The 72,089-nt window shown below is 40.0% G+C and overlaps 2 long non-coding RNA genes across 2 annotated transcripts; both read right to left on the minus strand.

Moving 5' to 3' along the window:
- Nucleotides 1–14,984: 14,984 nt before the first annotated feature.
- Nucleotides 14,985–24,593, minus strand: LOC104226605 (uncharacterized). The gene is made up of 2 exons (XR_011406935.1): nucleotides 24,015–24,593; nucleotides 14,985–15,749 (listed from the first exon to the last, which is right to left on the minus strand). It is a non-coding gene; the product is annotated as an uncharacterized lncRNA (long non-coding RNA).
- Nucleotides 24,594–59,014: 34,421 nt separating this feature from the next.
- LOC138889061 (uncharacterized) lies at nucleotides 59,015–69,401 on the minus strand. The gene is made up of 3 exons (XR_011406626.1): nucleotides 69,020–69,401; nucleotides 59,662–59,723; nucleotides 59,015–59,089 (listed from the first exon to the last, which is right to left on the minus strand). It is a non-coding gene; the product is annotated as an uncharacterized lncRNA (long non-coding RNA).
- Nucleotides 69,402–72,089: the final 2,688 nt, after the last annotated feature.

The following is a 72,089-nucleotide window of genomic DNA, read 5'->3' on the forward strand; positions in this document are numbered from 1 at the left end:
AGAGATAGTAATACCCAACTTGAGCCTATATTGCTTGCAAAATTTTGACACCCAATTGGTCTTGAGAAAGTCAATTAGGGCAAAGTCACTCAAGCTACCAAGAGGTATAGAGTAAGTAATTCCGTGCATTGGCTATATTGCAATCCCCAGCATAACATCTTTGCCTTAGGCTTGAGATCCCATCAAGTATTTACCTAGGAGAAAGTCACTTCCCTAGTGCCTTTTTAACTATTTAGAAAATCTTACAAGCATTCACTCTTAGTTTAATTTAGCATACTATTAGTTTAAAAATTAGAAGTAACAAACAACCATAGATGATTGGAAGTGTAATTAAGAGCACTACGCACTACTAGTTTAGATAGGAATCCAATTCCCAATTCTAGCTCCCTGTGGATTCGATCCCGACCATCTCGGGTAAAAGATGCTTCGACCGCTCTCGCCACTTTGTAGTGGTGTAGGGTTGGCACCGAACACTTTTTGGCACCGTTGCCGGGGAGCTAATGGCTTTGGCTATCTATCTAAATAGTTTTGTGTATTGTTCTTCTTTCCTTCTTTGTTACTAACTTTTGAGTGTCGCAAATTCATGTACAAAATGGCAGCAAACAACGCACCTTTTGGAGATCTTCCGCTGGGGGAGGAGGTAGATGACAATATTGATGATGAGGTTCCTATAGTACCTCAACGACAAAGGAGAGGCCGTCGGGCCAATGATAATGTTCCAGACCCTCCCCCGCCACCTCCAAGAGTGGCTCCTCGAGTGCTTCCCAACCAAGGATATGCTAGTGCGATTGTCCCACCCTAGATCTGGGCGGGCAATTTTCAAATTACAAATGTGATACTGAAATTGTTGGTGTAGCGAGGGTATTTCACGGGTGCTCCCCATCAGAATGCTTACAAACATCTCAAGGGTTTCATGGATACCTGTTGGGGGAGCAAGCAAACTAATGTGTTAGAGGATGTACTACGGTTGAGATTATTTCCTTTCTAACTTAGAGGGAAGGCATTGGATTGGCTTGAACGGCTTCCCAACCATTCCATCACTACCTGGGATGAGTTGGAGGATAAATTCATTCCTAAGTTTTTCTCGCCGAGACATATGGCAGTATTGAGGGATGAGATCTTAGCTTTCAAGCAGGAGCCCAACGAACCATTGCATGAGATATGGGAGAGATACCGAACCATGGTAAAGGAATGTCCCAACAATGATATGACTGAGGCAATGATATAACAGGCATTCTACCGGGGCATTAACACAACAAATCAGTACATAGTGAACCAACTCGTCGGGGGTAATTTCATGAAGCTGTCTTATGATGAGGCTTGTGACATTCTTGATAAGATGGGTGACACGTCCTCCGCTTGGCAAAGTAGAGCCAATGTGCCACAGGGTGACCCCATGACCATCCACTTGCACAAAGAGCTCCATGATCATGGGCAGGCAATAGCAGAGCTGACAACAACAATGAACCAGCTAGCAAAGGTACAGTTACAGCAGGTTCAAAATCCAAGACAGGTAATGCTATGGAGGGTGTAAACATGCTAGTGAACAAAAGAAGACAAAGAGGTCAACAGAACCAAGGGAGTTCGGATCAATATGACAATGATAGTGGTGGATTCCAAGATGATGGTTATGATGGGCAGAATGAAGAAGTGCAATATGTGAACAATTATCAGGGTAAAAGGGGAAATTCTTCCAACCAACAACAATGGAAACCCCAAGGAAATTGGGGCAATCAACGACAACAAGGGAATAGTAATTGGGGAAACAACAACCAAAATTCCAACTGGCGCAATTAGAACAATAATCAGAACAATCAGATTAATTGAAATGGCAACAACAACAACTGGGGTGGAAACAACAATCAGGGTGGTTGGAATAATGGCAACCAAGGAAATCGGGGGCAAGGCTTTCAAAGGCCCCCAATGTATCAACAACCGAATAATCCACCCCTATTTCCATCCCAAGGTCCTAGTTCTTCCAACAATGAAATGGGAAGAATTGAAATGATGTTTGAACAGATGATGAAAAAGAATGCTGACTCTAATGCTCTGTTGGCTTTCCACAATAATTCAATCAGACACTTGGAGGTTCAGTTAGGCCAAATCTCACAATCCTTGAATACTCGCCCTAAGAGGGCTCTACCAAGTGATACGGTAGTAAACCCGAAGGCTAGGAACAATTCTGGGCATGTAATGGCGATAACTATAAGAAGTGGACGAAGCGATGATGTGAATGCCTCCAAGCAAAAGGAAATTTTGAGTGATGAAGTTGAGTTGCAAGAGGACGAGATCCCTTTGATGGTTGAAAATGTGATTGATGAGAACGTGAAAGAGGAAGAGAGGATTGATATCCAAGATGCCGAGGTGGAAACTCAAAATGATGTGAACCCATCTAGGGAACACATAATAGACATGCCGGAAATGGTTGTGCCTAAAGCCAAGGCTCCTTTGCCAAGGCCACCTCCACCCTATCCTCAAAGGCTCGTGAAGTAGAAAAATAAGAATCAGTTTATGAAATTTATTGACATGATGAAGAACTTATCCATAATGTGCCTTTGGTGGAGGCTCTAGAGAAACTACCGAGTTATGCTAAATTAATGAAAGATTTGGTGACAAAGAAAAGATCCATGGATTGTGAAACTATCAAGATGACCCACCAAGTTAGTGCAATAGTTCACTCTATGGCCGAAACTAGAAGACGTCGGTGCTTTCACCATTTCTTGCACCATTGGGAGTGCAGACTTTACAAAAGCTCTATGTGATTTGGGGGCAAGTATCAACTTGATGCCCTACTCAGTTTTCAAGACTTTGGGTATTGGGAAACCAAGGCTGACCTCCAATAGATTGCAAATGGCGGATAGAACTATGAAGAGACCATTGGATATTATTGATGATGCTCTTGTCCGGGTGGACAAATTTATCTTGCCAGCTGATTTTGTGATCTTGGATTGTGAGGTAGATTAAGAAGTTCCGATCATATTGGGTAGACCTTTCCTTGTTACTGGGAAGTCCTTAGTAGATGTGGAAGCAAGGGAACTCACCTTCCAGGTGGGTGACAAGAAAGTGGTCTTTCATGTGTGCAAGTCAATGAAGCAGCCCAACAATTCTGAAGTGTTCTCTTTTGTGGATCTTGTCACGACAGTGATAGTTGATGATACTAGTGCAACGATCAATGTGGAGGACCCTCTAGAGGAGGTATTGTTGAATCTTGATGTAAATGTGGATGAAGGCCGAGTGGAGTTTGTGAATGCTTTACATGGAATGGGATCTTACTCTTATGAACCTAGGAAAGCCCTCAATCGAGGATCCTCCGGTGTTGGAGTTGAACCCGTTGCCTCCACACCTCAGGTATGAATTCTTAGGCCCTAGTTCAACTTTGCTAGTGATTATTTCCTCTTGTCTTACTAACATGCAGGTTGATGCCACATTGGCGGTGTTCCAAAAGCGGAAGAGGGCAATTGGATGGACCTTAACTAATTTTTGGGGGATAAGCCCAGCATTCTATATGCACAAGATTATTCTGGAAGATGATGCAAAGCCCTCCTTGGAACATCAAAGGAGGTTGAACGAGGAAATGCAAGAAGTTGTGAAAAAAGAGGTGATCAAGTGGTTGGATGTCGGGGTTGTGTACCCCATCTCTGATAGCTCTTGGACGTCAACGGTGCAATGTATGGCGAAGAAGGGTGGCATGACTGTGGTTACCAATGCACAAAATAAGTTTATTCCTACCAGGACTGTCACCGGGTGGAGGGTGTGCATGGACTACCGCAAGTTGAATAAAGTGACCCGCAAAGGATCACTTTCCATTGCCTTTTCTTGATCAGATGCTAGACAGACTTGTTGGGCGTGCCTTCTATTGTTTCTTGGATGGGTATGCTGGGTACAACCAAATCTTGATTGCTCCGGAAGATCATGAGAAGACCACCTTCACTTGTCCATACGGTACCTTTGCCTTTTCTAGGATGCCTTTTTGGTTGTGTAATGCACCGGCTACATTCCAGCGGTGTATGATAGCCATTTTTACCGATATGGTAGAGGACATTTTGGAGGTGTTCATGGACGACTTTAGTGTTGTGGGTGACTCATTTGATGAATGCTTGGAAAATCTTGATAGAGTGTTAGCCCGTTGTGAAGAAACCAATCTTGTGCTTAATTGGGAGAAATGTCATTTCATGGTTGAGGAGGGCATAGTTTTTGGACATAAAATTTCAAAGCATGGTATAGAGGTGGACAAAACAAAAATTGATGTTATTTCAAGACTCCCTCCCCCTACTTTTGTCAAGGGAGTTAGAAGTTTTCTTGGGCATACGGGGTTCTACCAGAGATTTATCAAAGACTTTTCGAAGGTAGTAAATCCCTTATGCAAGTTATTGGAAGAAGATGCCAAGTTCGTGTTCGATGAGAGATGTATGCAAGCCTTTGAACTTCTCAAGCACAAGTTGACCACCACTCCTATTATTACCGCACCCAATTGGAGCTTGCCTTTTGAGCTCATATGTGACGCGAGTGATGTTGCGGTCGAGGCAGTTTTGGGTCAAAGAGTGAATAAAATGTTTAATCCGGTGTATTATGCAAGCAAGACAATGAATGATGCTCAAGTGAACTACACGGTGACTGAGAAAGAGCTTTTGGCTATTGTGTTCGCAATAGAGAAATTTCGATCGTATCTCATGGGTGCCAAGGTCATAGTTCATACCGATCATGCCGCACTCCGGTACTTCATGATGAAGAAGTATTCCAAAGCTAGGCTGATGCGATGGGTCTTGTTACTTCAAGAGTTTGATTTGGAAATTGTGGACCGGAGAGGTAGTGAAAACCAAGTGGCGAACCACTTGCCCCGCTTCGAGCAGAAGGGGAGGGCTCATGATGGCCTAGAGATCAATGATTCATTTCCTGATGAGCAACTCCTTTCTATGTCGGTGAATAGTATGCCATGGTTTGCAGACATGGCTAATTTCCTTGTGACTGGTATAATCCCGTGTTAGCTCTCTTCTAACCAAAGGAAGAAGCTCAAACGGGATAGTTTGGATTTCTATTAGGATGAGCCGTACTTGTTCAAGATCTGCACGGATGGTGTAATCCGAAGGTGTGTCCCAGAGGAGGAGCAATTGAGTATCTTAGAGCCTTGTCATTCCTCTCCCTATGGTGGCCATTATGGCGGTGCAAGGATGGCTTCAAAAGTTCTTAGTTGTGGGTTTTATTGGCCAACTTTGTACAAAGATGCAAGTGAACTTGTGAAGAGATGCGACGAATGTCAAAGAGCGGGTGGAATTTCGAAGAAAGATGAGATGCCTCTCAATACCATTCTTGAAGTTGATATTTTTGATGTATGGGCATTGATTTTATGGGCCTATTTATTAGCTCGTGTGGGAACACATACATTCTAGTGGCAGTCGACTATGCTTCAAAGTGGGCTGAAGCCGTGGTTTTGTCCAACAATGAGGCCCGGAGTGTTGTTGCGTTTCTTAAAAAAGCATTGTTACAAGGTTTGGCACTCCTCGTGCAATCATAAGTGATGGGGGTCTTATTTTTGTAATCGAGCTTTTGACACTTTGCTTGCAAAGTATGGTGTCAATCACAAAGTTTCTACTCCTTATCATCCTCAGACGAGTGGCCAAGTTGAAGTCTCAAATAGGGAAATCAAGAGTATATTGTCAAAGACGGTCAATGCAAATAGGACTGATTGGTCAAAGAAATTGGATGATGCTCTATGGGCTTATAGGACTGCTTACAATACTCTGATTGGTATGTCTCCGTACCGGTTGGTGTTTGGAAAAGCTTTCCATTTACCGGTTGAGTTAGAGCACAAGCCCATGTGGGCTTTGAGGAAGCTGAATCTTGAATGGGATGTAGTAGCAAATCTTCGTGTGGAGCAGCTTAATGAACTTGACGAATTCCAATTTCATGCCTACTCCAGTTCCTCCTTGTATAAGGACAAGATGAAGTACCTTCATAATAAGTATGCTCGTGGTAAGAAGTTCAAAGTGGGTAATTTGGTTCTTTTGTTCAATTCTCGGTTACGTCTGTTTCCGAGAAAGCTTAAGTCAAAATGGAGTGGACCTTTTGAAGTGGTGTTTGTGACTCTATTTGGTGTACTTGACTTGAAGAAGAAAAATGGGGAAGTTTTCAGAGTTAATAGTCACAGGGTCAAGCACTACCTAGGCAAGATTGATGACAGCCACGTGGTGGCACTGCTCCATCTAAAGTGATTTGATGGTAACCTGCATCGTGCCGCGACGTTAAATCGGGCGCTTCTTGGGAGGCAACCCATCTATTTTTCTTTTTGTTTTTCTTTGATTTTATTTTTTAGTATAGGATTTGTTTTTGGTCTAACTGGTTGTGAGATGTGTGTAGCATTGATTTGATGTAGTGCAGGACTAAAACTGAAAATATGATACACTCTCTGAAGTTTGGACTGCTGCTGCAATGCATTTTTCGCGGCCGCAATGGCGTTGTTGTGGGGGCAAAATTTCATTGCGGTCCGCAATGTTGATTGGTAAAAGTGAAGGTTCTCTGAAGATTGTCACCATGGTCGCAAAGCATTTCTTGCGGTCCGCAGTGGGTTGGTGAAGTGGGCCCCAGGTCCTTTTTCTATAAATAGGACCTGAGGCTTCATATAAAACTTTTCGCTCATTTGCTTTCCATTTAGTAAAAAGTACTGTTATCCCTAACCCTAACTGCATGAATCCAACGACTGATTCTCATTCATCTGTGTTGCATCTCATTACTGGTACTTTTAATCTTTCCTTAGTCTTTAATTGTGTTTTATTTTCTTTTAATTGATTAGTTCTACGTCTTCTTCTTTCCTTTTCCTTTAAATTTTTAGCTTAGGGTTACATAATTTGTTTATATTAGGATTAATTATTTAAATACAATGATTAACTACCTAGTGGGTTCATAATATGTGCATTTAGGCTTAAAGATGAGAAAAATCTGAAACCCTAGGTTGGTGTTGCTGAATGAGGTTCACTGCGGTCCGCAGTGCCTCTCTGCGGTCCGTGATGGCATTTTATGCGGACCGCGGTGGTAACACTTCAGAGAGTGAAGGTTTGAGGACCGCGATCGCGGTGGATTTTCTGCATTCCACGGTGCCTTAACTGCTGCCGCACTGCAATTCTTGTGGTCCGCGGTGGCCTTTATCAAAGAGTGGGTAGTCTGACCCCCACCTCAATGCAGACTGTGGTGCCATTTTGTGCAGTCCGTGGTGGTCTCTTTGCGGCCGTATTTTATTTATTGCGGACTGTGGTCTGCAGTTCTGCTTTACATTTTCAACTGTCTGCAATCATAATCTTCACTGTTTCATCTGGTATTATGATACTAACAATAACTGAATGAATTCTCCTTGCAGATAATGGTAAAATCAAGAGACAGATGAGATAAATAGAAAGGCAAAGGAGAGTCCTCCGGGGGTAGGGGACGAGGTATGATCAGATTGGCCCCTCCTAAGTCCGGCAGGAAATCAAGGACACTAGGAAGTCAATAAAGGCTGCGGATAGAGCTGCTTCCCATTCGGGAAGTGAGTATTTGCCCTCCCGGGAGGCATCCGACTCTGAGTCAGTGCCGGAGTATGTTCCTGACTGGCCGGAAAGGTAAAGATTAAGAGATGCATCTCCAGGCACTCCTACTGCTTAAGCTTCAATTGCAATTTCTTCTGAGTCGTTTGAGGGCTCAGCTAAGAGTGGGGATGATGTTTCTTCTACCTCACCTACAGCTTCAATACCCGTTGAGGATCCCACAGAAGAAGAAGAAGAAGAAGAAGAAGAAGAAGAAGAAGAAGAAGGAAGGGGTGTGCCTCAAGTAGGAGGGTGGAGAGAACTAGAAAGCGGAAGGCTTGGCATGATAGATTTGACAGTGAGCTTGCCTACCACAAATTTCGAGAATGGTGGCCCGAGAGGAAGTTGATACTTGAACAGAGATTCATCAACAAGGATCTTCTGCCTCACAACCCAAATGTGCAGAGGCAATTCAGAGAGAGGCCGTGTTGGGATTATTTCATAGGCAACGTTGAGGATGCAAATGAGCACTTGGTGAAGGAGTTTTACACTAATATTGCCCACATCAAAAAGGGCACTACAATGACTAAGGTGCAAAATTTGAAAGTAAAGTTTGATAGGGAAACAATCAATGACTACCTGGGATTTCCGGAGGAGGATGAAACTTTATACTTAGAAAAGGTAGCATTGGGGGAGGATGGCCGTCCGTGGTTAGCAGAGTACTTGGCAATCCCAGGTACAACCCCAGCATGGTTGACAACAGGGGTCCAAATTTTGAGGAGAACCCTGAACTTCGAGGCGAAAGGTTGGGAATATTTGTGTGCAGCAGGATAGACTCCACCACTCACGAGAACTCTCTTCCTATCTCCCGGGCTATATTGGTGGCGTCTATTACGGCGGGTACCCGATCAACATCGGGAATGTTATGTCCAGGGTGATTACACGGGTGGTGAATAAAGGTGATAGATCCTACCCCTTCCCACATTTCCTGACCATGTACTTTGAGGATCAAGATGTGGCGAAAAGAAAGTTTGATGTAAAGGTGAAGCCAAAGGCGCCCTTCTCTTAGTACAACCTCAAGGGTGATGACAACCCTAAAGATCCGAAAGGTAAAGACACTGCTTCTACTGGCCAGTCTGAAGAGGCAGTAGTAGTAGTAGTAGTAGCTTCTTCTCAGTCTCCCTCAGCTACACCAGACATTGACCCAGGACCATCTACTTCCACAGTTCCAAATATCCCCTCATCCTCAGCTTACCCGTTGACTGCCCACCGTTTGAGCCAAACCCTTGCTAGTATCAACAACTAGATGCAGATAGCTACTTCTAAGTTGTATGTGCTTTCTAGCTCGGTGTAAGCCCAATCTGTACCCCCTCAGCCACAGGTTCCATAGTCAGTGGAGGATACTCTCAAGGAGCTTCTAGACAACCGGAAGAAGCTCCTGGAGAACCAGAAATTAATTTTGGAGGTTGTAGGTTCTCATGGCAAAGCATTGAAGGAGCTGACCAAGGAAACAAAGAAATTGAGAAAGACTCGGGCATCAAAGGAGTCAGTGAAAGAGTTGAGGGTGGACGTAGAGAAATTGAATGCTGATCACTTGCCCTTGGAGCTATTATTGCATGACCTGGCTCCAGCAGCACAACCTGAGGTGGAGAGGTCAGCAAAGAGGAAGAGAGTGATTCCCCATGCTGATGATATTGTGATAGAGTTGGAGGACCCGCAGGGAGGTTCCTCTAGCCAGCCTCAGGCCCCAGTGCAGGCCCAGGACCCAGTACTGGCCCAAGTCCCAGTGCAAACACAGGTTATAGGGATCCAATCACAAGTTCCCGAGCAGTTCGAGGACCCAGGGACCCACGCTCATGATCTTATGCAGACGGAGGGCCAATAGGGAGTTTTCTTTACTCTCTATTTTATTTTGAGTTGTTTTTGGTTAGTTAGCATTGAGGACAATGCTAGCTTTCATTTGAGGGGGTAGCCATATTTGGATGATTTGGTGTTGTAAATATGATACTATTTTCTTTTTATTATGCTTTGATTTTCACTTTTGGTATGTACATAATTTTACCATTTTATTTCATTTTTCGTACATTGCAACTTTGGTATGTATATAAAGTTACTTTCTGATGTATATATTCATTCCCCCTTATGTATATTCGTCTAAATCCCCTCTTGTACATATTCATTCTACTTTCCGCATTTTTCTTTCATAGTTTCTTATATCATTTTGGTAGCTTCTTATTTTGAGTTTTTGCGTTCAATAAGCCTTTGGTTTTCTTAATGTCATGGTTCTTTCCAAAGGTGGAATTTGTGTGAACCGGGTGGCTCATCCTGATGATGGATGGCATGACAACCTTCTTAAGGGTTTGAGTCTATTTTCTTTTAGTTTTTGTATAAATAGTAGTTAGTGAATAATGGTGTCTCAAGTAAAGCTTCACTTGGGCCTAGCACATTTGTCTTTGATCTTATGATCAAACACAAATTGTTGTGTATAGGATGGTGAAAGTTGTGACCTTGAGACTCTTGTGTTGGTCGATAATCATCAAGTGGTTTTTCGGGACCATTTGTGAAGCTCAAATCTTAGCTAAGGTTGTTGTGGACCCCCGACTCTGTCTCTTTAGCAATCCTATAGCTTGTGTGGTGAGAATTTTAATTGCAAGTCCAAGTCCGTGCCATTAGTCTAGTACTTGCCCTGAATGTTTGTCTAGGCGAAATCCTAAGTGTAGTTTGACTTGAGAAGTGATTATAGGCTCTCCTTGATCCGAATGTTATCTTGAAAATATCCATAGCCTACCAATGATAATATCCCTAGTCAATCCTTTTGAGCCATAGACCTTTTTCTTTCAAAGACCATGATACAAGCCTTTACCCGTTCTAAAAAGACCCTCTCTTGGCACCCGATCTTTCCTTAGCACAAGGAAAAAATATAAGTTTGGGGGGGGGGGGCAGACAAGGAATGCAACATAGTGGTAAACGGTACAAAATGAAGAGAAGGAAAGGCAATGAAAAAGAAAGAAAATAAAAAAAAAGTCAAAAAGTATGAACAATGTAGAAGAAATGAAGGGATTCAATAAAAGAAAAGAGATGAAAGTTGTGGAAAGTTTAGAAAGGAGAAAAAGGTTTGAAAAGAACAAGAAAGAGTGACAGTGTGTCTCTCTAACCCCTAAAAAAAGAAGTAAATGACTCAAATAGTCAAGAGAATGCATGCCAAAATGAAGGAATGAAGTGCTTAAGGGAAGATGGAACCTACTTAGACCAAATATTCCCTACCCTGAACCAAAAGCCTTCACTACATCTCCAGAACAGCCCTATATGATCTTGAGTTGAATGAAGCTTACATTAGTAGTGACTCACATAAGGGGCAAGCTTATGGTACTTAGAGTCGGACTTGTGACCTTTCTTTAAGAAAGATGAGTGTATTTCCACTATCCTCGTTCTGAGTGTTACAATCTAAAAGTGAGGGTTGCTTAGGGAGAGTTGAGGATATATGAGTTTGGGTTCCACAATGACCAAAGTAGTAGAAAGAGTTTCCTTGATGAGTTGAATCAACTCTTGATGCTCTTGTGTCTCACTCAAACCATGGTGCTTAAAAGGATGAATGTTGTTAATGATTCATTTGAATTGAGGGCAATTGTTAGTCCCAATTGATGCTAGATGAGGTCACTTTAGGTCAGCTAAATTTTCTTGGTTTTACTCTTAAAAAGGTGGGACTTATTTTGTTTGCTTGAGGACAGGCAAAAGCTTAAGTTTGGGGGAGTTGATAACTAGGGATTCTAGTTTATTTTACACTCTGTTTTACTTGAGTTTTGGTTAAAAATATATACAAATAGTCCTAAAAGCTTACATGTTGTGCTTGTTTGCAGGGTTTGGTCAAAAAGGTGACAAGTAGTCAAAACTAGCTCTAAAAGAAGTGAAACATGCACAAGTATCAAGAACAAGTCAAAGCACAGTTGCAACAGACCCACCGCGGTCACAATCCATTTAGTGCGGTCCGCAATGAGGAGATTCAGAGAGGTGCAAATTAGGAGCTTAAAGCAGTGCGGTCCGCGGAGGTTTTCTCATGGTCGCAGAAGCCTCTTCGCGACTGCAATCCATTTTATGCGGTCCGCGAATAGGGGGTTTCAGAGAGTTGGAAGTTGGGACAATCGAATCCAGTGCGGTCAGCGGAGCATTTTATGTGGACCATAATGAAGCCACCGCTGCCATGGTGCATTTTGTGCAGCCCGCAGTGGCCACATTCAGAGAGTAAATATTCAGGCCAAAAAGCCTCACCGTGGCCACGGTGCATTTTCCGCGGTCCGCGGTACCTCCCCATGGGTATTTTTGTCCAAAAAATTCAGCCTAGTATAAATACTTTCTTTTCACATTTTTAGGGTATCTTTTTGTAATTTGTTAGATCCCAGAGCACGTGAAGGCCGTTTTGGACATATTTTGAGTAATTTTGTGGCTAGTTCAACATTGAATCTTTATTTCTTAGTTTGTAATCATAATTTATGGGTTATTCTTTATCTATTTCTCTGTTTTCTTCCATTATTATGAGTAGCTAGACCCATTAGCTAGGTTGTGGCTCAACCCTAGTGTGGGTATTTGATGTGTCTTTTGTTTTAAGGCTTAGATGTTTATGGGTAGTTGATATTTGGACTGATTTATGTTTTTCATGTTGAATTAGTGGTTGCAAACACTAATTTGTGCCTATTTGACTTGGGTTCTTCTTAAGAAAGAGAGCTTGAGTCTAGGAAAATTAATCCAACAAGGAATTGGGGCGTAGCCTCTTGACTACCCAACTTGAGCCTATATTGCTTGCACAATTTTGACACCCAATTGGTCTTGAGAAAGTCAATTAGGGCAAAGTCACTCAAGCTACCAAGAGGTATAGAGTGAGTAATTTCGTGCATTGGCTATATCGCAATCCCCAGCGTAACATCTTTTCCTTAGGCTTGAGATCCCGTCAAGTATTAACCTAGGAGAAAGTCACTTCCTTAGTGCCTCTTTAACTGTTTAGAAAATCTTACAAGCATTCACTCTAGTTTAGTTTAGCATACTATTAGTTTAAAAATTAGAAGTAACAAACAACCAAAGATAATTGAAAGTGTAATTAAGAGCACTACGCACTACTAGTTTAGATAGGAATCCAATTCCTAATTCTAGCTCCCTGTGGATTCAATCCCGACCATCTCGGGTAAAAGTTGTTTTCACCGCTCTCGCCACTTTGTAGTGGTGTAGGGTGTCACACTTCCTTTTTTACCTACACCCCGGAAGGGGTATAAGGGAAGTTTTTTTTCTAGCTTAAAGTGACAATCGAAACGGGATTAATTTTTATGTAAAATTCAGAGTCGTCATTTGGGATAATTTATGGTGTCCCAAGTCACCGATTCAAATCCCGAATCGAGGAAAAGATTGACTCTGTTTTACAGTGCGCGAACACAAAAATCCGAGTAAGGAATTTTGTTAACCCGGGATAAAGTGTTAGACATTCCCGAGTTCCGTGGTTCTAGCACGGTCGCTCAAACTGTTAATAATTGGCCTATTACCAGATTTACTACATGTTTTAACCTATTGTGCATTTTTAGCTTTTATAACTGCTTTTAATTATTTTTTTATGGAATTAATCTGGAATAAGTTACGATTGTCGTACACTTGCCGTTTTGGAACACACCACAAACCACGCTACATGAAACGCACCCGTGATTCGTGATATGTTCATTTTATTAAAATTCGAAGTTGTTATGATCGGGCCACATGAAATGCACACCCGAATTGAGAATTATGTACCATGACTATGCCACGGGAACCGTACCCATAGTTATGATAGTTAATTAATCGCGCCTAAGCAAGCTATGATGTTCTTGAATTGTGCATTTCCTAAATTGGGATTAATGTAATGGTATGGGAATTATGGAAATTTATGTGAATAAGATGTGTATAATTAGCTATCAATTCATTAACAAGTTCAATTGTCTTATTAAGACATTAAGACAATAAGACAATGGGTATAGATAATATATCAATTTATATATAAAAAAAAAAACATGCTAACTGTACTTATTATCACATCGGGACCACTGTAACTTGACCAATGTGAACAAATGAAGATATTAAAAGCAACTTTTGAGAAATCAATAGTAACGAATTCATGCAAATTGTTCGTCTGCCCATTCGGTAAATTCATTCACTTTCCCAATTGTCCCTAGTGTCGAAATATCATTTAAAACTCAAAATTCCCAAATTAATGTTAAACCCCAAATCTAGTTCCTTATATCCTACTATCCACAGATTATAAAAGTCCAAAACTTAATTCTTAATCCCAACACCCATGTCAGTCTCAAACAATCCGTAAAAATAAAAATAAAAAACTACAAGGCTAATTAAACAATATCCAATTTAATCACATAGCTGAAAAGACCAATTAATATCAAATAGACCCATGGATTGATTCACACATATCATGAAGAACAGATTTAGGCATTATCACGTGGTTAGTAAGTGAACGACACTTTGATTCTTGCGAAAAACAAATCTAACCAGTAAATTCGAGCCAAAATCAGATAATCACTAAAATCAAACCCAATTTAATACTAGACCAAATATGAAAATACAGATATGAGACAAAAGAAAAAAGATTAAAAAAAAAAACATACCTAAAAAGCAGAGAAACAGCACTAATGACCAAATAAAGGTCTGGAATTCTTAATTCTTGAGATTCAACTGCGACAGAGGAAATAACAGCGGCAAGCAGCTTGAATGTTCTACGAAATCCCAGGAAATATCAATAAAAAAATGCTGGAATTCGAAAATAGCTTTTGCACCTTTTTACTTCGGTCCTGGTTGTTTTCCTTGCGACATTTTGAAGCCCGCATTGTACGTGTGAGATTTATGCAAAGAAGAAAGAGTCGTGGGCCCAGATCTCAGCGGAAAAAATTGAATTCCCATTGTTATGAAAGATTTTGAGCCAGGGAGAGATAAAACATGCTGGGTTTGAGGAGATTCTCCTACACGCCTAATGGATTTTCGAGGTCTTTCCATGGTTGAAAATTATAAACAATACTTAATTCTAAATTAAAAGAAAAAAATCAATAAGCTAAAAATGTAAAAATCAGTTATTTTTGTGATTTTCGAATTCCTATAAAACAAACAATTACTGGCTAATCCTAAAAATGTAAAAACAAATCATAAATGCAATGCATGATATTTTTTGTATTTTTTATGATTAAAATAAAAACTAAACGTGCACAAAATGCAGATAATTAATAAAATCCTACAAAATGGCAAATAATTGAAAAAAATCTATTTTCTTTGATTTTAGAAGAGCAATTCATATAGGGCAAAAATCACGTGCTCACAACAGCCCCTCTTTGCTCGAAAACATGAAGAGTTTTTGGGCAAAGATAAAGTGAGCAATTACGAGCGATTTTTGCCCGTTTGGAAACTTCATGAGAAGCATCTTTTGAAAAATCTGACCGAACATTGCTTCAGAGGTTGCCTACATATCCTTGGCTATAAAGGAATTAGGTCAGTGTAGTTTTGGAAGTTTCGGTAGCTGGGACTACCGGGAAGCTGTGATTTCACTGTTGTTGCTGCTGTTTCTGCTTGTTGAGCTCCTTATTACACAAAAATTAAAAATAAAAAGCTGAACTAGCTAAGCCTATCAACTAAGAGTTACAAGATTCCTATCTATGAGTCTTCTGAAGCTTGATCTTGAGTCTTGGTTGGATCTTCATGCGGACCCTGATCTAAATCTTGATGCTTGTTAGCCGCAGATGTTGGTTCAATCTTCTTCAGCTTTTCAAACCAAGACGGGACATGCAGAGCTTGTGACCTCAGCCCTGTCTTAAGCAGCTCACATCTTTCATTAACTTCTGCATTTGGATTCACTTCTTGTCTTTCTTTCTGTTTTTTTTTTGTTTTTTTCTGGATTGTGACTAACTTCTGTTGATCATCTTGGACTGCTAACTCGCATTCTTGACGCGAGCTTCTTTTGTTGCTGACTTGAATTGCATTCTGAATTGAATTCCCTTTTTCTTTTCAGGTGGGCGCCTGATTGCTGAACTTGAACCGTCTTCTCTTGTTACTTGACATTATTTTCCCTTGTACCTTGAACAATTTTCCCTTGAAACTTGAATTGTCTTCCTTCGAAACTGCTTTCCCTTGAAACTCGAGTTGTCTTCCTTCGAAACTGCTTTCCCTTGAAACTCGAGTTGTCTTCCCTCGTTCTCCATGTGGGCGCCTGATTACAACAAAACAAACAAAACAACAGAAATTTTCCTGCCCCAATTTGATATTGGGAACATCTGTGAGTGTTAACAAAACTATAAATCATATGCGCTGCTGATGAAGGATGCAATGATGAGAGTAAAATTAATGACTCGACTAGGATGTGCGTCTTCTAAACGTGATTGAGCTTGCGGAAACTATAAACTAAGTTTGACTAAAGTAAAAACTCACCATATTCTCCAGGCGGGGCCCCCTGATTTCAGGAAAACTAAACATTGATAATCTTAAGAAAACTAAAAAAATGACTCCCCCATTTTTCAAATTCAGACTTCCCTTTTTTTTAAAAAAAAAATATTATTATCCTAGGAGAAAATTCATCGGACTAGGTTTTCTATCTTAGGAGAAAGATTCATCAGACTAAGATTTTGATCCTAGGAGAAAATTCATCAGACTAGGTCTCTTTTTATTTGGTATCTTAGGAGAAAGATTCATCAAACTAAGATTTTTATCCTATGAGAAAATTCATCAAGACTAGGTCACTTTTTTTGGTATCTTAGGAGAAAGATTCATCAGACTAAGATTTTGATCCTAGGAGAAAATTCAGCAGACTATGTCTCTTTTTTTTTGGTATCTTAGGAGAAAGATTCATCATACTAAGATTTTGATCCTAGGAGAAGTTCATCAGACTAGGTCTTCTATCTTAGGAGAAAAAATTCATCAGACTAAGATTTTGATCTTAGGAAAAAGTTCATCAGACAAGGTCCTCTATCTTAGGAAAAAAAATCGTCAGACTAAGATTTCGATCCTAGGAGAAAGTTCATCGGACTAGGTTCCCTTTTTTGTTATTTTAGGAGAAAGATTCATCAGACTAAGATTTTTATCCTAGGAGAAAATTCATCAGACTAGGTCTTTTTTTTTTTGGTATCTTAGGAAAATGATTCATCAGACTAAGATTTTGATCCTAGGAGAAGGTTCATCAGACTAGATCTTTTTTTTTTGTTATCTTAGGAGAAAGATTCATCAGACTAAGATTTATATCCTAGGAGAAAATTCATCAGACTAGGTCTCTTTTTTTTGGTATCTTAGGAGAAAGATTCATCAGACTAAGATTTTGATCCTAGGAGAAAGTTCATCAGACTAGGTCTTTTATCTTAGGAGAAAAATTCATCAGACTAAGATTTTGATCCTAGGAGAAAGTTCATCAGACTAGGTCCTCTATCTTAGGAGAAAAAGTCATCAGACTAAGATTTCGATTCTAGGAGAAAGTTCATCGGACTAGGTTCCCTTTTTTGTTATCTCGGGAGAAAGATTCATCAGACTAAGATTTTGATCCTAGGAGAAAATTCATCAGACTAAGTCTCTTTTTTTTGGTATCTTAGGAGAAAGATTCATCAGACTAAGATTTTTATCCTAGGAGGAAAAATGTGAAGATCAATGGCAAGATTTTATGCACAATAGCAAGACAAATAAATGCAAAGATTTGAGAAACTTCCCTTTGTCGGATCCTCTCGTCTTTCCTTTTTCTTCTCTTTTTTTGTTTTTTTTTATTTTTCATTTTTGCTCTTTTTGAATCATTTTCCTTGCACCGCTTTGTTCCTGTTTCATACAAACGAAAATTTGTCAGTTTTGAAAATGGTGGTCTGTTTGTGGCCTTGAGTCTTGGGTAGCTTGGCTTCTGCTCAATCAGGTTGAGTCGGCTTCAAGAGACTTTTTCTCTGCATCAACCCTAATTGTTTCACACCCGGTACCATTGTATTTCTGGCTCAATCAACATTATCCCAACTGAAGATCTTTTCTTAGATGACCTTTTCTGATATCTTGAATGACTTCCTGCTTTTGAGCAATTTGTCTGTCAGAGAGAATCACAAGTTATCTTTGCTTACGCCAAATAGGCTGACAAGAGTCTTTTGGGGGAACCTTTGCATGAATCCTCAAGGCACGTTGACAGTAACAACCGAGTGTACTGGCCAAATTTACTTTGTGCAACTGAAAAGCTGGTAGCAGATTTTGAAATCTTTTCTTGCTTGTTTTGACAAGGACTGACTCAGAGGGAAGGACACAATGCTATAAAGAAACAATATTAACAAGAAATGCCCCTGTCGGAAGGACAGAAGGAAAAGTTTTTTTTTTTTCAATAACTAGCCTTAATGGTCATGACATGCATTTTGGACTCAACGGTCTGATCTATCAAACTAATCAAATCTTCCCTTTTGCCATTCTTATGAGCTTTGAAGTCGGGCTTGTTCGTGCCAATTCTTTGCATTAGCTTCACGACTCACTTTCGACTAGTGGTGCCCCGAGGGGTTTTCACCAACAAGTCTCTCTCATTTATTCATCTCTGCTTACCGGCGTCTTACAGTGCCCGTAAGGGTTTTCACTAATAAGACTCTCATTTTTCTTTTCTTTTTCTTTCCCTTTTTGTGAGAAACTCGACGGTGTTCTACGTCATGTGACAACCGTTGCTGATTGCATGCTTCTCTTGGCATTCTACGTCATGAAGGCTCAAAATAAACTCAAAGTAAAGGGGGTTGTTGACTTACAACTCTTGGAATCAACTCTTTCAAAAGTGAAATAAAATCTCTGCCCCAGTTTCAGATGCTGGGGATTTTTGGATTTTTCTATTTTTTCTAATTTTTTTCTTTTTCTTCTAAATTCTTATTTGGTTGGACCGAACCGTGAGGCTGCCTACATATCCTTATTTTAAAGGAATCAGGTCTAACGTAGTTCAAACGTCTGACCTAAACTATTTTTTATCTTTCTTTTTGTTTCTCTTTTTTCTTTTTTTCTCTTTTTTTTCCTTTTTCTTTTTCCTTTTTTTTTGATTGCCCCAACTTCTATTTTTGAGGGCATGGACATTTGACAATTCTTTTTTTTTTTCGAACTTTCTAAGAATTGCCCCAGTTTGTACTCTGGGGGCATGGATTTTTTTTTTGACTCTAAACTTGATTCCAAAAGAGGATAGTCAAAGAAAAATAACACAGGCTCAAAAGAGGTAGCAAAGGATATAAAGTGTTTGAGTAGCAGAAAAAGGGCCTCCCAACCTCAACAACGTCAAACATGGTATCTTTTTGCGATCACAGCATTGACGAACATGTCTGTCTTCTTGGTGTGTCGTGGTTACAAGGCATTTTTTCATCCCTTAGTGACAAACTTTCCAACAAACATCAATTGATTAAACATCCTCAAGCCCGATCTTCACAATGATTTGAATGTGAATTTTACTCGACCTTAGTTCCAAAGTATTCCAACTCTTCATTCATCCTCAAAAGTATTTTTTTTAGTTATCGAATTCCAGATTAAATCAGTTCCTAAGATCTAGCCAAAATTTACGCATGCATGTCATATCATTAGAACTAGCGAGAAAAGAACTAGGAACAGAATGACACAAAAGGACAAACGGTATTTTATTGAGTAAAGGATGAAAGGGTTTTACAACTAGACAAGCAACCTAAAATACGAGTTACAACCCTAAAATAACCCGAATAATGAAAATGGCAACAGAACAGACATACAAGACTCACACAAACAGAATGGAGGGATAGAAGGGTTTGACTCAATAAAACAAATAAAATCTGGATCACAACCCTGAAATAACCCACATAATAGAAAAACATCAAAACAAGCTACTAAGATTCCTTCCTAGTGAGGAGGGAATGATTTTCCAATTGCTAGTCTTGGCATTTAGCCACAGATTTGCTCATTAGAATCAGCAGAGCCTTCTCCAATTTCAAAATCATTAACTTTAGTTAGCAAATTCACGAGAGGATTCTCATACTCCTTGTCATCACGCATCATCCCCGCAAAGTTTTCATCATCATGTACTATAAAGGATTCTGCGCGACATTCTGGATGTCACTGCCTCGGATCACAATCAGGTTTTCCTGGATCATCCTTTCTATTTCTCTTTTCAAATCCCGACAATTTTCAACATTGTGCCTCTGGGCATTGGAATGGTATTCACACCTTTTAGAAGGGTCAAAGTTTCTCGTACGTGGGTCCACATGATTTGGAGGAATAGGTGCAATCATATCATAATACTTTAACTTCTTAAATAAGCTTGCATAGGACTCTCCTATTGGTGTAAAATTATTTTTCAACCTTTGTTCCCCTTTATACCTCTGGCTTGGATGTGGTTTATAAGGCACCTGAAAAGTTTGTGGAGGCTGTTAGAGATTTCGTGATGCTCGTGCTCGTCTTCTGGGGTGTTTTGGTGGCTGGAAAACATACTGAGGTGGAGCGACAGAGTATTGAGGGTTCTGAGGTAGATAATACTGCTTAGGAGAGTCATGAAAAACTCGAGGAGGCTGCACATACCTTCGAGATGTTCTCCTCGGACCTCTTCTCGACCCTAATGTCATCATGATTTTTTCAACCTTCTCATTTGTATCGCTAAAATTATCAGACTCAACCCGAACAGCCTGAGTTGCGGCTTTAAAAACTGCTTGACTTATAATTTTGCCTGTCTTAAGACCATTCTCTACCATTTCTCCCATTTTGATTGCTTCCGAGAAGGATTTGCCAACTGCGGACATCGTGTTTTGAAAGTAATCTGGCTCTTGCGCTTGAAGGAAGATAGTGATTAGCTCGTGGCCATCCATGGGTGGCTTAACTCAAGCTGCTTGCTCTCTCCATTTAATGGCATATTCCCTGAAACTTTCACTTGGTTTCTTCTTCAAGTTTGAAAGAGAAATGCGGTCTGGGGCAATGTCAATGTTGTATTGGAACTGATTGACAAAGGCCTGTGCCATGTCATTCCAGACGTACTAGCGAGATATGTCTTGATCTAAAAACCATTCGGATGCTACTCCCGTAAGGCTTTCCCCAAAATAAGCCATCAGTAATTCTTCGTTTCTTCTCGCACCTCTCAGTTGATTGCAATATCTTTTCAGGTGGGCTATGGGGTCTCCATTTCCATCATACTTTTCAAATTTGGGAGTCTTGAAACCAGGTGGCAAGTGGACATCGGGGAACATGCATAGATCTTTGAAGGCAACACTCTTTTGACCTGCCAACCCTTGCATGTTTTTCAACCGTTGTTCTAAGTATTTCACTCTTTGGGTCATTCTTCCTGTACCATCTTTCGGGCAGGCTTCTTAATATTTGCAGGAATATCAAACAAGTGTGAGTGGTACTCAGGAGAGTGGTATTGCTCTTACTGTGTAGCAAATTCTGACTCACGACGAGGTTGTCATTAACCATTGGCCCATGCTTGACACATTTTGATCATTTGTTGTTTCAGTATTCTATTTTTCTCAAACACAGTAGACTCTGGTTGAAACCTCTGACCCTGAGTCTCTTGAGCAGTTGTAACAACTTCTATGTCAGTTATCTTTTTTCTTTGGATTTTGTGTTTCCAGCTTACCGCAAACCGACCACCTCAACTTTCTTCACAATTCAAAACAAACATGTTAGAATGGACTCAGTCGGTCCTTATTATTATCAATATTTTTCATTTCTTCATTTTTTTTTCTTTTTAATAGTGATCGAACCTGATGTGAGTTGCCTACGTATCATGTGGGAACATGAATCAGATCTTGCGTAGTTCGGGAAGATCATGAATAAAGTAAATAAACTAACTCTTTTTTTTTTTTTTTGAAATTCGTTTTTTTTTTTTCGAAAGAAATACTTACAAAGAAAGAAAATATTTTTGGATATCAATTTTTTTTAAGGATTTTTGAAAAGAAAGACTTCTAAAAAAAAGAAAAAAAATATTTTCTTGAATTTTAACTTCTTTTTCTTTTCTTTTTTTCTGAAAATTTCGAAAGAAAAACTTCTAGAGAAGAAAGGAAATATTTTTTTGAATTTTACTTTGAATTTATGAAAGAAATACTACAAAAGAAAAGAGAATTTTTTTTTGAATTTGCAAACAAATATTTTTGGATTTTTAGAGAGATTAGAAGAAAATATTTTTGTATTTATTTTTAAAAAAAAAATTGGGGTCTAAAAGAAAGACTTCTAAAGAAAGAAGTAAATACAAATATTTTTTGGATTTTTTTTTTTAAAAAAAATGGTGTCTAAAGACTTTTCTAGAGAGGAAGTAAAGAAAAATATTTTTGAATTTTTTTGAAAATTATGGGTCGGAACCGATGAGGTTTGCCTACGTATCTCACATCCGGGGAGAATCAGACCCGCGTAGTTCGCCCAGTTTTGACGGAACAGGAAAACATGACACTTGAAAATTTTGGCTCGTTTTGAAATGACCTTTTTTTTCCAGAATTTTCTAAATATCTACCTCTCACTTTTTGTTTCTTTCTTCTTCTTTCTCCTCTTTTTTTTTGAATTTTTTTTCTTTTTTTTTCATTTTCTTTCCTTATTCTAGAAGTCAGTCAACATGCAAGCCGAAACAGACAAATACGAAAGTAGCACGTAAGATGCATCAAGATGGTATTTTGATTTTTGGGTATACCTGTCCTAGACGGACCCAACCCCTGTATTGAGTCCCCAAAGTCAAAATGCACATGAGGCAAACAAACGTTCCTACTAGGGATCTGGCATGTGGTTATGTTATACTAGGTTTAAAAACCTGGGTTTATTTGTTCTAGACCTGGCTTACCCGAACGGACAGCTCGAGCCGAGGGGGGCTGCGTACCGGGAATACAGAAGCTTCACCGGCTTTGCAACTTATCTGAACCTCGTTCTAAAATTTGGGATATGACTCTAACAGAAGAAAAGTCACACGAAGTGCACACTCCTCCATGATTTAGAAGACTCAGAGAGAGGAAGGGTTTCGTAGCAGTTTATATACAGTTTACAGAATATCAAAGCGGTAAAAACAACAATTAGCCCATTAGGCCCAAACATATAACAAAATCAGATAATGGATAAAGTCAACTATAACAATTCATCTAAGCTCGAATTCTTGAACTTTGAACCAGAGATTCTGGGTTCGATCCCCAGCAGAGTCGTTAGAGCTGTCACACCTCCTTTTTTACCTACACTCCGGAAGGGGTATAAGGGGAGTTTTTTTCCAACTTAAAGTGACAATCGAAACGAGATTATTTTTATGTAAAATTCAGAGTCCCCACTTGGGATAATTTATGGTGTCCCAAGTCACCGGTTCAAATCCCGAATCGAGGAAAAGATTGACTCTGTTTTACAGTCTGCGAACACAAAAATTCGAGTAAGGAATTCTGTTAACCCGGGAGAAGGTGTTAGACATTCCCGAGTTCCGTGGTTTTAGCACAGTCGCTTAAAGTTAATAATTGGCCTATTACCAGATTTACTACATGTTTTAACCTATTGTGCATTTTTAGCTTTTATAACCGCTTTTAATTTTTTTTTTTATGAAATTAATCTGGAACAAGTTACGATTGTCGTACACTTGCCGTTTTGGAACACACCGCAAACCACGCTAAATGAAACGCACTCGTGATTTGTGATATGTTTATTTTATTAAAGTTCGAAATTGTTATGATCGGGCCACATGAAATGCACACCCGAATTGAGAATTATGTACCATGACTATGCCACGGGAACCGTACCCACAGTCATGATAGTTAATTAATCGCGCCTAAGCAAGCTACGATGTTCTTGAATTGTGCATTTCCTAAATTGGGATTAATGTAATGGTATGGTAATTATGGAAATTTATGTGAATAAGATGTGTATAATTAGCTATTAATTCATTAACAAGTTCAATTGTCTTATTAAGACATTAAGACAATGGGTATAGATAATATATCAATTTATATATAAAAAAAACATGCTAACTATACTTATTATCACATCGGGACCACTGTAACTTGACCAATGTGAACAAATGAAGATATTAAAAGCAACTTTTGAGAAATCAATAGTAACGAATTCATGCAAATTGTTCGTCTGCCCATTCGGTAAATTCATTCACTTTCCCAATTGTCCCTAGTGTCGAAATATCATTTAAAACTCAAAATTCCCAAATTAATGTTAAACCCCAAATCTAGTTCCTTATATCCTACTATCCACAGATTATAAAAGTCCAAAACTTAATTCTTAATCCCAACACCCATGTCAGCCTCAAACAATCCGTAAAAATAAAAATAAAAAACTACAAGGTTAATTAAACAATATCCAATTTAATCACATAGCTGAAAAGACCAATTAATATCAAATAGACCCATGGATTGATTCACACATATCATGAAGAACAGATTTAGGCATTATCACGTGGTTAGTAAGTGAACGACACTTTGATTCTTGCGAAAAATAAATCTAACCAGTAAATTCGAGCCAAAATCAGATAATCACTAAAATCAAACCCAATTTAATACTAGACCAAATATGAAAATACAGATATGAGACAAAAGAAAAAAGATAAAAAAAAAAAAAAAAACATACCTAAAAAGCAGAGAAACAGCACTAATGACCAAATAAAGGTCTGGAATTCTTAATTCTTGAGATTCAACTGCGACAGAGGAAATAACAGCGGCAAGCAGCTTGAATGTTCTACGAAATCCCAGGAAATATCAATAAAAAAATGCTGGAATTCGAAAATAGCTTTTGCACCTTTTTACTTCGGTCGTGGTTGTTTTCCTTGCGACATTTTGAAGCCCGCATTGTACGTGTGAGAGATTTATGCATAGAAGAAAGAGTCGTGGGCCCAGATCTCAGCGGAAAAAATTGAATTCCCATTGTTATGAAAGATTTTGAGCCAGGGAGAGATAAAACATGCTGGGTTTGAGGAGATTCTCCTACACGCCTACTGGATTTTCGAGGTCTTTCCATGGTTGACCGCATAGCTCATGGTTGTAGCTCCCTTGTTGAGGATGAAAAGTGAGTGATCGAAGAAGGGTAACGGCGCTGCTGAAAGGAATTTTAAGGAATTAGGTTTTTTTTTCTAAAGGGGTCTCCAATTGTCTTAGATCATCTTCTAGGTCTAGATTTTAGGTATTTTAACGAGAGGGGGGGCTTGGCCGGTTCGGGTAGACTAATTATTTTTGGCTGAATTTTTTGGATTGATTTTGGCTTTAAAAATGGCTCAATTGCTTAATTTAAAACCTCATTGCAATTAAATACTTATTCCCTTTTTTTTTCTTTTTCTTTAGTTAAAAATGCTAGAAATTAAAATTCTAGATTATCCAAAAGTGTGAAATTAAACTAATTAGCTAATTATAAAAAATTATAAACAATACTTAATTCTAAATTAAAAGAGAAAAATCAATAAGCTGAAAATGACAAAAAATATAAAAATGAGTTATTTTTGTAATTTTTGAATTCTTATAAAATAAATAATTACTGGTTAATCCTAAAAATGTAAAAACAAATCCTAAATGCAATGCATGATATTTTTGGTATTTTTCATGATTAAAATAAAAATTAAATGTGCACAAAATGCAGACAATTAATAAAATCCTATAAAAATGGCAAATAATTGAAAAAAATCTATTTTCTTTGATTTTAGAGGAGCAATTCATTTAGGGCAAAAATCACGTGCTCACATAGGGTTGGCACCGATCAGGTTTTCACGGATCATTAGAGGTTGCAGTATTTGTTCAAGCAAAAATAGCTCAATTTGAGGCAAAGGAGGTGGTTGGAGCTATTGAAAGACTATGATATCACCATCTTATATCATCCTGGGAAGGCCAATGTGGTGACCGATGCTTTGAGTAGGAAGTCAGCTAGTATGGGCAGTCTTGCGTACATTCCAATCGGTGAGAGACTGCTTACATTAGATGTTTAGGCCTTAGCCAATCAGTTCGTGAGGTTGGATGTTTCTGAGCCCAATCGTGTTTTAACTTGCACAGTTGCTCGATCTTCATTGTTTGATCGTATCAGGGAGTGGCAGTATGATGACCCTCATTTTCTTGTCCTTAGGGACACAGTGCGGTACGGTGATGCCAAGCAGGTTACGATTGGAGATGATGGAGTTTTGAGGATGCAGGGTCGTGTTTGTGTGCCTAATATGGATGGGCTTTGTGAGTTGATTCTAGAGGAGGCCCACAGTTCTCGGTATTCTATTCATCCGGTCGCCGCCAAGATGTATCAGGACTTACGGCAGCATTATTGGTGGAGGAGGATGAAGAAGGATATAGTTGCATATGTAGCTCGATATCTAAATTGTCAGCAAGTAAACTACAAGCATCAGAGACCTGGTGGTTTGCTTTAGAAAATAAAGATCCTGAGTGGAAGTGGGAGCGTATCACTATGGATTTCATTGTTGGAATCCCACGGACTCAGAGAAAGTTTGATGCAGTTTGGGTCATTGTGGATAGATTGACCAAGTCAGCGTATTTCATTCCTGTGATAGTTACCTATTCTTCAGAGCGGCTGGTAGAGATTTATATCCGTGAGATCGTTCGTCTTCACAGTGTGCCCGTGTCTATCATTTCTGATCGAGGTACGCAGTTTACCTCTCACTTTTGGAGGGTAGTACAACGTGAGTTGGGTACGCGGGTTGAGTTGAGCACAACATTTCATTCTCAGACGGACGGAAAGTCTGAGCGTACTATTCAAACCTTGGAAGATATGCTCCGTGCATGTGTTATAGACTTTGGACGATCGTGGGATCAGTTCTTGCCACTAGCGGAGTTTGCCTACAACAACACCTATCAGTCGAGCATCCAGATGGCTCCCTATGAGGCATTATATGGTAGACGTCGATCGCTGGTTGGATGGTTTGAGTCGGGGGAGACTCGGTTATTGGGTACAGATTTGGTACAGGATGCCTTGGATAAGGTTAAGATCATTCAGGATAGATTTTGCACAACTCAGTCCAGGCAGAAGATTTATGCCGACTGTAGGGTTCGAGATATGGCATTCATGGTCGGAGAGTGAGTGTTGCTTCTAGTATCACCCATGAAGGGTGTAATGAGGTTCGAAAAGAATGGCATGTTGAACCCTAGGTACATCGGGCCTTTTGAGATCCTTGAGCGAGCGGGAGATGTGGCCTACAGACTTGTGTTGCCACCAGTCTTATCAGCGGTACATCCAGTATTTCATGTGTCCATGCTTCGAAAGTATCACAGCAATTCATCCCATGTGTTAGATTTTAGCACTGTCCAGTTGGACAAGGATTTGACCTATGAGGAGGAGTTGGTAGCTATTCTAGACTAGCAGGTTTGTCAGTTGAGGTCGAAAAGTTATCGTTCAGTTCGAGTGCAGTGGAGAGGTCAGCCTGTTGAGACAGCTACCTCGGAGTCCGAGTCCGATATGCTGAGCAGATATTCCCATATATTTACCAGCTCAGGTAATTTTCTATGTTCGTTCGAGGAAGAACGATTGTTTTAGAGGTGGAGAATGTGATGACCCAAAAGGTCATCTTATATTTTAGGACTCGATTCTATGTTCCGAGGCCTATTTAAAATCTTATTTTTACCCTCCTCATTTGTGTGCACAGTTCGAGCGTGTTTCCGGAAAGCTTTTATGTTGAAAGTAAATGAAAATAATAATTTTTGCCTTTAAAAGTTGATTTAGTTGACTTTGGTCAATGTTTTGAGTAGATAGACCCGGACTCCTGTTTTGACAATCCCAGTGGGTCCATATCGAAATATGGGACCTGGGTGTATGCCCAGAATCGAATTCCGATGTCCTTAGCTCAAGATGTGAATTTTTGATGAAAATTGAAAGTTTGAAAATTGAATGGTTTTAAGTATTTGGTTAATGTTTAATCTCGTTGGTATCAGATTCGTATTTTGGTTTCGGAGCTCGATACAGTTTCAGTATGATATTTAAGAGTTGTCTGTGAAATTTGGTGAGAAACGGAGTTGGTTTGACGTGATTCAGACATCCGGTTGTGAAAATAGAAGTTTTAAAATTTCTTGAAAATTTCATTCAATTTGGTGCTAAATTCATAGTTATAGGTGTTATTTTGGCGATTTGATCGCGTGGGCAAGTCCGTATGATATTTTAGACTTGTGTGCATGTTTTATTTGGAGCCCCGAGGGCTCGGGTGAGTTTCAGACAGGTTAAGGGATGTTTTAGACTTAGAAATCTGGTGTGTTTTGCTGCAGCTGGTGTTCTGATATTTTGTGCTTCGCGATCACGAAGGGGAATCTGGGTTGGGAAGGATTTCACTCTACGTGAACGAGAAGGCTGGATCGCGAACGCGGAGCGATGGGGGATTTACCCTTCGCGAAAGCGACCAGCCCAACGAGAACGTGATGCTTTAGGGACCTAGGGGAAGAGTCACTTATTCTTCATCACGAACGCGAGCGAGGGCTTGCGAACGCGAAGGCCAGTGGGCGTAGCCTTCGTGAACGCGATGGGAATTTCGTGATCGTGTAATTCTTTAGGAAGTTGCTCTTTGCGAACGCAACAGTGTCCTCGCGAACACGATGAACACTGTTGCTCAACTATTAAACAGTCCCATTACGGGACTTAGGCCATTCTTTCAAATTTTCAAAAGCCAAACGACCTAGGGGAGATTCTCTTAAGCTAGTTTCTTCCCCAAAGTGTTCGTAAGTGATTCCAAACCATTTTTTTTCAATTACCCATTGCATTCCATGAATTTAAAACCTAAAATCTAGGATTTCCATGGTAGAAATTTGGGGTTTGGGTAGAATTAGGGATTTTATGGAAATTGGGATCTAGACATCAATTTGGGGTCGGATTTCAAAACTAATTGCATATTCGGGCTCGGGGGTGAATGGGTGAATGAGTTTTTGTCCGAACCTCGAGTTGTGACTAAGCGGGCCCGGGGTCAATTTTTTGACTTTTTGGAGTAAAGTTTGGGAAATCTAAATTTATGCATTATAGTTGATTCTTTTAGCAATAGTTGATGTTATTGAGTTAATTGTGGCTAGATACGAGTGGTTCGAAGGTGGATACTAGATGAAAAGCGGTAATTGAGCATTGAGTGGCCCGCGGAGCGAGGTAAGTGTCGTGGTTAATCTTGGCTTGAGAGATTAGGTCTTATTTGCCTATTTGCTAAGTGTTTAAATGTTGAATACAACGTATAGGTGAGGTGACGAGTACCTATGCGTTTTATGTTGAGTCATGAAATGCTAGTGAGTCTTATTCATAAAATTATAGCTTTTCATGGTCATATTATCCATGTTTAGACTAGTTTATTGTTATGTTGATCGTTCTTATCATATGTACGGATTTTGACATTGATTGAGTATTGACTCAAAGTCGAGGTTGATATTGTGGAAGCAAATGTTGAAGTAAGACTTGTTGTTATCATTTCTATCTCCCTATTATTATTGTTCCTTGTTTTGGTGAGGGAGAATGTTAATGCACGAAGGGTGATGCCGTGCCATGTTATGAGAGAGTTAATGCACTAAGGATAATGTCGTGCCATTCTTATTTGATTTATATGGTGAGGGTGAGAGTAAAAGCATGAAGGGTGATGTCGTGCCGTTTATTGATTATCTGATGAGGTTGAGAGTAAAAGCACGAAGGGTGATGCCGTGCATTTTCCGTTACTGTATTTACTTATTATTACTGGTTCAAGGTGTTCTAGCTGCTTAAATTTCTTTACTGCTGTGTTTTTCTTTATCTTGCAATCCCCTCAGCATGTTTCCCCTCTCGTTATTATCTGTTATGCTTCTATTAGTTGTTATTGTGCTCATATATTGTTTAAGTGCACAGGTATATGTATGTGTCTTTTCCTAGCCTCGTCACTACTTCACCGAGGTTAGGCTCGCACTTACCAGTACATGGGGTCGGTTATACTGATACTGCACTCTGCACTTTCTGTGCAGATTTTGGTACTGTCCTGAGTTGACCCCGAGTTTAGTAGCTGGACTTCATTGATAGGAGACCAAAGTAGATCTGTTGGCGTTCGCAAACCCTGGAGTCTCTTCCGAGACTTGTTACTTTACTGTTTCTTTCTTTCAGAACAGTGTAGTATCTTTCAGACCTTGTTTGTAGTAAACTGTAGTAGCTCGTGAGTTGTGACTCCATATCCTAAATGTTTCAGTTGCTTTGGGTTTTATAATATTCTGTTTAGCTTAATTAAATTCTATTATTCAAAATTTGCTGAAGTTGATTTTGTGAATACTCTAACATTGACTTGCCTAGCAAGTGAAATGTTAGGCATCATCACGGTCCTGAAGATGGGAATTCCAGGTCGTGACACACATTGCAGACAAACATGCTTGACTATATATTAAAACAATGCTATAACATGGGAGAGTTAGGAATTACTTTGCAGGAAATAGTAGATTAGTAGGAAGAGATTCATTAAAGCAGAATTTGAGCAAACAATTTCTACAAGGATCCTAGAAATCCAAGGCATGAATGTGAACTCATGATAAGCAAAGGACATGACGTTAAGGCTACATGACCATTTAGGCAAACTTAAGACGGCAGAAACCGCTTGGATCAAATATGTAGAGTGAAGGTCTACTACACATGTTTAAACCTATCAAGTTCAATAATAGAGAACATGAAGCTGCAGAACACCATGGACACAATAGAATTACAGAAAGTATATGACAATACAATGCTGAGAGTTCACAAATAACAAAGAGACTTTAAGGTATGCTTGTCTAAAAGTTCAAACAATGTTGGCATACATAATACAGATACATGAACAAGTAGAGGAATAATATTATGGCTGCAAAGGGTCAAGAATGCTAACCAGTTGCGAAGAGAGTTGAACAAAAGAGTGAGTAACTCAGAATCTCAGCAATGACAACAAAGTAAAGACAACACTGAGAACCCCAAGTCCTAGTGCGTCAGAGTTCACAAGAGCTTCAGTGAGCCCCGAGTAGTGCTCGCAATATGGAGGGCAAATAGAGAAGATTCTAGTGGCCTTGGCTTTCAGCCGGCCACAATCAAGAGAGCAGAAATAATATGTAAGGTGAAAGTGAGAGAATAGTAATAATGGTTAAGCGATTCCAGCTCTGTTCAAAGGGAATTAGCGGAAGGGTTTATATAGTAGCAGAAATTGAAAGAACAAACATGGAAAACAATTTATCAAACACAAAATGAGAAAAGAAAACCACACGCAATCAATAATAGAATTGGTAAAGGAAAAAAATTGTAATTTCAAACCCTAGTTCAACGAAAAAACAAAGATTGGCCAAGGATCTTGGTAAATCGGACTCATATAACCTAGTGGTAATGAAATATCGTCTAAGTCTCGAAGATTGATGACGATTGTTCATAACTCAAGGCGTGGTACTTTGCCAAAAATAGGCAAGTACTAAGTGATGTAAAAAATGTGTAAGTAACAAGATGACAGAACGTATAAGGTAAGGAAATCGTGGATTGATTCCATTTTTGGGTGGGAATCAGAGAGAAATTAGGAGGCAGCCGCTAGGGTTTCTCGGAAGAGGAAAGGGGTTGAGAGGTTTTGAGTGCGACTGATAAGAGGGAATGAGGATTAGGGTTTTGGGTTGGGTTAATTAAAAGAGGAGATGACATGTGGGTCGATGATCTCCCAAGATCAACAGTCAGGATTTTAAGGGAGGCAGATCAGGTTAAATGGACGAGTATAGGGTAGTGGGTCGTTGACATTGGGCTGGGGGTTTTTGGGGTGTTGGGCTAATGGTTTGGGCCAAAATTTGGTCCGAAAATTAGCCTATTTTGGGCCACCTCTTGAAACCATTTTAAAATTAATAAAAGTAAATTATTAAAATATCTAATAAATGGTAAAAATAGTTTTTATGTTATACAAATACATAAAAAATGACTACATATTATAAAAATATAAAACGCTACTTTAGCATGAATAATATAATAAACACAATCATTTGTAGAATATAGGCTATTTTTGCAAAATTATGTAAATAACTTAAAAATATAAATTTGCTTATATAAAAATAGAGTAAAAATATTCTCGAACATATATGCTGATGCAAATAATAACTTTGGGTAATTAAATTGTCGCAAAATAAATAAAGGGGTAATTAATAAATGTTTAAGTAATTTACATGTAGGAAAATTAATTTTAAAACTCTAAAAATTGAGGAAAATTATAGAAAATACTTATATAAATCTTGTAAATCAAATAGTGATGCAAAAATGACATTTTGAAAATATATATACTATTTGAAAATATGTGAGGGCAAAATTGAGTATCAACAACTGCCCCTCTTTACCCGAGAATGATGAATGAGTTGTCGAGTAAAGAAAATGATGACCAAGTTTGGTCGAATTAAGTGGGAAATGATGTGATTTAAAAAATGGGTGTCGAACCCTGATTCTTGAGTTGCCTACATATTCTTGGTATTACGGGAATTACGCTGTGTGTAGTTCTGGATCCAATGGCAAACAAAACCGACGGAGTTGTTATAAGAATGGTCATTTGTTTCGAAGAGGTTCTCTTGAGTAAGATAGTGCTGTAAGTAATGGACAATTTTTAGGTGGAGTCATGAATGAGAATTTTGGACGTTATGGGTATATAAGGCAGATATTCAAACGGTCATAGAGTAGAAAGAAGTCAATTACTGTTAGTCAGTTACATTTGAGATTGTCAAAGGATGTGAACATTGTGAACAGAAATAGGAGCGAAGATTGCTCCCGTTTGTAGAACGGTTACCTCCCAAATCACCTGCAAAACTTAAAGCACAATACAAGCGAATATATATGGGTTATAGCAAAAATTTAAACATGATGCAAATTCCCTTTGGACCATGAAAGTTGTCTTTGGATGATGAGGATGATGTCCTTAGACCATGACGTCCTGGGCCATGAAGCGTATGATAAGGGATTCGTAGGCCATGAAATAGTGTTCTCGGGCCATGAGGATGGTGCCTCTAGATTATGACACCTTTGAATAATGATGTGCAGTTTTGAGAGATCCTCAAGGCATGGAATGGTGTCTTCCGTCTATGAGGATGGTGCATTCGGACTACGACGCCTTCGAACAAAATGACGATCATTTTGCCTATGAAATTCAAAGAAATGACGATATCGATAGAGGAGACAGGTGATGCTTAGTCATATGCGAGGACGAGTCAAGACATGGCTTAGTCTTGTATGGGATGAGGGCAGTGCTTAGCCTTATGCGAAGGAAAAGGATAGTGCTTAGCCTTATGCAGTGTAGTGGAGACATTGTTTAGTCTTATGTAAGGAAATGAGACAGTGCTTAGTCTCTTGACAAGGAAAGGCAATGCTTAGCCTCGTGCAAGGAATAGAGACAATGCTTAGTCTCATGCAAAGGAAGGGTGACAATGGTTAGTCTCTGATAAAGAAGGTAGTGCTTGTCACACCTCCTTTTTTCCGAGGAGATAGAGAGTTTTTCCAATTAAAGTGACATAATTTGAAATGGGATTATTTATTTATTCGGAGTCGCCACTTGGGATAATTTATGGTATCCCAAGTCACCGGTTTACTTTAGATCACAAATCGAGGAAATTTAGCTCTGTTTAATAGTCCGCGAAACCAGAAGACCGGGTAAGAAATTAAAAACCTTGCTCAACTATTAGTATTTGGCCTAACTATCTGATTTAATACATATTAAAAACCTATTGTGCATTTTAACTTTATAACCGCTTTTAATGGAGTTTTAATTGCTTTTAGGATTTATGGAATTTGTTTGAACAAGTCGCGATGTCGCGCACTCGTTTATTTTTGTACACATTGCTAATTGTGCCACGTGAAACACACCCACAATTTACACATGTTAATTTTATTATTATTTGAAGTTATGGTCAAGTTGCATGAAATGCACACCCGGATTGAAAATTATGTATCGCGACCAGGCCACTGGAATCGTACCCATGGCCATGATAATTTATTAATCGCGCCTAAAGCAAACTACAAAATTCGAAAGTTATTTATTCCTAATTTGGAGATTAATGTAATGCATGATTTATAGATATAATATTACTCCTCAAATCGACATACTCAAAGCAGTGAAGCAAAAAGCCCCGACAAATGTGCCACATTGCTAACAACAAATGAATGCAAGTCCCATTTTTAAGAGTGGTTGAAATATATGGACATATTTTTACATTAAAACCACTAGGAATCTAAAGGATGTCTTCTTATATTCAACAGATACAACTTTCAGGTAGAAATGCAGTTGATGCTTTGAATTTATTTATTTTTTCCGGTAACCAAGGTTCATGTTTTTCTTCCTGAAACATCATTAAATATACATCCCTATACCTAAAAACTCAATTGAGTCTCCAAATAATCATCTTAAATAAGCTAAAATGAAAACAAATATAAATGCAAAAGCTTACAGAACACAGAGACAAAATAAGCTCAGGAACATTTAAGTTCACAAAATGAGCTAAAAGCATACTTTTTATTTTACAAGATCAAAATATTATCCCAAACAAATCTTGAAATAAGATAAATAATTACATAACCAAATGGAATAAAAGGGAAAGGAAAGAAAAACATGTAAAAATCAAGACATAAAAAATAGTAAACCTCATTAATCAAGTCATCTGAAAAGCTCCGTAAACCTTTTAGCTAGAAATTCCTTTATTATTTTGAAGATGAGAACCTCAAAACAAAATGACACAGTAATCAAATGTACGAAAAGAACTCTCACGAATTGAACCGGAGCTGCTGAACGGAAACCTCGTCGGCGACGACCTCAAGCATAGATCTTCAACAGGACTAATGGAGGATTCTAGAGCTGTTTTAATGGCGTTTTTGAGGCAGTATTTCAGCTGGTTTTGAGCTGAAACTTCAGCTTACTTCATGGAGTTTTTCGGCTACTCCCATGGCTAGAAATGAGTTTTAATGATGGTTTTGAGAGGTATAGATGTTGCATTTTTGGGGCTGGAGTTGAAGAGTTGGGTGACAGCTGATTTCTAAAGGGATGTGTCTGATTTTTTTCTTGGATGGGTGGGGGGTATGTTGCTTCTCTATTCAGAATGAGAGAGAGATGGAGACGATGGTTTTTTTTTTGAATCTGCAGCTGTCAGCTCTTAGGTATTCAAAGGTTTGTGGCTGATTTTTTTTTCTTTTTAAGGGAAATGGGGGTGCTGCTAGATTAAAGGGGTTTATAGGCTAAGAAGGTTGGGCCTATGTGGGGATCCGAATTTGGGCCTAAATTCTACAAGTCTTGCAATTTCGCTAAATTAAATAGAAAAAATGAAACTATTTTTTGTGTTTTAAAATTTTTTATTTTAAAATATTGAAGATAAAAATATCTATAAACTCAAATAAATATTAAAAATACTCTGAATAGTAAATATAATCTTTAAAAATTGCGCAGGTCAAAAATTACGTGCTAACAACTGCCCTTCTTTGCTTGGAAACTCGAAAAGTTTTTCTGCAAAGAATTAAGTAAGCAACGTAATTGACTTCTGACTCGACACTTATTCAAATGATATAAATATGGATAAAAGATTGTGATCGAACCCTGGTATCTGAGCTGCCTATATATCTTTGGCTATAAAGAAATTAGGCCACGTGTAGTTCGGAAGTGAGAAGAGATGGAGTATGTGGAGAGGATGAGAGAGTCGAGTGAGGTACTGTTCGAGGCTCCAATATGTGGTCCTATTATTACATTAAAATCAAAATCTAAAGGAACTAAACAAGCCTATCAGCTATGAGTTACAAGATTCCTATCTATAAGTTTTCTGAAGCTTGATCTTGAGTCTTCAATGGTTCTTCATGAAGACCTTTGATTGGAATCTTGATGCTTGCTGGCAGCAGGTGCTAGTTCATTCTTCTAAGGATTCTTCTGATAAAAATAGGAAATGCAGTGCTCATGACTTCAGCCATGTCTTGAGCAGTTCACATCGTTCATCTACTTCTGCATTTTGGATTCACTTCTTTTTTTTTCTTTTCTTTATTTTGGATTGAGACTTCTTCTTCTGGTCATCTTGAACCCTGTGTCGTGAGGCAAAACCTGCTCAGACACCAAAACAAATGAACGAATGAAATTTTTCTGCCCCAGTTTTCACTAGGAAAATTTCGTGAGTTATTGACAAAATTGTAGATCACCTATGATATTGATGCAATGATGAGATTAAAACTAAAGACTCGACTATGATGGGCGTCTCCTGTAAGATTGAGCTTAAGGAAAACTATAAACTAAGTTTGACTAAACTAAAAATTGACCCTATTCTCCAGGTGGGATCCCCTGAACTTTAAGAAAAACTAAAGATTAACAACTTAAGAAAGCTAAAAGCTAACCCCATTCTCCAGGCGGGACCCCTGAACTTAAGTAAACTAAAGACTAATGACTTAAGGAAACTAAAACTGACCTTATTTTTCAGGCGGGACACCTGAACTTAAGGAAAACTAAGACTAACAATCTAAGAGAATTAAAAGCCGACTTTATTTTCTAGGCAGAACCCTTGAACTTAAGAAAAACTAATGATTACCAACTTAACAAAATTGAAAACTAACCATATTCTCCAGGCGGGACCCCTGAACTTGAGGAAAACTAAAGACTAACAATTTAAGAGAATTAAAAGCTGACCCTATTTTCCAGGCGAGACCCCTGAACTTAAGGAAAACTAAAGATTAATGACTTAAGAAAATTAAAACTGACCCTATTTCCAGGCGGGGCCCCTGAACTTAAGGAAAACTAAGACTAACAACCTAAGAGAATTAAAAGCTGACCCTATTTTCCAGGAGGGACCCCAGAACTTAAGGAAAACTAAAGATTAACAACTTAAGAAGACTAAAACTGCTACTTTTTTTATCTAGACTTTTTTTAATTATCCTAGGAGAAAATTCATCAGACTAGGTTTTTTTATCTTAGGAATAAAATTCATCAGACTAAGACTTCTATCCTAGGAGAAAATTCATCATACTAGGGCTTTTTTATCTTAGGAGAAAAATTCATCAGACTAAGACTTCTATCCTAGGAGAAAGTTCATCAGACTAGGTCTTTTTGCCTTAGGGGAAAGATTTACCAAACTAAGACTTTTATACTAGGAGAAAATTCATCAAACTAAGATTTCTATTCTAGGAGAAAGATTCATCAGACTAGGTTTCTTATCTTAGGAGAAAAATTCGTCAGACTAAGACGTTTATCATAGGAGAAAATTCATCAGACTATGTTTTCTTTGTCTTAGGAGAAAGGTTCATCAGACTAAGATTTTTATTGGGAGGCCACTCCATCAGACTAGGATGTATTACCCTAGTAGGAAGAATGTGAAGAGCAATGGCAAGACTTTATGCACACTAGCAAGAAAAACAAAGGCAAAAATTTGAGAAACTTCCATTTGTCGGCTCTTCTCTTCTCTTCTTTTTCTCTTTTTTCTTCTTTTTTTTTGAACCACTTTCCTTGCATTGCTTTGTTCCTGTTTCAAACAAAGAAAACTTTGTCAGTTTTAAAAGTGGTGGTCAGTTTGTGGCCTTGAGTCTTGGGCAACTTAGCTTTGTGATCATCAAGCCTTTAAAAGACCGACTGTATTGGTAGTTGGTTGCACTGCTGGGAGACTCTGTTGTTATTTTCAAGGGACCTTTACTTTCTATATCAACCCTAATTATTTCACTCCCAGCGCCATTGGTGTTTTTTGGCTCAATCAGCCTTATCTCGAAAAAAAGATTTCTTTTCTTGAATAACCTTTTCTGAAATCTTGAATGACTTTTGCTTTTGGAGAAATTTGTCTGTCAGAGAGAATCACAACTGGAAGTGCCTTTTGCACGATGTGCACACTCCATAGTTCTTGTTCGGTACTACAGAGAATCCTTGCTTAACCTTGAGGTTATCTTTGCTTGCTTTGGCTAAGTAGGCTAACAAGAGTCTTTTGGGGGGACGCCTTTGCATGAATCTTCAAGGCATGTTGACTGTAACAACTGAGTGTGCTGACCAAATTTACTTTGTGCAACTGAAAAGCTGGTAGCAGATTTTGAAATCTTTTCTTGCTTGTTTTGACAAGGACTGACTCAGAGTGAAGGACACAATGATGCAACAAAACAATATTAACAAGAAATGCCCCTCTTGGGAAGGACAGAAGGAAGAGTTTTTTTTTCCAATAACTAGCCTTAATGATCATGACAGACATTTTGGACTCAACGACCTAATTTATCAAACTAATCTAATCTTTCCTTTTACCATTCCTCTGACTTTTAAAGTCGGGCTTGTTTGTGTCAATTCTCTGCATCAGCTTCACGACTCATCTCTACTTACCGTCACCTTACAATACCCGTGATAGTGCCCGTGAGGGTTTTCACTAGTAAGACTCTCATTTTTTTTCTTTTTCTTTTTCTTTTTCTCTCCCTTTTTGGGAGCAACTTGATAGTGTTCTACGTCGTGTGACAACTGTTGCTCATTGCATGTGTCTCTTGACATTCTTGAAGGTTGATCAGGAGGTCTTTATTTGGAAGGCTTTTGGATAGGGTTGGAAAGAAATGACGGCATTAAGGTGTCACGATCCTTAACCTAGACCCGGTCATGATGGTGCCTCTCGTGAAGACAAGGCCAACCGACACAACACCCAATTCATTTCAACAATTAAAAGTAATAAAATTTAAGGCATTAATATGATAATAATCCCAAAATAAAGGTGAATAATACAATCTGCGGAAAACAACACGGCCCGACATCAGAGTGTCACCAGTCATGAGCATCTAATAACCGATTAAAAGTAGGAAGAGTCTACATAGTCTATTACAGAACTAAAACAAGGGAAAATAAGGTACGGGGAGAAGCATTGGGATGCAAACGCCGAGCAATTACCTAGTGAACTCCGAACCGCCTGAGCTGGAAGCAATCAGCACTCACTAGCGGGACCCGAAGCTCCTATATCTTCACACAGGGTGCAGGGAGTAATGTGGGTACTCCGACTTAGTGAGTAATAACAATAAATGAAGACTGAACAATAAGAAATCACGTAAGACACAATAATATGCTATAAAGAAGTAGGGTAAAACCAGTAAAAGGCAACGAAATAGTGAAATCTTATAAAAACACCTTAGTTTAGAATAAGCTTCTTTAAAAACACCTTTTTAATAGTTAAACAAGTAAATGAAAAGCAGCTAGAAAAGATTAACACATAAAATTCGCCCCTCGGGCACAATGTCAACAGAATCATCCCCTCAGGCAATAACATGGAACAACACCAGCCACTCGGGCTATATCTCATATCACAATGGGTACCCGCACTCACTAGGGATGTACAGACTCTGGGAGGGGCCCCTTGCGGCCCAAGCGCAATATCAAGCCATCTCGTGGCATAATCAATAGACTCTCGGCCTCATATCAAGCCACCTCGTGGCGTACAACTCAGGCCATCGGCCTAATAATCATAATCAATACAACACTAATGCGGCATGCAGCCCGATCCCATAATAGTCCTCACAACACAGGCCCTCGGCCTTACTCAGTCAAAAATCTCTAAAAGCCACTCGAGCACAGTAAAATATGATGCTCAGCCCAAAATATCATTTAAAGTGTTAAAAACAGAGTAAACATGTTGAGTTATAAAAACAGTATATTATAACATGACTGAGTGCATATAAAAAATCAAAACAGTGAGGAAATAGCAGTAAGAATCCCCTAAGGGTCCAAATAGTTGCCACGGGGCCCTAATATGGCATTTATCCCAAAATATGATGATAGCAAATAGTTTTCAAACAATACGCGGTAAAACAGTCATTCGGGATAGACTAAGTCACAATCCCCAACTGTGAACGGCCCCACGCTCATCATCTAGCGTGTGCGTCACCTCAATATAGCACAACTATGTGAAATCTGGGGTTTCATACCCTTAGGACAATATTTACAATTATTACTCACCTCTATCCGGTCCAAATTCTAGCCCGCGATGCCTTTGCCTCTCGAATCGGCCTCCGGATGCTCCAAATCTAACCAAAATTAGTGCAAAACCATCAAAATATGCTAAGGGAACAAAGCCCACTCGAAAGAAATCAAATTACAACACAAATCCAGAAATTGGCCAAACCCGATCCCCGGGCCCACATCTCGAATTTCGATAAAAATTACATCAGTAGACTCCTTATCACTCCCCGAGTTCATTCATATCAAAATCACCAAAATTCAACCACAAATGACCCATCAAATCCCTAATTTTAGGTCTCCAATTACAAGCCATAGTCCTTCAATATAAGGCTTAAATTTCATGATTAATTAGGTAGAAAACACATTAGGATTGAGTATTAAGTCCATAAATCTTACCTCAAAGTGTTCCCCCTTGATTCCCTCTTCAATCCTCTTCAAAAAGCTCCAAAATCGCTTAAAAATGGTGAAAGTTAGACCCAAAATCGTGGACAATGGCTATTTAAACATTCTGTCCAAGCATTCAAATCCTCCTTCGCGAACGCGGTCAAAGACTCGAGTTCGCGAAGCACAAACTTAAGTTGACCAAAATTTCCTCTTACGCGAACGCGACCAGCCCTCGCGAACGCGAAAGCTTAAGTCTCTTACTCACCGCGAACGCGACACTACATCTGCGAACGCAAAGAACAAACCAACCTGGACCCAACTGCTCATCTTACTCCTACGCGAACGCGGCATGAACCTCGCGAACGCGATGACCACGAGACTCAACCCTTCGTGATCGCGGGACCCCCTTCGCGGACGCGAAGGCTAACTTCACAGCCTCCCAGCCTAACCCTTCGTGAACGCGAGGAACTACTCACGAACGCGCAGGCCAATTTTCTGAAACACACACAAAGCAGTTTCTACAACATTCCACAACATGATAGTCAGTTTAACCACCTGAAACTCACTCGAGGCGCTCGAGACCTCAACCAAACATGCCAACATATCCCATAACATCATTCAAACTTGTTCCAACCTTCGAAACGCTCAAAACAATATCAAAACACCAAATTCACATCAGATTCAAGCCTAAGAATTCCAAAATCTTCTAAATTCCACTTTCAATCAAAAGTTCTATCAAACCACGTTCGAATGACCTGAAATTTTACACACACATCCCAAATGATATAGCGGAACTACTACAACTCTCGGAATTCCATTCCGACCCCTATATCAAAATCTCACCTATCAACCGGAAATCGCCAAAAATCCAATTTCGCCAATTCAAGCCTAAATCCACTCTGGACCTCCAAAACTCATTCCGATCACGCTCCTAAGTCCCAAACCTCCTCTCGAAGCTATCCGAAACATCAGAACTCACATCCGAGCCCTCTAACATATAAGTCAACATCCGGTTGACGTTTCCAACCTAAGCTCCCTTAAAAGAGACTAAGTGTCTCAAACCTTACCAAATCCTTTACGAACCCGAGCCAATCAACCTGATCACATATAGAACCATTAAAAAAGCAATAAGAAGTAGAAATGGGGGAAACAAAGTGGTAACTCATGAGACGACTGGTCGGATCGTCACATCCTCCCCAACTTAAACAAATGTTCGTCCTCGAACGAGTCAAGAAACATACCTGAAGCCTCAAACAGGTGAGGATATCTGCTCCACATCTCCCGCTCGTTCTCCCAAGTAGCCTCCTCCATGGGCCAACCTCTCCACTATACTTTCACAGAAGCTATATTCTTTGACCTCAACTTTCGAACCTGATGACCCAAAATAGCTACTGGCTCCACATCATAGGTCAAATCATCATCCAACTGAACCGTGCTAAAATCCAGAACATGAGACGGATCCCCAATATACTTTCGGAGCATAGAAACATGAAATACCGGATGCACACTCGACAAGTTGGGTGGCAAAGCAAGCTCACAAGCCACCTCCCCAATCCTCCGAAGCACCTCAAAAGGCCCAATGAACCAAGGACTCAATTTACCTTTCTTCCCAAATCTCATAACGCCCTTCATGGGTGAAACCTTCAACAAAACCTTCTCACCAACCATGTGAGACACATCTCAAACCTTCCTGTTAGCATAACTCTTTTGCCTCGACTGCGCTATAAGAAGCCTCTCCTGAATCACCTTCACCTTTTCTAATGCATCCTGTACCAAGTCTGTCCCCAATAGCCTAGCCTCACCCGGCTCGAACCAACCAACTGGAGATCTACACCGCCTCTCATACAAAGCCTCACATGGAACCATGTGAATACTCGACTGGTAGCTGTTGTTATAAGCAAACTCTGCAAGCGGTAGAAACTGATCCTATGACCCTCCGAAATCAATGACACAAGCATGCAACATGTCCTCCAATATCTGAATAGTGCGCTTTGACTGCCCGTCCGTTTGTGGGTGAAAAGTTGTGCTCAACTCAACCTGAGTACCCAACTCTCGCTGCACAGGTCACCAAAATTGCAATGTAAACTAAGTGCCCCTATCTGAAATGATGGAAACTGGGACACCATGCAACCGAACAATCTCTCGGATATAGATCTCTACCAACCGCTCTAAAGAATAGGTAGTATACACAGAAATGAAGTGCACGGACTTGGTCAGCCGATCCACAATCACCCAAATAGCATCGAACTTCTCCAAAGTTTGTGGAAGTCCAAATACAAAGTCCATAGTGATCCGCTCCCACTTCCACTCTAGAATATCCATCCGCTGAAGCACCACTCGGTCTCTGATGCTCATATTTCACCTGTTGACAATTGAGACACCGAGATACAAATCCCACAATGCCTTTCTTCATTCTCCTCCACTAATAATGCTGCCTCAAATCCTGATACATCTTCGCGCACCCGAATGAATGGAATACCGCGAGTTATGGGCCTCCTCCAAAATCAACTCCTGAAGCCCATCCACATTAGGCATACATATCCGGCCCTGCATCCTCAATACCCCATGATCACCAATGGTCACATCTCTGGCATCATCATGCTGAACTCGGTCCTTAAGGATAAGCAAATGCGGATCATCATACTGGCGCTTTATGATGCGATCATATAAAGAAGACCGATAAACCACACAAGCCAATACCCGACTGGGCTCCAAAATATCCAACCTCACGAACCGATTGGTCAAGTCCTAAACATCAGCTGCAAGAGGTCTCTCCCCAATTAGAATATATGCCAATCTCCCCATACTCACCGTTTTTCGGCTCAAAGCATCGGCCACCACATTGGCCTTTCCTGAATGGTACAATATAGTGATATCATAATCCTTTAGCAACTCCAACCACCTCCGCTGCCTCAAATTGAGATCCTTCTGCTTGAACACGTGTTGGAGGCTACGATGATCAGTAAACACCTCCCAAGACACACTATACAAGTAATGCCTCCAAATCTTCAACGTGTGAAATATAACAGCCAACTCCAAATCATGAACGGTGTAGTTCTTCTCATGGGGATTCAACTGACGAGAAGCATAAGCGATAACTCTACCCTCCTGCATCAGTACATAACCAATACTAACTCTCAAAGCATAACAATAGATGGTATATGAACCTGAAGTTGATGTCAAAACTAATACTGGTGCTATGGTCAATGTTGTCTTGAGCTTTTGAATGCTCTCTTTACACTCGTCCAACCATACAAATGAAGCACCCTTCTGAGTCAACTTGGTCAAGGGCAATGCGATATATGAGAATCCCTGAATAAACCGACGATAATAGCTTGCCAAACCAAGAAAGCTGCGAATCTCTGTGGCTGAGGATGGTCTGGGCCAACTCTAAACCGCCTCTATCTTCTTCGGATCAACCTAAATACCCTCGCTAGACACCACGTGCCCCAAGAAAGCCACTAAACTGAGCCAAAACTCACACTTGGAGAATTTTGCATAAAGTTTCTCCTCCCTCAATCTCTAGAACACAACCCTCAAATGCTCCGCATGCTCTTCCTGACTACGCGAATACACCAGAATATCATCAATGAAGACTATGACAAACGAGTCGAGATAAGGCCGGAACACGCTATTCATCAAATGCATGAACACTGTTGGGGCATTGATCAGCCCAAAAGATATCACCAAGAACTCATAATGACCATATTGGGTCCTGAAATATCTGAGAACACTCTCACTCCCTGAAGCTGGCCAAATAAATCATTAATGCGAGGCAAAGGATACTTGTTCTTAACTGTTACTTTGTTCAATTGCCTATAATCAATGCACATCCTCATAGTGCCATCCTTTTTCTTCACAAATAGAACAAGCGCACCCCAAGGTGATACACTAGGCCGAATGAACCCCTTATCAAGGAGTTCCTGAAGTTGCTCCTTTAACTCTTTCAACTCTACTGGTGCCATACGATACGACATAATAAAAATGGGATGAGTGCCCGACACCAGGTCAATACCAAAATCAATATCCCTATCCGGTGGCATGCTCGGCAGGTCTACAAGAAACACATCGGGAAAATCCCTCACAACTGGAACAGAATCAATACTGGGAGTCTCAATACCGACATCCCTCACAAAGGCTAGGTACGAAAGACAACCCTTCCCGACCATATGCTGGGCCTTCAAGAATGAGATCACTCTACGGGGAACATAATCAGTCACACCTCGCCACTCAGTCCGTGGCAAATCCGGTATAGCCAATGTGACTGTCTTAGCATGACAGTACAGAATAACACGACACAGAGATAGCCTATCCATGCCTAAGATGACATCGAAATCCACCATAAACAATAATAAAATATCCACACTGGTCTCCAGACCCCTAATATTTACCACACACGATCGGTACACACGGTCTACAACAACAGTATCACCCACCGGGGTAGATACATGAATAGGTAAAGCAAAAAACTCATGGGGCGTACCCAAATAACGAGAAAAGTATGATGACACATAAGAAAAGGTGGAACCAGGATCAAATAATATAGAGACATCTCTATGACAGACTGAAACAATACCTGTAATGACAGCATCAGGAGCAATACCATCAAGTCTAGCTGTAAGTGCATAGAAACGGACCTGACCACCACCTGACCGACCTCCTTCTCTAGGGAAAATCCTAGCCGACTGACCTCTACCCCTAGCTGGGTGGGTGGGTGGTGGTGAAGTAACTGGTGCTGAAGCCGATGGTTGACTCCTCTGCTGAGAGAACCCGCAAGATGATGAGGACACTGCCTCCATATATGACCCATCTCTCCACGCTCATAACAACTCCCGGGAGCTGGAGAAGGGGACTAAAGGGAATCCCTAGCACCAGAATGACTAGCAGATGCACCTGGCATAGAAGAGCCCTAAACTGACAGAGCACGGGATGAACTCTGCGCTAGAAGGGCATTAAGTGATGACTGGCCCTAATGAGAACTGTGAAAACCATGACCCGATGACACCCCACGATAACCTGGATGAGCTGGCTGAGCATGCCTAAATGGACGGCCTTTGTCGTGCTAAAACTGACCTCTTGAAGGAGCACCACCATAACTACCAGATCCCCGAGGCCTCTTGGACTCCCTCTCATCTCGCTCCTAGCGACGAACTGACTCAATCTCACGAGCAATGTCTACAACCTCCTCAAAAGTAGAACCAGACACCCTCTCCCTAGTCATGAGAATAAGAAGCTGATATGTAAGGCCATCAACAAACCTCTTAATCCTCTCTCTATCTGTCGAAACCAACCAAATAGCATGACGAGCTAACTTTGAGAACTTCATATCATATTGTGACACAGTCATATCTCCCTTACGCAATCACTCAAACTACCTGCGCAGCTCCTCTCTGTGAGACTGCGGCACATACTTCTCCAAAAAGAGAACGGAGAATTGCTACCAGGTAAGGGGTGCTGCACCAATAGGCCTACGCCTCTCATAAGCCTCCCACCAAGTGAAGGCAGCGCCATAAAACTGAAAAGTAGTAAAAGCGACCCCGCTAGTCTCCAGAATACACAATGTGCGAAGAATTCTCTGACATTTGTCCAAGAAACCCTGGGCATCCTCGCCCTCTGCACCACTGAAAGTCGGAGGCTGAAGTCTACCAAACCTCTCCAACCTGTGCTGCTCGTCCTCTGGCATGGAAGGTGCTACATAGTCCTGAGCATGTTCAACTAGTTGGGCTGGATGTGCCCCCGGTGTCTGAAGTGGCGGGAGTCTAAGTGCCTCCCCCGGTCTGAGAAGTAGCTGCGGTTGTAGTAATTGAAACCGCTCGAGCTAGGCCAATACATACTGATAGAATTTGAGCCAAGGCCTCCTGAAGACCTAGAATCATAATGGGCATAGCTGGTGCCTGAGCTGGTGCTGCTGGGGCGTCCATAACTGGGACCTGATCCTGAACTGGGGCGGCTGGTGGATCTACAGGTGCTGCCCTAGCTGCTGTGCAGGCCATACCCCTGCCCCTACCGTGACTACGACCACATCTTCGGCCTCTAGTGGCCACAACTGGTGGTACTGGTGGTCATCCATCCTAACCAGTAGCGTGTGTCCTTACCATCTGTGAGAGAATAGAATAACATAAGTCTAGTACTCGGATCAATAGATTCGCATGATAAGAATTTCAAGAATATGACGTTTTTCCTAAAGGTTCTGTAGCCTCTCGAGGATAAATACAGACGTCTCCGTACTGATCCGCAAGAATCCACTAAACCTGCTCATGACTCGTGAGACCTATGTAACATAGGCTATGATATCAACTTGTCACGACCCTAAACCTAGACCCGATCATGATGGTGCCTCTCATGAAGACAAGGCCAGCCGGCACAACACCCGATTAATTTCAACAATTAAAAGTAACAAATTTAAGTCATTAACATGATAATAATCCCAAAATAAAGATGAATAATACAATTTGCGGAAAACAACACGGCCCGACATCGGGGTGTCACCAGTCATGAGTAGATAATAATCGATTAAAAGTAGGAAGAGTCTACATAGTCTATTACAAAACTAAACAAGGGAAAATAAGGTAGGGGAGAAGCACTAGGCTGCGAATGCCGAGTAGCTACCTAGTGAACTCCGAACCGCCTGAGCTGGAAGCAATCAACACTCGTTAGCAGGACCCGAGGCTCTTGTATCTGTACACAGGGTGCATGGAGTAATGTGAGTACTCTGACTCAGTGAGTAATAAAAATAAATGAAGACTGAGCGATGAGAAATCACGTAAGACACAATAATATGCTATAAAGAAGCAAGGTAAAACCGGTAAAAGGCAACGAAACATTGAAATCTTATAAAAATACCTTAGTTTAGAATAAGCTTCTTTAAAAACACCCTTTTAACAGTTAACACAAGTAAATGAAAAGCAACTAGAAAATATAAACACATAAAATCCGCCCCTCGGGCACAATGTCAACAGAATCAGCCCCTCGGGCTATATCTCATATCACAATGGGTACCCGCGCTCACTGGGGGTGTACAGACTCCGGGAGGGGCTCCTTGCGACCCAAGCGCAATATCAAGCCATCTCGTGGCATAATCAAGGCGAAGATAAAAGAGTTCGACACCTGAAAACCCCGAAACAAAGCCCGTATTCTTCCTAAACCCCCTATTCTTAGCATGACGGATATTGAATAAAGGGACGACCGAGGGGGTACTGATTTGAGGGAAGCATAAAGGAAGACGCCGAAAGGTTATGTTAAAAGAGATGTAGACTCTCAGCCTCATATCAAGCCACCTCGTGGCATAGATGGCCTCATAATCATAATCAATACAACACTGATGCGGCGTACAGCCCGATCCCATAATAGTCCTCACAACACAGGCCCTCAGCCCTACTCAGTCAGAAATCTCTAAAATCCACTCGGGCACAGTAAAATATGATGCCCAGCCCAAAATATCATTTAAAGTGTTAAAAAACAGTTAAACATGACTGAGTTATAAAAACAGTATATTATAACATGACTGAGTGCAGATATAAAATCAAAACAGTGAGAAAATAGCAGTAAGAATCCCCTAACGCTCCAAAAAGTTGGCACGAGTCCCTAATATGGCATTTAGCCCAAAATATGATGATAGCGATCAGTTTTCAATCAATACGTGGTAAAATAGTCATTCGAGATGGACTAAATCACAATCCCCAATGGTGCACGACCCCACGCTCGTCATCTAGAGTGTGTGTCACCTCAATATAGACAACAATGTCAAATCTGGGGTTTCATACCCTCAGGACAACATTTACAATCATTACTCACCTCTATCCGGTCCAAATTCTAGCTTGTGATGCCTTTGCCTCTCAAATCGGCCTCCGGATGCTCCAAGTCTAACCAAATTCAGTGCAAAACCATCAAAATATGCTAAGGGAACAAAGTCCACTCGAAAGAAATCAAATTACAACACAAATCCTGAAATTGGCCACCTGACCCCCCGGCCCACATCTCGAATTTTGCTAAAAATTACATCAATAGACTCCTTATCACTCTCTGAGTTCATTCATATCAAAATCACCAAAATCCAACCACAAATGGCCCCTCAAATCCCTAATTTTAGGTCTCAAATTACATGCCCTAGTCCTTCAATATTAGGCTTAAATTCCATGGTTAATTAGGTGGAAAATACATTAGGATTGAGTATTAAGTCCATAAATCCTACCTACAAGTGTTCCCCCTTGATTCCCTATTCAATCCTCTTCAAAAAGCTCCAAAATCGCTCAAAAATGGTGAAAGTTAGACCCAAAATCGTGAACAATGGCTATTTAAACATTCTGCCCAGGCATTCAAATCCTTCTTCGCGAACGCGGTCAAAGCCTCGCGTTCGCGAAGCACAAACTTAAGTTGACCAAAATTCCCTCTTGTGCGAACGCGACCACCCCCTGCGAACGCGAAAGCTTAACTCTCTTACTCACCGCGAACGCGACACTATATCCGCGAACGCGACGAACAAACTAACCTGGACCCAGCTGCTCACCTTACTCCTATGCGAACGCGGCATTAACATCCGAACGCGATGACCACGAGCCTCAACCCTTTGCGATCACAGGATCCCCTTCACGAATACGAAGGCCAACTTCACAGCCTCCCAGCCTAAATCTTCACGAACGCGAGGGCCTACTCACGAACGCAAAGGCCAATTGTCTACAACACACACATAGTGGTTTGTGCAACTTTCCACAACATGAAATAGTCCGTTTAACCACCCGAAACTCACCCGAGGCCCTCGAGACCTCAACCAAACATGACAACATATCCCATTACATCATTCGAACTTGTTCCAACCTTCGGAACGCCCAAAACAACATCAAAACACCAAATTTGCATCGGATTCAAGCATAAGAATTCCAAAATCTTCTAAATTCCGCTTTCGATCAAAAAGTCTAGCAAACCACGTTCGAATGACCTGAAATTTTTCACACACATCCCAAATGACATAACGGAACTATTGCAACTCTCGGAATTCAATTCTGATCCCTATATCAAAATCTCACCTATCAACCGGAATTCACCAAAAATCCAATTTCGCAATTCAAGCCTAAATCCACTCCGGACCTCCAAAACTCATTCCGATCATGTTCCTAAGTCCCAAATCACCTCTCGAAGCTATTCGAACCATCGGAACTCACATACGAGCCCTCTAACACATAAGTCAATATCCAATTGACTTTTCTAACCTAAGCTCCCTCAAAAGTGACTAAGTGTTTCAAACCTTACCAAATCCTTTCCGAACCCGAGCCAATCAACTCGATCACATATAGAACCATTAGACAAAGCAATAAGAAGCAAAAAATGGAGGAAACAGAGCGGTAACTCATGAGTCGATTGAATGGGTCATCATAGAAGGCTCAAAGTAGACTCAAAATGATGGGTTGTGCACTTACAACTCTTGGAATCGACTCTTTCAAAAACTTAAACAAACTCATGCCCCATTTTTAGATACTTGATATTTTTCTTTTTCTCTTTTTTTTGAATTCTTATTTGGTTAGACAGAACTGTGTAAGGCTGCATACGTATCCTTTTTTAAAGGAATCAGGTCAATTGTAGTTCAAACATCTGACCTAACTATTTTTTTTCTTTTTTTCTTTCTTTCTCTTCCTTTATCTTTCTTCTTCTTTTTTTCTTTTTCTTTCTCCTTTTTCTTTTCTTCTCTTCTTTTTTCTTTTGTTTCCAAAATAAGTTGCCCCGACTTTTATTTTCTGAGGGCATGGACCTTTGACTGATATTTTTTCTCTCTTTTTTTTCACTTGAACTTATAAGAGTTTCCCCATTTTATACTCTTGGGGTATGGATTTTTCATTTCATCATTTTTTTGACTGTTAACTTGAAACTTGATTTCAAAAGAGGGTGATCAAAGAAAATAACACAAGCTCAAAAGGGGTAGCGAAAGGTATAAAGTGTTTGGGTAGCAGAAAAATTGCCTCCCAACCTCGAGAACGCCAAACATAGTATCCTTTCATGATCACAACATTGACGAACATGTCTATCTTCTTGGTATGTCTCATGCAATTTTTAACAGTTGGATCATGGCGTGTCATGGCCGAAAGATACTTTCCATCCATTAATGTCAAGCTTTTCTCCAAATTTCAATTGATTCTTCCTCAAACCCGATCTTCACAATGATTCAAAGGTAGATATCCATAACCTCCATGGGTATGACTATTCTAGAGTGAATTTTACTCGAGCTTATTTACAACTCTTTATTCATCCTCAAAAGTGTCTTTTTTTCAGTTATCCAATTCATGATTAAATCAATTTTCTAAGATCTGGCCAAAAATTCTGCATGCATGTCATGTCACTAAAACTACCGGTGAAAGAACTAAGCATGAAATGACACAAAAGGACAAATTGTATTTCATTGAGTAAATGATGGAAGGGTTTAACAACAAGACAAACAACCTAAAATTCGAAGTACAACCCTAAAATAACCTGAATAATGAAAATAGCAATAGAACAAATAGACAAGACTCAAATAGACAAAATAGATAGATGGAAGGATTTGACTCAATAAAACATATAATATAGATCACAATCCTGAAATAACCTAGATAATAGAAAAAAATATCAAAACAAGATACCAAGATTCCTTCCTAGTGAGGAGGGAATGACTTTTCAATTGCTAAGCTTGACATCCAGTCACAAATTTGCTCATCAGAATCACCAGGGCCTTCTCCAATTTCAATTAGTTTTTCCTAGATCATCCTTTCTGTTTCTCTTTTCAAATCCTGATAGCTTTCAACATTGTGCCCCTGGGCATTGGAATGGTATTCACACATTTTAGAAGGGTCAAAGCTTCTTGCACGTGAGTCCACATTATTTGGAGGAATGGGTGCAATCATGCCATAATGCTTTAATTTCTCAAACAGGCTTGCATAGGACTCTCCTATTGGTGTATAATAATCTTTCGACCTTTGTTCCCCTCTATACCCCTGGCTTGGATGTGGGTTATAGGGCACTTGAAAATTTTGTGGAGGCTGGTGGAAATTTTGCAGTGCTGGTGCCCACCTTTTTGGGTGTCTTGGTGGCTGGACAACATATTGAGGTGGAACAACAAAGTATTGTGGGTTTTGAGGTGGATAGTAGTACTTAGGGGAATCATCAAAAACCAGACGAGGCTGGTCATACCTTCGAGATGCTCTCCTAGGACCTCTTTTCGGTCCTGATGTCATCATGGTTTCTTTATCCTCCTTATTCGGGTCGCTAAAATTAACAGATTCAATCTGGGCAGCCTGAGTTGCGGCTTTGAGAACTGCTTGACTTATAATTCTGCCTATCTTAAGGCCATTCTCAACCATTTCCCCAATTCTAATTGCTTCCGAGAAGGATTTGCCTACTGCGAACATCATGTTTTGAAAATACTCTGGCTCTTTGTCACGACCCGGATTTCTCACCCTCGGGAGTCGTGATGGCGCCTACTAATGGAAGCTAGGCAAGTCAAACCTTAACTACTTGCTACACTTTCATTTTTGCTTTTTTTTAACAAACACCAGTCGATAATATGATAAAAGCGGAATTTTAAATAAATAAGCGGAATTCAACAATTATATATCTTAAGGCTACGTCTATTACAACTTTTAAAACCTCAAATACCCCAAAACCTGGTGTCACAGTGTCACAGACTGTCTAAGAGTTACTACATACAAGGTCTGAAGAAATATAATACACTGTTTCTAAACAAAAGGAAATGAAACAGGAAATAGAGATAGAGGGAGATGCCAGGGCCTGCGGACGCCTGCAGGTCTACCTTGGGTCTCTGGGTGGGCTGAAGGAAGCACTCCAACTACTGTTCGAAAGCTGCTCCTGGATCTGCACACAGTGCAAAGTGTAGTATCAGCACAACCGACCTCATGTGCTGGTAAGTGTCTAGCCTAACCTCGGCGAAGTAGTGACGAGGCTAGGACCAGACCACCAAATAAACCTGTATAGTTCATATATATATATATATATACAGCGGAAAAGAAATACAGAAATAACCAGTCAATGTGGGAGGGGGAAACATGTTGTGAGGAAGATAATAATTTCGAATAGAAAGGCATAAGTAAGGAAAGAATAACATAACTAAAATATCAACAAGGAAGCAGAAATCAACAATTGCATGGCATTACCCTTCGTGCTTTTACTCTCAGCCTAACCAAAAGAGTTATATAATAAAAATGTGCACGACATCACCCTTCGTGCTTTTACTCTCATCCTCACCAAAACAATCATATAATCAAAATGTGTATAGCATCATCCTTCGTGCTTTTACTCTCTTTCCTCGCCATATAATCAATAGAATCGGCACGGAATGGTACGTCGTATGGCACGACATCACCCTTCGTGCTTTACACTCTTTTCTTACAATAACAAATAATGCACGGCATCACCCTTCGTGCTTTATACTCTTTCCTCACAATAACAAAAAATGCACGGCATCACCCTTCGTGCTTTAATACTCTTCCTCACCCAAACAATAATCACAAGCAAAGGGGCAAGGGAATAAACAAAATAGTAATAGAGATCCCAGCAAGGGAACAACAGTTAAACAATTAAATCCCAACAAGGGAACAACAAATAAATCAACAATAGCCCGACAAGGGTGATAACATAAGTATCTCTTCTCTTTCTCAATTTTATTTCACAACTCGAGCCAATGCTCTAGAGGTTCGATTATCACTTATACTTTCACAATTCATTTCATAACTTGAGCCAATGCTCTAAAAGTTCAATTCTCACTTATACTTTCACAATTTCACTATACAACGTGAGCCAACGTTCCTCAATGTTAATAGGTCACAATTTTTTCCACAAACTTTATACAACAATTAGAAATCTTCACCAAGGCATTAATAATACAACGAAATCATGAAAATCACAACATAAGACTCACGGTCATGCTTGACACCAACGTATAGATACTCGTCACCATACCTATATGTCGTACTCGACAAGAAGCAAATAGCAAATAGGACACAACTCATAATCCCTCATGCTAAGGTTAGACCAAACACTTACCTCGATGCCACGAACACAACTCAAGGTTCAATTATAGCTTTACAACTTGATTCCACCACCAATTCGCTCGTATCTAGTCACAATTTACTTAATTACATCAATAAACGCTAAATGAATAAATTTCGAATGCATGAAAATGAGTTTTCCAAAGTTTTACCCAAAAAGTCAAAAATTGCCCCCGGGCCCACGTGGTCAAAACCCGAGGTTCGAACCAAAACCCGATTACCCATTCCCCCACGAGCTCAAATATGTAATTTGTTTTGAAATCGGACCTCAAATCGAGGTCCAAGTCCCCAATTTTTGAAAAACCTAGGTTCTACCCAAATCACCCAATTTCCCCCATGAAAATAATCGATTTGAAGTTGAAATCATGTTAAAAGATGTTAACGATTGAAGAAAACTAGTTAAAAATGACTTACAATTGATTTGGAGAAGAAAGGTTGTTTGAAAAATCGTCTCTTACGTTTTTTGGGGTTTTTGAAAAGTACAAAATAACTGAAAATCTCGTCTATTTATACCCCTACCAGACCCTCTCCGCGGACCGCATAAAAAGGACTGCGACCGCGAGCTCCACCGTGGACCGCAAGAAATCGAGCGTGTCCGTGAAGGCTTGTCTTGCTCACCGCGGACCGCACAAATCCCACCGCGGTCGCGGACTCCCCACCGCAGTTGCGAAGCTTCCACCGCGGACCGCGAGACCTGGCTTCAAAGACCTGCAACTTCTCTGAATCTGCAACTTTTTCCTAAGTGTAAAAACATCCCGAAACTTACCTGAGCCCTCGGTGCTCCAAACCAAATGTCATTCTAACTCAAAAATATCATATGGACTTACTCGTGTAATCAAATCATCAAAATAACCTCATGAACATCAAATTAAATCTCGAGATCAATGAAATTTTCTCAAAACTTCTTTAAACATAAATTTTGCAATTTAAGTCCGAATCACATCATGTGACATCCGTTTTTCACCAAATTCCACTTAAATGTCTTAAATCATATATAAGACTTGTACCGGGAGTCGGAACCAAAATACGGTCCTGACACCATCATGTTTTAATCAAATTTCATTTCAAATTTCTTTAAACAATTTCAGAAAACAATTTCCTTTAAAAAATTCATTTCTCGTGCTTGGGACCTCGGAATTTGATTCCGGGCATACGCTCGAGTCCCATATTTTCCTACGGACCCTCTGGGACCGTCAAATCACGGTTCGGATCCGTTTACCCAAACGTTGACCGAAGTCAAATTAGCTCATTTTATAATCAAAACTTATCATTTTTCACAGATTATCATATTTAAGCTTCCGGCTACGAGCCCGGACTGCGCACACAAATCGAGGTGACTCTAAATGAGATTTTCAAGGCCTCAAAACATGGAAGTTTCATTTTAAAACAAGTGATGACCCAAAAGGTCATCACATTCTCCACCTCTAAAACAATCGTTCGTCCTCGAACGGACAGAAGAAGGAAGTACCTAAGTCGGGGAAAAGATGGGGATAACGGCTCTGCATATCGGGCTCGGACTCCCAGGTCGATGCCTCAGGAGGCTGACCTCCCCACTGAACATGAACAGAAGGAAAACTCTTTGACCTCAACTAACGAACCTGCCGGTCTAGAATAGCTACCGGCTCCTCCTCATAATACGAGTCCTTGTCCAACTGGACAGGGCTGAAATCTAACATGTGGGATGGATCGCCGTGATATTTCCGGAGCATGGACACATGAAACACTAGATGCACAGCTGATAAGCTCGACGGCAACACAAGTCTATAAGCCACTTCTCCTACTCGATCAAGAATCTCAAACGGACTGATGAACCTAGGACTAAGCTTGCCCTTCTTCCTAAATCTCATCACACCCTTCATAGCCGATACTCGGAACAATACCCGCTCTCCAACCATAAAAGCTACATCTCGAAACTTGCGGTCTGCATAACTCTTTTGCCTGGACTAAGCTATACGAAGCCTATCCTGAATAATCATGACCTTGTCCAAAGCCTCCTGAACCAGATCCGTACCCAACAATCGAGCCTCTCTCGGCTCAAACCATCCAACCGGAGATCGACCCCGCCTACCATATAAAGCCTCATAAGGAGCCATCTGGATACTCGACTGATAACTGTTGTTGTAGGCAAACTCTGCTAAAGGAAAAAACTGATCCCACGAGCCTCCAAAGTCAATGACACAAGCTCGGAGCATATCCTCCAAAATATGAATAGTCTGCTCGGACTGCCCGCCCGTCTGAGGATGAAATGTTGTACTCAACTCAACCTGGGTGCCTAACTCTCGCTGAACTGCTCTCCAGAAACGCGAGGTAAACTGCATACCTCGGTCTGAAATGATAGATACAGGCACACCATAAAAGATGAACAATCTCCCGGATATAGATCTCATCTAACCTCTCGGATGAATAGGAGACTGCCACAGGAATGAAATGTGCTGACTTGGTCAGCCTATCAACAATGACCCATACTACATCGAACTTCCTCCGAGTTTGCGAGAGTCCAACAATAAAATCCATAATGATCTGCTCCTACTTCCACTCGGGAAGCTCAATCCTCTAAAATAAACCACCAGGACTCTGATGCTCGTACTTAACCTACTGACAATTCAAACACCGAGCTACATATGCTACGATATCGTTCTTCATTCTACGCCACCAATAATGTTGCCGCAAATCTCGATACATCTTCGCGGCGCCCGGATGAATAGAGTGTCGGGAGCTATGGGCCTCCTCTAAAATCAACTCTCGGAGCACATCCACATTAGGCACACAAACTCGACACTACAATCTCAAAACTCCATCATCATCTAAGGTAACCTGCTTGGCACCTCCGTGTCGCACTGTGTCTCTAAGGACACACAAATGGGGATCATCATACTGTCGATCATGGATACGCTCCAATAAATAAAAACGAGCGACCGTGCAGGCCAATACACGACTAGGCTCAGAAATATCCAGCCTTGCAAACTGATTGGCCAAAGCCTGAACGCCCAAAGCAAATGGTCTCTCACCGACTGGAATATAAGCAAGACTGCCCATACCGGCTGACTTCCTACTCAAGGCATCGACCACCACATTGGCCTTTCCCGGGTGATATAAGATAGTGATATCATAATCCTTCAACAACTCCAACCACCTCCTCTGCCTCAAATTCAGCTTCTTTTGCTTGAACAAATACTGAAGACTCTTGTGATTCGTGAACACCTCACATGCCACGCCATACAGATAATGCCTCCAAATCTTCAATGCATGAATTATGGCTGCCAACTCTAAATCATGAACCAGATAGTTCTTCTCATGAATCTTCAACTGCCGCGAAGCATAGGCAATGACCTTGTCATCCTGTATCAACACTGCACCAAGCCCAATACGGGAAACATCACAATAAACTGTATAAGGCCCTGAACCTGTGGGCAAAACCAACACCGGTGCCGTAGTCAGAGCTGTCTTAAGCTTCTAAAAGCTCGCCTCACACTCGTCCAACTATCTGAACTGGGTACCCTTCTGGGTCAACCTGGTTATCGGGGCTGCGATAGATGAAAACCCCTCCACGAACTGACGGTAGTAGCCTGCCAATCCTAAAAAACTCCGAATCTCTATAGCTGATGCTAGTCTAGGCCAGTTCTTGACTGCCTCAATCTTCTTCGAATCAACCTGAATACCCTCTACTGACACAACATGACCCAGGAATGCAACTGAACTCAACTAGAACTCACACTTCGAGAATTTAACATATAACTGACTATCCCTCAAGGTCTGAAAAACAACTTTAAGATGTTGCTCGTGTTCCTCCCGACTACGGGAATATATCAAAATATCATCAATAAAGACTATCACGAATAAGTCCAAATAATGCCTAAACACTCGGTTCATCAAATCCATAAAAGCTGTTGGGGCATTGGTCAACCCAAATGACATGACCAGGAACTCATAGTGCCCGTACCGATTGCGGAAATCGGATGCCCTAATCCTCATCTGATGGTAGCCAGATCTCAAATCAATCTTTGAAAACACCTTGGCACTCTGAAGCTGATCAAAAAAATCATCAATCCTCGGCAATTGATACTTATTCTTGATTGTAACCTTGTTCAACTGCCGGTAATCAATACACATTCTCATCGATCCGTCCTTCTTCTCAACAAACAACACTGGCACACCCCAAGGCGAAACACTCGGCCTAATGAAACCCTTCTCAAGTAAGTCTTACAACTTCTCCTTCAACTCTTTCAACTCAGGTGCGGCCATATGATACTGCAGGATAGAAATGGGCTAAGTGCCCGGAGCCAAATCAATGCAAAAATCAATATCCCTGTCGGGTGGCATACCCGGCAAGTCTGAAGGGAATACCTCAGGAAACTCATGAACAACGGGCACAGAATCAATAGAGGGAATCTCAGCACTAGAATCACGAACATATGCCAAATAGGCCAAACACCTCTTCTCGACCATATGCCGAGCCTTCACATATGAGATAACACTGCAGGTAGAATGACCAGGAGTCCCTCTCCACTCTAAACTAGGCAAATCCAATAAGGCTAAGGTCATAGTCTTGGCATGACAGTCCAAGATAGCGTGGTAAGGTGATAACCAGTCCATCCCCAATATAACATCGATATCGACCATGTCTAGAAGCAACAAATCCACACGAGTCTGAAGACCCCCAATCACCACAATACAAGAATGATGGACTCGGTATACCACAATAGAATCACCCACCGGTATAGACACATAAATAGGAATACTCAATGAATCACTAGGCATGACGAGATACGGTGCAAAATAAGATGACACATACGAGTAGATAGACCCTGGATCAAATAACACTGAAGCATCTCTATCACAAACTAAAATAGTACTTGTAATGACTGCATCTGAAGCCTCAGCCTCGGGCCTGGCTGGAAGGGCGTAACATCGGGGCTGGGCTCCACCACCCTAAACTATATCTCTGGGACGGCCTGCAGCTGGCTGGCCTCCACCTCTAGCGGCTTGAGCTCCACCTCTAGTACCTCTACCTCCACCTCTAGCACCTCTACCCCCACCTCTAGCTGGCTGGGCGAGCTGTGGAACACCTAGTGCCTGCATTATAGCACAAGAACCCTGATGCTGAGAGCCACTTGGTGCTCGAGGGCAAAACCTGGCAATGTGACCCGGATCACCACATATGTAACAAGCCCTCGGCTGCTGAGACTGCTGGCCTTGATGACTTAAATGACCACCCCGAAAACTCTGAAGCGGCGGTGCACTGATAGGATCAGGTGGTGCACTATAGGACTGCTGATCGGAATACTGCATCTGGGGACCACGACCACCTGAAGTACCGTGAGAAACCTGGAGCGTGACTAAAAGGGCCTAGGAGGATGGCCTCTACCATACGAATCTCGACCTCCGGATGAGGTACCACTGAATCAGCCTGAATGATGGCCCCTCTTATTTTACCCATGACCGCCTCCTTGTGACAGAACAATCTCAACTCTACGGGCCACATTGGCCGCCTCCTAAAAAGTAATCTCTCTCCCAACCCCTGTAGCCATCTGAAGACGAATCGACTGAATAAGACCGTTAATAAACCTCCTCACCCTCTCTCTCTCTCTCTCGGTGGGGAGTATGATGAGAGCATGGCGAGCTAAGTCGATGAACCTGATCTCATACTGGGTAACAGTCATGGAACCCTACTGGAGGCGCTCAAACTGCCTCTAATAGGCCTCTCTCCGAGTAACGGAGAGAAACATCTCTAGGAATAACACTGTAAACTGCTCCCAAGTCAAGGCTGGTGATCCGGCTGGTCTCGCTAAGCAATAACCCCTCCACCAAGTCTTGGTAGATCTAGACAAGCAAAATATAGCAAAATCGACCCCATTGGTCTCAACAATACCCATGTTCCTGAGAACCTCGTGGCAGCTGTCTAGATAATCCTTGGGATCCTCAGTAGATGCACTGCTGAAAGTAGAAGTGAAGAGCTTGGTGAACCTATCTAGTCTCCACAAAGCATCGGCGGACATAGCCGCTCCATCACCGGTCTGAGCTATCACACCCAGTTGTACTGCTCCAACTGGCTGAACCGCTAGAGTTTGAATCTGAGGAGTTGCCTGCTCCAGAGTGTGAGTAGCAGGAGTCTGGGCCCCTCCTCCAGCCTGAGAGACGGCTGGTGCTACCAGAAGCAAGCCTGCCCGGGTGACACTCTCCATGAGGCCCACTAATCGGACCAGAGCATTCTGAAGAACTGGGGTAGCAATAAACCCCTCTGGGACCTGAGTTGGGCCCACCGGAACTGCTGGATCCGGAACCTCCTCATCAAAATCAACCTGAGGCTCCGTCACTGGGGCTACTGCTCGGGGCTGAGATCTGCCCCTACCTCAACTTCTACACGGCCTCGCCCTCTTCCTCTCGTAGGATGCTGGGGGCTCAGGCTGCTGAGTAGAGGATGAGGAAGCGCGTGTTCTCGCCATCTGTGAAAGAAGAGAGTAGAAGTTCAATTAGCATTGAGAAACAAAATCGCACGATAGGAAAGAATAAATGTGAAGTTTTTCCTAACTCAGTAGCCTCTAAGGGATAAATATAGATGTCTCCGTACCGATCCCTCAGATTCTACTAAGCTTGTTTGTGAACAGTGAGACCTATGTAACCTAGAGCTCTGATACCAACTTGTCACGACCCGAATTTCCCACCCTCGAGAGTCATGATGGCGCCTACTAATGGGAGCTAGGCAAGCCAAACCTTAACTACTTGCTACATTTTCATTTTTGCTTCTTTTTAACAAACACCAGTCGATAATATGATAAAAGCGGAATTTTAAATAAATTAGCGAAATTCAACAATTATATATCTTAAGACTGCGTCTATTACAACTTCTAAAACCTCAAATACCCCAAAACCTAGTGTCATAGTGTCACAGACTGTCTAAGAGTTACTACATACAAGGTCTAAAGAAATACAATACACTGTTTCTGAACAAAATGAAATGAAACAAGAAATAGAGATAGAGGGAGATGCCAGGGCATGCGGATGCCTGCAGGTCTACCTTGGGTCTCCGGGTGGGCTGAAGGAAGCACTCCAACTACTGTCCGAAAGCTGCTCCTGGATCTGTACACAGTACAGAGTATAGTATCAGCACAACCGACCCTATGTGCTGGTAAGTGTCTAGCCTAACCTCGGAGAAGTAGTGACGAGACTACGACCAGACCACCAAATAAATCTGTGCAGTTTATATATATATACAGCGGAAAAGAAATACAGAAATAACCAGTCAATGTGGGAGGGGGAAACATACTGTGGGGAAGATAATAATTCCGAATAGAAAGACATCAAGTAAGGAAAGAAACAACATAACTAAAATATCAATAAGGAAGCAGAAATCAACAATTGCACTGCATCACCCTTCGTGCTTTTACTCTCAGCCTTACCAAAGCAGTTATACAATAATAATGTGCACGACATCACCCTTCGTTCTTTTACTCTCATCCTCAACAAAATAATCATATAATCAAAATGTGCACGGTATCACCCTTCGTGCTTTTACTCTCTTTCCTCGCCATATAATCCATAGAATCAGCACATAATGGTACGTCGTGCGACACAACATCACCCTTTGTGCTTTACACTCTTTTCTTACAATAACAAACAATGCACGACATCACCCTTCGTGCTTTATACTCTTTCCTCACAATAACAAAGAATGCACGACATCACCCTTCGTGTTTTAAGACTCTTCCTCACCCAAACAACAATCACAAGCAAAGGGGCAAAGGAATAAACAAAATAGCAATAGAGATCCCGTCAAGGGAACAACAGTTAAACAATTAAATCCCGACAAAGGAACAACAAATAAATCAACAATAGCCCGGCAAGGGTGACAACATAATGATCTCTTCTCTTTCTCAATTTTACTTCACAATTCACTTCACAATTCGAGCCAATGCTCTAGAGGTTCGATTATCACTTATACTTACACAATTCATTTCACAACTTGAGCCAATGTTCTGAAAGTTCAATTGTCACTTATACTTTCACAATTTCGCTATACAACGTAGGCCAATATTCCTCAATGTTCATAGGCCACAATTCTTTCCACAAACTTTATACAACAATTAGAAATCTTCACCAAGGCATGAATAATACAACAAAATCATGAAAATCACAATATAAGACTCATGGTCATTCTTGACACCAACATATAGATACTCGTCACCATGCCTATACATCATACTCGACAAGAAGCAAATAGCAAATAGGACACAACTCCTAATCCCTCAAGCAAAGGTTAGACCAAACACTTACCTCGATGCCACGAACACAACTCAAGGTTCAATTATAGCTTTACCCCTTGATTTCACCGCCAATTCACTCGTATCTAGTCACAATATTCTTAATTACATCAATAAACGCTAAATGAAAAAATTTCGAATGCATGAAAATGAGTTTTCCAAAGTTTTACCCAAAAAGTCAAAAATCGCCCCCGAGCCCACGTGGTCAAAACCTGAGGTTCGAACCAAAACCCGATTACCCATTACCCCATGAGCTCAAATATGTAATTTGTTTTGAAATCGGACCTCAAATCGAGGTCCAAATCTCCAATTTTTGAGAAACATAGGTTCTACCCAAAACACCCAATTTCCCCCATGAAAATAATTGATTTGAAGTTGAAATCATGTTAAAAGATGTTAATGATTGAAGAAAACTAGTTAAAAATGACTTACAATTGATTTGGAGAAGAAATGTTGTTTGAAAAATCGCATATGTTTTTGGGATTTTTGAAAAGTGCAAAATAACTAAAATTCTCGTCTATATATACCCCTCTCAAACCCTCTCTGCGGACCGCATAAAAAGGACTGCGACCGCGGAGTTCCATCGCGGACCGCAAGAAATCGAGCGAGGCCGCAAAGGATTGGACTTGCTCACCGCGGACCGCACAAATCCCACCACAGTCGCGGAGTACCCACCGCGGTTGCGAAGCTTCCACCGCGGACCGCGAGACTTGGCTTCAAAAACCTGCAACTTCTCTGAATATATAACTTTTTCCTAAGTGTAAAAACATCCCGAAACACACCCGAGCCCTCGGGTCTCCAAACCAAATGTCATATTAACTCAAAAATATCATATGGACTTACTCGTGTAATCAAATCAAAAATAACCTCATGAACATCAAATTAAATCTCGAGATCAATGAAATTTTCTCAAAACTTCTTTAAACATAAATTTTGCAATTTAAGTCCGAATCACATCATGTGACATCCGTTTTCACCAAATTCCACAGAAATATCTTAAATCATATATAAGACCTGTACCGGGTGCCGGAACCAAAATACGGGTCCGACACCATCATGTTCTAATCAAATTTCATTTCAAATTTCTTTAAACAATTCCAGAAAACAATTTCCTTTTAAAAATTCATTTCTCGAGCTTGGGACCTCAGAATTCAATTTCGGGCATACGCCCGAGTCCCATATTTTCCTACGGACCCTCCAGAACCGTCAAATCACGGGTCCGGGTCCGTTTACCCAAAACATTGACCGAAGTCAAATTAGCTCATTTTATAATCAAAACTTATCATTTTTCACAGATTATTATATTTAAGCTTTCCGGCTACGGGCCCGGACTGTGCACATAAATCGAGGTGACTCTAAATGAGGTTTTCAAGGCCTCAGAACACAGAAGCTCCGGTTTTAAACAAGTGATGACCTAAAGGTCATCACACTTTTGAGCCTGAAGGAAGATAGTGATTAACTCGTGGTCATCCATGGGTGGCTTACTCTAGCGCTTGCTCTCTCCATTTAATGGATACTTCTTGAAACTTTCAGTTGGTTTCCTCTTCATATTTGAAAGGGAATTGCGGTCCGGGGAAATGTCCACGTTGTATTAGAACTATTTGATAAAGGCCCGGGCCATGTCATCCCAAACATGCCAGTGAGAGGTGTCTTGATCAGTAAACCATTCAGAGGCTATCCCCATAAGGCTTTCCCCAAAATAAGCCATTAGTAATTCTTCATTTCCTCCCGCACCTCTTAGTTGATTGCAATACCTTTTTAAGTGGGCTATAAGATCACCGTGTCCATCATAATTTTCGAATTTGAGAGTCTAGAAACCAGGTGGCAAGTGGACATCGGGAAACATACATAAATCCTTGAAGGCAATACTCTTATGACCTGCCAACCCTTGCATGTTTTCAGCTTTTGTTTTAAGCTTTTTATTTTTTGGGTCATTTCTTCCTGTGCCATCTTTCGGGCAGGCTTCTCAATCTTTGCAGGAACATCAAATAGGTACGAGTGGTACTTAGGAGAGTGGTACTGTTCTTGCTGAGTAGCAAATTATCACTCATGGCTTTTCTTCTGTACCATTGTTGGGTGTGGGATAGTGAAGACGAGCATAATAGCAGTGGTTGTCTAATTAGTTGTCAATGACACACTTTGGGAGCGCGCAATAGAAGTTCCAGTTGTAGTCGTACAGTTGGGATAAAGACTAAACCCGGGTGGATAATTTGATCAAACAATGAGACCTGAATGGTAGTAGTCGAGATGGATGTGAACTCTAGGAAACCATGAATAGAAAAGGGCGGTCCTCGGCCGTTGGCCCATGCTTGACACATTTCGGTCATTTGTTGTTTCAGTATTCTATTTTCCTCGACCACAGTAGACTCTTGTTAAACCCTCTGACCCTGAGTCTCTTGACCACTTGTAACAGCTTCGATCTCAGTTATCAATGGCATTTTTCCATTGGATCTTGTGTTGCCAGCTTACCACAAATTCACCACCTCAAACTTTCTTTATAATTCAAAAAAGAGACATTTTAGAATGGACTAAGTCGGTCCTTATTATTATCAACATCATTGTTTTAACACTTTTTTTTTAAAAATGATCGATCGAACCTGATGTGGGTTGCCTACGTATTATGTGGGAACATGAATCAGATCTTACATTGTTCGGGAAGATCGGGAATAAAGTAAATAAACTAACTCTTTTTTTAAGATTTTGATTTTTTTTAATTTCCGAAAGAAAGACTTATAAAGAAGAAAGAATTTTTTTGGATTTCGATTTGTTTGTTTTTTAAGAATTTTTTAAAAGAAAAACTTATAAAGAAGAAAGAATTTTTTTTTGAATTTTGGACTCTTTTTTCTTGGGATTTCGAAGGAAAAACTTCTAAAAGAAGAAAGAAAATATTTTTGAATTTTTGAACTTTTATTTTGAATTTATGAAAGAAATACTTCTAAAGAAAAAAAGAAAATATTTTAAAATTTTGAATTTTCTTTTCAATTTTTGAAAGAAGAATGAACATATTTTTGGATTTTAAGAAAAAATTAAAAGAAAATATTTTTGTATTTTTAAAAATTGAGGTTTAAAAGAAAGACATTCTAAAGAAGGAAGTAATGGAAAATATTTTTGGATTTTTTTGAAAACTGTGGGCTGGAACTGATGAGGTTTGCCTACATATCTCACATCCGATGAGAATCAAACCCGTGTAGTTCGACAGTTTTGACGGAATAGGGAAACATGACTTATTGAAAACATTGACTTATTTTCTTTTCTCTTTTTTTTTTCAAAATTTTTGTAGAGTTTCGGATTTCAAATACCTATCTTTCACTCTTTTTTTTTACGTTTTTTATTTTCTTTCCTTATTCTAGAAGCCAGTCAACATGCAAACTGAAACAAACAAATATGCAAGTAGCACGTAAGATGCATCAAGATGGTTATTTTAATACGAGTACACCTGTCCTAGATAGACCCAACCCTTGTTTTGAGTCCCTAAAGTCAAATGCACGTGATGCAAACAAACGTTCCTACCAGGGATCCTGCATGAGGCTATGTTATTCTAAGTTTAAATCCTGAGGTATATTCTTCTAGACCTGGCTTACCAGAGCGGACAACTCGAGCCGAGAGGGGGCGGCGTACCAAATATACAGAAGCTTCACCGGCTTCGCAACTTGTCTGATCCTCGTTCTAAAATTAGGATATGACTCTAACAGAAAAGAAGCCACGCCAGCGTGCAGTTCCTAGAAGATTTAGAAGACTCAGATAGAAGAAGGGTTTTGTAAAAGTTTTACATACAATTCAAGCAATATAAAAGCAGTATTTAGCACGTTAGGCTCAAACACATAAAAAATCAGATAATAAACAAAAACCAAGTATAACAGTTATTCTCAGCTCGAATTCTGAACTCTGAACCAGAGATTCTGGATTCTTGTCCCCAGCAGAGTTACCAGAGCTGTCACACCTCCTTGTTCCCGAGGGGATATGGAGTTTTTCTAATTGAAGTGACATAATTCGAAATGGGATTATTTATTTATTCAGAGTTGCCACTTGGAATAATTTATGGTGTCCCAAGTCACCGGTTTACTTTAGATCCCAAATCGAGAAAATTTAACTCTATTTTAAAGTCCGCAAAACTAGAAGATCAGGTAAGGAATTCTGTTAACCCGAGAGAAGATGTGAGGCACTTTCGAGTTCCGTAGTGTTAGCACGGTCGCTCAAATATTAGTAATTGGCCTAATTATCTGATTTAATACATATTTAAAACCTATTGTGCCTTTTAACTTTATAGCCGCTTTTAATAGAGTTTTTATTGCTTTTAGGATTTATGAAATTTTTTTGAACAAGTCGCAAAGTCGCACACTCGTTTGTTTTTGTACACATTGCTAATCGCACCACGTGAAACACACCCACGATTTACAACCTATTGATTTTATTAGTATTTGAAATTATGATCGAGTTGCATGAAATGCACATCCGAATTGAAAATTATGAATCGTGATCATGCCACAGGAACCGTGCCCATGTCCACGATAATTTATTAATTGCGCCTAAAGTAAACTACGATATTTGAAAGTTATTTATTCCTAATTTGGAGATTAATGTAAAGCATGATTTATGTATATAATATTACTCCTCAAACTGACATACTCAAAGTAATGGGAAGCACAAAGCCCTAAGAAATGTGCCATATTGCTAATAAGAAATGAATGCAAGTCCCATTTTCAAGATTGATCAAAATATATGGACATATTTTTACACTAGAACTACTAGGAATGTAAATGATGTCTTCTTATATATTCAACAGATGCAACTTTCAGGTAGAAATGAAGTCGATACTTTGAATTTATTTATTTTTCCTGGTAAGCAATGTTCATATTTTTCTTCGTGAAACATCATTAAATATGCATCCCTATACCTAAAAACTCAATTGAGTCTCCAAATAATCAGCTTAAATGAGCTAAAATAAAAAATATATATAAAGGCAAAAGCTTACAGAACAAAGAGACAAAATAAGCTCAGGAACATGTAGGTTCATAATATGAGCTAAAAGCATACTGTTTATTTTACAAGATCAAAATTTTATCCCAAACAAATCTTGAAACAAGAGAAATAATTACATAACCAAATGGAATAAAAGGGAAAGGAAAGAAAAACATGTAAAATTCAATAAATAAAAAAAAGCAAACCTCATTAATCAAGTCATCTCAAAAGCTCCATAACCTTTTAGCTAGAAATTCCTTTATTATTTTGAAGATGAGAACCTTAAAACAAAATGACACATGCATCAAATCTACGAAAAGAACTCTCACGAATTAAACCGGAGTTGCTAAACGAAAACCTCGTCGGCGACGACCTCGAGCACAAAACTTTAACGGGATTAATAAAGGATTTTGGAATTGTTATAATGGCGTTTTTGAGGTAGTATTTCTGCTGGTTTTGAGCTGAAGTTTCAGCTTACTTCATTGAGTTTTTAGACAACTTCCATGGCAAGAAATGAAGTTTTAATGGTGGTTTTGAGAGGTGTAGATGCTGCGTTTTTAGGGCTGGAGTTAAGGAGTTGGGTGACGGCTGATTTCTAAAGGTAGGTGTCTGATTTTTCTCTTGTGTGTGGGGGGGGGGGGGGATGGTCTGCCGCTTCTCTATTCAGAATGAGAGAGATAGAGACGATGGTCTTTTTGTTTTTTTTTTTGAAATCTGCAGCTGTCAGCTCTTAGATATTCAAAGGTTTGTGGCTGATTTTTTTTCTTTTTAAGGGAAGTGGGGGTGCTGCTTGGTTAAAAGGGTTATGGGATAAGAAGGTTCGGCCTATGTGGGGATCCAAATTTGGGCCTTAATTCTACAAGTCTTGCAATTTGGCTAAATTAAATAGAAAAAATAAAATTATTATTTTGTGTTTTTAATTCTTTTATTTTAAAACATTGAAGATAAAAATATTTATAAACTCAAATAAATATTAAAAAATGCTCCGAATTCTAAATATAATCTTTAAAAATCACGTGGGTCAAAAATTACGTGCTTACATTGCTTAGCCTTATGCAATTATGGAGGCTGCTTAGCCTCATGCAAGAACTGGAGACAAGGCTTAGTCTCATGCAAAGAAAGGTAGTGCTTAGCCTTATACAATCACTGAGGCAATGCTTAACCTCATGAAAAAAATGAAGACAATGCTTAGTCTCATGCAAGGAAAGGCAGTGCTTAGCCTTTTGCAATTACGGAGGCAATGCTTAGCCTCATGCAAGAAATGGACACAATGCTTAGTCTCATGCAAGGAAGGGAGACAATGCTTAGTCTATGAAAAAGAAGGCAGTGCTTAGCCTTATGCAATTACTGTCACACCTCCTTTTTACCACCCGAGAGGGGATATATTAGAGTTTTTCCAACTAAAGTGACATTATTTGAAATGGAATTATTTTATTTATTTTTAGAGTCGTCACTTGGGATAATTTATTTGGTGTCCCAAGTCACCGGTTTATTTTTTAAATCCTAAATCGAGGAGAATTTTTACTTTATTTAAAAGTCTGCGAAATCAGAAATCTAGGTAAAGAATTCTGTTAACCTGGGAGAAGGTGTTAGGCATTCCCGAGCTTCGTGGTTTTAGCAAGGTCGCTTTAATCATACTTGGCTCAATTAAATTGTCTAATTACTAGTTGTAGAACCTATGTGCATCTACCCCTTTACCGCTTTTATTTGCTTAATTACTCTTAATTAAGGAACTATCTAAAAAAACGAATCACGCGTACGTGTACTCATTTCGTTTGGCGCATCAAAAATCATATCATGCGTACGTGTCCATAATTAATCACTCTTTATTATTATTAAGAAAGTTTAGCCAAAGTTGCGCGAACGCATACCTCGAATTTATTTTTGGTATCATAATTATGTTATGGGAATGTGTACATAATTACGATAGTAGATTATAAGCGTGTCTAAAGCAAACTATGGTGTTCAAATTGGTCTTTCTAAGGTTTAAGGATTATTGGAAAGTTATTGATGCAGGGCTTTACCTGCTAGTTTTTACTATACCGGCCATCTATTTCGTATTTTGTATTTTGTATTTCATATCTCTTATACTGCTGTTATTTTATTATGCATTTTTATGGTACTAATATATCGGCTCCTGTTGCTTTTTTGAGCCGAGGATGTCCTGGAAACAACCTCTCTACCCATCGGGGTAGGGGTAAGGTCTGCGTACATATTACCCTCCCCAGACCCCACTTGTGGGATTATATTGGATCGTTGTTGTTGGATAAGCCTAGTAAAAGAAGTGTGGCTTTGACTAGGAAATGTTAATATAACCAAATACATTATAAACGAATTCATTACTAATATTTTATTCACATGATCTGATTTGAACTAAAACCAGTGTTCGACTTAATATTTATCATTCTCCAAAATGGGTCGATTTAAAGTTGGGCCCGAAAAGCAAAGCATTAGCATCTCAATTTTGCATACTTAATACTTTTGCATACATGGTCAAATTTAGTATTACAAGCATATAAAATTCGACTGGAAAATTCATCAAGGTACTGCCATCTGGACAATCAATCATCAATTATCAGTATTGAACCAACCCGTACTTTCATTTTTTGATAAGAACGAAAATGATAAACAAAAATGTAGTGAGGCAAATTTGTGAATGAAAGAGTCAGAAGTGGGTTAGCTTCTAGAAAAGCAAAAATTGGCTCAAGAAAGAGAACAAATTATTTTTCAGAAGCAATAAAAAAGAACACCCACTTAGAACTGCAACAAATCCGTACTATGATACTATTTTTACATTTGTTGTTAAAGCTTTTAGATTTGTAGGGCACCCCACAGAAAACTTGCAAGTATTTCAGTACTTCCACTTCTACCTATTTCAGCCAAACTAATTAATAACACCATGAATTAATGGAGGAGAGCTTTAAAACAAATTCAATAGCTAAGAAAAAGCTAAATCTACGACACTTAATATGAATATGACGTGAAGAGTTAATTGAAACAAAAGTAATAATGCCACATATCAATAAAGATAGAATATCTTAACAATTTTTACGGCTAAAACGCTAGATCTATAAAATCACAAATAGTTGTAGCACAAACAAACATAACTTTCATTCATAAGCTCAACGAAGATGTAATAGGTGAATATACACATACCTAGTAACAAAAAATAACTGAAAAGCAGATGAATCAACCAAAAACGGTGTCAAATAATGTCTCAGTTACCCCTCCAAAATTCCAGCGGTACAACAGCAGAAAATTCACGGCGAAATCAACCTTCAATAGCTTTGGAATCCAAAAAAAAGTGCCCGAAATCTCATTCTTAGATCTCATTTTTTTAGTTTTGGATTTCGGAATTCTCTTATAATCCGTGGAGGCGTGTGAATGGATTCCCCCGTGAATGTGAATATCTGTGAGTCTATGAGTGTGGATGAGTGATATGAGATGCAAGTGAGGAGAGTGAGATGGAAGATAGAGGTGATGCTCGTTCTTTTTCTGTTCAAGAACGCCGCTCCTGGGTCTTTCTAAAAGGGAGGTGTCTGTTCCTCGTCTTTTGTCAAAGATATCTAGGTTTTTTAATTAAAGGGTAGGGCGTTTGGGTAAGTTAGGTGGGCTGGGCATTTTTTGAGGAATTGGGCCATGCAAATTGGCCCATATCCGAAATTAGACCCAAAAATAGCTTAATCCTCTTTTCTTTCTTTGTTTTCTTTTTCTTTTTCTTTAATTTTGAAAATCCTAAGTAAATTAATTAAGTCCTAAATTAATCTATTTTTGTAGAAATTAAAATTCTTTATCTATTTCTAACATTAAACAACTAATTGACCCAAAATTAAAGAAAAATGCTAATTTTAAAAACTAAAATCTAAATATGTAAAAATGACCATTTTTGTAATTTTTTCGTTAATAATGCAATTAAATCAATGTAATTAATTCCTATATACAAATTGAACCTAAGATGTCATGAAATTAAAATGTGACAATTTTTTTATGATTTTCTTATGATTTTAAAATATTAAACATGCATGAAATGCAACTAAATAAAGAAAAACTCGTAAAAATTAATTAAAATTATTTTGGATTTATTTTTAGGAGTTATTTTCATGTAGGGCAAAAATTAGGTGCTCAAAGCTGCCCCTCTTTACTCGGAAACATAAAGAGTTTTCGGGCAAAGATAAAGTGAGCAATTACGAGCAATTTTTGCCTATTTGAAACTTCATGGGAAATATTTTTTTTAAAAAAAAGTCTGACCGAACCTTGCTTCGGAGGTTGCCTAGATATCCTTGGCTATAAAGGAATTAGGTCAGTGTAGTTTTGGAAGTTTTGGTAGCTGAGACTACCGCAAAACTGTGATTTCACTGTTGTTGCTGCTGTTTCTGCTTGTTGATCTCCTTATTACACCAAAATGAAAATATAAAATGCTAAACTAGCTAAGCCTATCAACTACGAGTTACAAGATTCCTATCTATAAACCTTCTAAAGTTTGATCTTGAGTCTTGACTGATTTTTTTCTGTAGGCTCTCATGAGAATCTTGATGCTCGTTAGCCGCAACCGCTGGTTCATACTTCTTCAGCTTTTCGGATCAAGGCGGGACATGCAAAGCTTGTGACTCCAATTATATCTTGAGCAGTCCATATCTTTTCTCCGCTTCTACACTTAAAGTTCACTTCTTTTCTTATTTTTCTTTTCTTTTATTTGGATTGAGACTTCTTCTTTTGGTAGTCTCAAGCCTCGTGCCTTATGGTAAAAACCTGTTCAGGCACCAAAACAAACAAACAAACGAAATTTTTCTGCCCCAGTTTTCACTAGGAAAATTTCGTGAGTTATTGCACCAAAATCTAAAATATTTCTTTATTGAAAGCAATAAAATCAGGATTGTGTGTACTTGAGAAAAAGAGATTAGGGAGTGGAGACCCTCTATCTAAAATGAAATCAACTGGGGATTGGAGACCCTAAATTGGAAAGATTACCAGGTTATGCTGGCATCAACTAGGGAGTGGGACCCTATACTGGAAAATACTACCAGGTTATGCTGGCAGGGTCACCGAGTTATGCCGAAAAGGTCCTCGGGTTATGCCGGGGAAGTCATCGGGTTATACCAAAAAGTCATCGGGTTATGCTAGAAAGGTCCTCGGGTTATGCCAGGGAAGTCATCGGGTTATGTCGGAAAGGTCGTCGGGTTATGCCGGAAAAATCATCGGGTTATGACGGAAATGTCCTCGGGTTATGTCGGGGAAGGTTGATAACTAGAGATTCTAGTTCAGTTTGCACTCCTTTTTACTTGAGTTTTGGATTAAAAATGTATACAAATAGTCCCAAAGACTTACATGTTGTACTTGTTTGCATGGTTTGGTCAAAAAAAGTGACAAGTAGTCAAAACCAGCCCAAAAAGGAGTGAAACATGCACAAGTACCAAGAACAAGTCAAGGCACTACTGCAGCTGCAAAAGACTCACCGCGGCCGCAGACCATTTAGTGCGGTCCGCGGTGGATGAGTTCAGAGAGGGGCACTTTTGGAGCTTAAAGCAGTGTGGTCCACGAAGGATTTCTCGCGGGTGTAGTTAGCCTCTTTGCGACCGCAATCCATTTTATGTGGTCCGCGGAAAGGGGATTCAGAGAGTTGGGAGTTTGAAGATTGGAAGCCAATGCGGTCCGCAGTCCATTTTGTGCAGAGCGTAGTGAAGCCACCGTGTTCGCAGTGCATTTTATGCGGTCCGCAGTGGCTAGATTCAGAGACTAAGCATTTTAGCTAAAAAGCCTCACCGCGGCCGCGGTGCATTTTTCGCGGTCCGCATACCTCCGTCTGAGGTATTTTTGTCCAGAAAATTTGACCTAGTATAAATACTTTCTTTTCACATTTTTAGGGTATCTGTTCGAATCCAGAGCACGTGAACGACGGTTTTGTTCAATTTTGAGTAATTTGTAGCTAGTTTAACACTGAATCTTCAATTATTTACTTTGTAATCAAATTATATGGGTTATTCTTCATCTATTTATCGTTTTCTTCCATTATTATAAGTAGCTAGACCCATTAGCTAGGGTTGTGGCTCAATCCTAGTGTGGGTATTTGATGGGTTATTTGTTCTAAGGCTTAGATGTTCACGAGTAGTTGATATTTGGATTGATTTGTGTTTTCCATGTTGAATTGGTGGTTGCAAACACTAATTTGTGCCTTTTTGACTTGGGCTCCTCTTGAGAAAGAGAGTTTGAGTCTAGGGAAATTAGTCCA

This window comes from Nicotiana sylvestris, chromosome 4 (assembly GCF_000393655.2).
Source record: "Nicotiana sylvestris chromosome 4, ASM39365v2, whole genome shotgun sequence".
NCBI classification, from domain to species: domain Eukaryota; kingdom Viridiplantae; phylum Streptophyta; class Magnoliopsida; order Solanales; family Solanaceae; genus Nicotiana; species Nicotiana sylvestris.